The sequence below is a fragment of the Cryptotermes secundus genome, unplaced genomic scaffold, assembly GCF_002891405.2.
Source record: "Cryptotermes secundus unplaced genomic scaffold, Csec_1.0 scaffold162, whole genome shotgun sequence".
Classification (NCBI taxonomy): domain Eukaryota; kingdom Metazoa; phylum Arthropoda; class Insecta; order Blattodea; family Kalotermitidae; genus Cryptotermes; species Cryptotermes secundus.
The window spans coordinates 1,824,528-1,896,616 of record NW_019739943.1 but is presented as its reverse complement, the minus strand read 5'-3'; the positions used below and the strand labels follow the sequence as shown (position 1 = coordinate 1,896,616).

Sequence of the window (72,089 nt, the reverse complement as noted above, 5' to 3'; positions counted from 1 at the left end):
AAAATCTTTTGCCCTTGCCAGGAATCGAACCATTCTAACAATAGCCCATTGCTATACTGACTCCAGACTCGGAAAGCTCTGTAAATAATTGAGGAAGATTGCGAAGAACAACAAGCTTATTATAATTATTGGTAATTAAGAGCAATAGGAGTCCAGTATTCCACCGTGAACCCGATCACAGTGGCTGTGCCGTTTGGAGCATGAACTGTCCTTGTTCCCTCGAACGCTGAAAATGTGGGTTCGAATCCCGCTCAAGGCATGGATATCTGTTTGCCTTTATTACGTGTTTGTGTTGTTCTGTGTGTAGGTAGTGGCCTTGCGACGGGCTGATCCCACGCCCAAGGACTCCTACCGACTGTGTACAGGATTAAGAAACTGAAAAAGTGGCCAAGGTCCAACAAAAAACTGCAGAGTCATGGATGGATGGATGGATGGATAGATAGATTAGATAGACAGATAGATAGATAGGTAGGTAGGTAGGTAGATAGATGGGTGGGTAGGTAGGTAGGTAGGTAGGCAGGCAGATGGATAGATAGACAGGTAGGTAGGTAGATAGATGGATAGATAGACAGGTAGGTAGGTAGATAGATGGATAGGTAGGTAGGTAGGCAGGTAGGTAGATTCATTCATTCATTTATTCATTTTAAAATTCCATGAATCCTCTCTGGTCACAATGTGGCTAGGATGTAGAATATGTCAGATTACTATATGTACTGCAATAATTAATGCAGGTAAATATTTATCAGTTATCATTGTCACAATCATGTTGTGAAAACTAAATCATAATATGTACAATTCGATAGCAGTCTAAAATATACAATTCATAAAAGTGAAGAATTAGTATGTAATAAAAATTCCATAGGTACAAACGTAAAATATTATTATTAATACCTTGTATTTAGTATTAGTTGTTAAAAATAATTCTTATACAGGATGGAAATTAAATTAAACATTTAAATAGCAGATGGACTATACATTCTTGTCTTCAGTATACTGATAATATTCATTCATTGAGTAAAAAGAATGTTGACATAAGAACCTCTTCAGTGTAGATTTAAAACTTTTAACATTATTGGCTAAGGTCTTTATTGACTGAGGGAGGTGATTGTACACTTTGATGCCTGTTATGTATGTTCCATTATTAAATTTTGCTGTTTTCACAGCAGGAACATGTAAGTCATCATGGGTTCAAGTTACATATTCGTGAATCTCATTATTGGAATTGAATATATGTTTGTTATTTATTATGAAGAGAAGTACTGAATATATATATAGTGAATATAATGTCAATATTTCCAATTGTTTAAAGATATTCCTACAAGAATCCCTAGGTTTAGTGTTTGTTATGATTCTAATGATTTTCTTTTGTAAGAGAAACACTTTCTTGGCATGAGAGGAGTTACCCCAGAAAATTATTCCGTAACTCATGATAAAGTGAACATAGGCAAAGTAGATTAGCCTTAGTGTTGGAAAGGTTACTACATATTTAATGTTGCGCAGCGCATAACATGTAGAAGTTAGTCTATTGATCATCAGATTTATATGCTGTTGCCAAGATAAAACATCATCAATAGTTAAACCAAGGAACTTAGTTACTGTTGCACTTGGAATACTTTTCTGTTCATAACTGATGTAGGTCTCTGTATCGTAGCGTTTCGTGGTTCTAAACTCCATATATTGAGTTTTATTGAAATTTAGTTTAAGTAAATTAGCCTTAAACCAGGTGTTTATATCTTTAAAAGTTTGGTTAAGATTTATTTTATAGCTTAATTTATTGGGTTCTGTTATTACGATACTAGTATCATCTGCATATAATACCATGCTATTACCTGTATTTATCGTTTTGGGAAGATCATTTATGTACAGCAAGAAAAGCAGAGGACCAAGAATCGAGCCCTGTGGTACTCCATGTTTTACTTTCTTCCATCTAGATGAATTATCACTATCAGTTGTAAGGCCCAGAGCAACTCTTTGTTGTCTGTCAGTCAAATAAGATTCATTGGTGTTTTAAAAATACCATGTACTCCATAAAATTCAAGTTTATCCAATAGCATCCATGGTTTACACAATCAAAGGCCTTTTGTAGGTCGCAAAAAATGCCTCCCACAATTTGCTTATTATTCATAGCTGTGGAGATACTGTTAATCAATGAAAATGCTGCCTTCTCCATAGATGAATGTGTCCTAAATCCATATTGTTTGAGGGCCAAGGTACTGTTGGCTTCAATATGAGTGATTAGCCTTGAATACATATATGGTCCTTTCTCGTCTGTATCTACTTCTTCTTCCGGTTCAACTTCCAAGGTTTCTGGCCGATTAGGTCGAGCATATAGTTCTGTACTATAATTTTCCCAAATTTTCAGCACTTGCCTCTGATCTACTATTCTATTCCCCTGGTAGTCTTCGATGCCAATATTTTGAATCCCATGATTCTCTTTCCATCCTAGTTCTTTTGTCTTCATGTACATCAAATGATAATGTCCTGTTCTTTGAAATTCTATAATCTCATTACATATCTTCTCAAGATATTCCTTTTTGGCCCTGTCCGTGGCTCTTTTCAATTCATTCCTGTCTCCTGTATTTCCTCCTGTCTTCTTCATTGTTGACATTCTTCTATTTCCTTCACCCCTCCATTTTACTCATAATCTCCTGTGTAACCCATGGTTTTCTTGCTATCTTCTCAACTTTACCAACCAAATCACTGATAGTATCTAACATGCATTCTTTTGTATTGTTCCACTGCGCTTCAGCATTTCTGCTTTCACCTTCAGTTGCACTGAGTTTCTCTTCTAGGGTCTCCTGCACACTTTGTCTTTGAGCATATAACTTCTCCAAATCCCATCTGGGTCTGCGCTTTTGAAATCTTATAATTTTCTTCAACCTGTTCATAACTTGGCAACCAGTAAGTTGTGGTCAGAGTCAATATCTGCCCCAGGCAGCGTCTTCACATCCTTCACACTGTTTCTGAATCGAAGTTTCACAATGATGTAGTCCAGCTGATGCCTTTTCCAGTCCCCAGGTGCCTTCCATGTGTAAATTCTTCTCTTTGGCTTCTTGAACCAAGTGTTGGTGACATTCGGTCCATTTCGTTCACAAAAATCAATAAGCATTTGACCCCTGTGATTCCGTCTTCCTAGTCCATGTGATCCAACAACATTCTGATATGGTTCATCTCCAACAATGCTGTTCCAGTCTCCCAATATGATGCTGTTTGTGTCACCTCTTCCATCTTGAAGAATTTCTTCAATTGTGTCATACACTTTTTCCACTTCATCATCTTCATACTCTGATGTTGGCATGTACACTTGCATAAGCAGTATATCTCCCGGTTCTGCCTTTAACTTCAGAGCAATAATTCTGTCATTACAAGCAATCTTCTTAACAACACTCCTCACTACACTTTTATGCACCACTATTGCCACACCTCTTTCAGCCTGTTCACCTTTCAAATAATACACTGTATAATCAACACTTCTTACTTCACCTTGTCCTTTCCACCGCACTTCGCTGACGCCTAGAACAGACACCTCATTCTTCTGCATTTCCGTTTTCAAATTCTCCAACTTGCCTGCTTGATTCAAGGTCCTTACATTCCATGTTCCAAGCTTGTAGCTATGATGTTCCTTCTGATCTTCACACTTTTTCTTGTTGTAACACCTGCATGACATTTCCTCTAGAAACGCCCTCCCGGAGATCCGATTGGGGGTGTAGTTTACCTCCAGATTGTTTTGTCTCCAGAGGAAACATCTCGCATACATGGTATCTCTGTTTTTGGAAAGAGACTATCCAGGAAAAGTGATAATGTGGTAGTTTTTCCATTTGCTTTCCACATCGCAGTACAGCAGCCGTTCAAACCACTATGGTCACGCCTGTTGCTATACGAACTTGAACCATCTTGAGCATCATTTGCTCTGTGCTTCAAGACGCTGCTGATGACGCTGCTTCCAGCATCAGTTTTTGTTGTCTCTCTTCCTCTGATGCCTACCCTTTGACCTGTCCAGCAAGGGAGGCCCTGTCAGTAGCTATGCTACCGCTGATATAGCTCTCAGGGTCCTTGGCATACTCACTGGTTAGTATATTACAGTATTGTTTAAAATAAATTTTGAGATTAATATCATTACTGTCTCAATAAGAAAAGTTCTCTCTTTCTCTTATATGATTTTCTTATACCCGTAGTGATCCATTTATTATGGTTAATATTGTGTCTAGTTCGTATTTTTGAGAAGCAAGCATGGAAACATCTTAGATAGGTATTGTGAAAATTATGAAACATGATGTTAACATCATTATTACTAAAAATATTTTCCCAAGATTCGAGACTTAGTAAATATTGAAAATCCATTATAGTGATGTTATTAATGTTTCTAGTATAGTTAATCTTAGGAGTCTTATTAGATACCGAGATGTTATTAAGTATGATGAGTTGGGCATCACGATCTGATAGTCCATTTATGCATGGTTTTATATCGTAACTCCTATTGTCAATGAAAATGTTGTCAATCAAGGTAGCTGAGTTATTAGTGATTCTTGTAGGAAAATTTACTGTATCCCTGAGATTATAAGCATTTAACATGTCCTCTAATTGGGTTCATTGATTTCTAGTTTTCATGTAGTTTTTGTTTATATCACCACATATTATGAATTCTAGATTATGACTGAAAAAAGAGTTCAATATAGAATCAAGTTTATTAAGAAATATATCAAAATTACCAGATGGGGCTCTATAAATACTACAGATCATTATCTTATGTTTGTTTATTCTTGTTTGAATGGATGCAATTTCCAAATCTCATTCCTTACAATATTTTTGTAAATTTATATTCACAAATTTTAGATCTTGTTGGATATATATACATACATACACCGCCATTTTTTTTTTTTTTCTACAAAATTTAGCACCTAGTTTGTACATTGGAATATGCACAGCATCAATTTCATGGTCAGTCATATGATGCTCAGATAAACAGATTACATTTGGTAGTTGATTATGTAAGGAAATCATAAGTTCTTCAGTTTTACCTTTTAGACCCCTAGTATTTTGGTGAAAAATCATAAATAAGTCCTTAATGTCTTCATTCTTTTTACTGTTACATTTATTATTTGTAGAGTATAATTTATTTGTATACTGAACTTCTCTTAGACTAGCGTTAGTATTATTTAACAGCTTAGTAGTGTTATTATTACCATCATTATTAATTAAGTTTAGGTGTAGGTCTCTCATAAAAAACCACCCCTCTCTGATGTATGCAGCTTTCTAGATCTAGTAGGGTATCTTCGTGTTAGTGTAACCTTATGCTCATTATATGTTTCAGTACTACTAGTAGGATGATTTTGCTGTTCTTTGATATTGTCATAACCTGTGTATGAAGTATTTATTGTTGCTAAGTTCACCCTTGTCTCTTAGTTTCCATTTCAGGCTAATTACATTGATAGTTTTTCCTCTGTTAATCAGTAGATTTCCCTTGCTCTTTGTTTGGCTATTAAATACTTTCCTGACCTATTTAGATGTAGCCCATGTTGTGTGAACATTTCTCTGCTTAATCTAGGCTCTGATATTGTTACATGTTTAAGTTGCTTGGTAACCTTCCTCAGTTTTCGATTAAAGACCTGAATTCCCTTGTTCACAGTGGAATTCTTTACTAGGTCATATCTGGATGGAATGTCTGTCACTATTATGTTAGTATTATTTAAATTCTTACAGAACTTCATGATCTGCATTAATGCAGCCTCTGCATTATTACTATATATATCATTTGATCCACCCTGTATCACAATTACGTCCTTTTTTGTTAGGTTCTTATACTTTCTACTAGATTGGGTTATTATGTCAGCTATACCTGCACCTGGCTTCACTATACCATGAACCTGAAATTTATTTCCTAGGTAATCATCAATCTTAGTTGCAATTCCCTTTGAGTGACTATCACCTAGTATTATAATATTATGATTATTATTTTCTTTCCCTTCATTCTTCAATTCCTTATAATTGGTGTTATTTATTTTGTTTAAGCTATTATGAAGGAAACTTGGAACTGGTATTAAATTGTCATATTTGTTAGTTTCTATTTCACCATTTACTATTACAGGTATTTGTTTCCCTTTTGTATTGTTACCAGAAATTAGGATTGGTTCTTTATCACACGTAACAAGATTTGTTACTTCCAACTTTGGTTCAGAGTAGGTTTCCTTGAGGCTGGATGAGGCATCTTCTTCGCTTGTTGTATGGTCTATCAAATTTGATAGAATATCCTATTTGTTATTTGTAGCGAGAGGAAGGTATGCTGTATCTGATCCTTTTAGTTCACTGTTCCTTCTAGTATTCTGTATGTTTTAAATTCAATATGACTCCAATCATTTTGTGATTTGTCTGATTTCTCATTCAGCGTTTTACCAGTCATAACCTCAAATTTAGTGGAAATCTCTTCTAACTCCTTAAACAAGAGTTTATTTACTAATTGCAATGATTTTAACTCAGAGAGCGTATGTTGTAATTTGTTTCCAAGTTCCAGGCACTTAGAACAGTTATGTATAACCTGACCAAACTCTTCCCGTATATCTTCAGTAACTTTTGCCTTATTAAACTGTTGAATTGCTCTTAGTTCGATACGTGTCTTTTCTAACTCCAAATCCAGTTCTGCACATGAAAAACACAATATGTCGATGGATGGATGGACGGATGGACGGACGGACGGACGGACAGACGGACAGACGGAAAATGAGACTTTTTGTGTGGAGATCCGTTGCGAGGAGACGACAAGGGCAAGACAGATAATCCTAGTGCGTGTGCAACGGTGAAGTTGAATGTGTGTAAATCAGTGAGAGCGCTGTATTTAAAAGTAATTAAGAGATAGTGTGCAACCAAATTGTTAACAGATCCAAACATCCAAACTAGAACCCGTCATTTCGTCACGCGTACCACCCTACACGTGACATATTTGGTGTCGGAAGTGAGATGGTACTTATGCCATCACATTTGATTTATTTAATTATATTTATGAACTTTCATTTTACCACGATTGTAGACTTTTTGGACACTATCCATCACAGTGTTTCTTATTTAAGACAACTTTTCGGAGAATGGCATCTGCCACCGTGCTCAGGCAAGAAGCCTACATAGATTGGCCAAATAGACAGTCCTAAATTTAGTCCATATTTCTGGCTACCAGAACAAACACAAGGCGTGGAATATAAACCAAATTAAATCTGCGGGAGGAGGGCGGAGGAAGAGTCCAGTCTCCTTAACCCCGCTTTAAATAAAAAAAAAAACAATTATCTCAGGATGTAGGCAGAGTCGAGTCTCCTATTCGTTGCTGTAAATTCATCGTCGAATGGATAATGTCAGAAAGGTTAATAATTATGTTATTGTACCAGAGAGGCCGCGCCAGAGCTCAAGCAGTTAGTGGCTGCCTTTCCACCGCGGAGGCCTGGGTTCGATCCCGGGTCTGGTCAAGAGGGATTTGTGGTGAACAAAGTGGCACCGTGGTGGGTTTTCTCCCAGTACTTCTGTTTCCCCTGCCAATATTCATTTCACCAAATTCTCCATTATAATAATCACCTGGGGCAGGCTACAATAGGCCAATCAGTGGCCGCCGTGCCGAGTGGACCCAGTTGAACACCACCCTCCACTAAGCGAATTTAAAAAAATGTATTTTTAATAATGTACCAAAGTCACGAAATTTCTAATTTGAATTTTTGTTCCCTGAATAGCGATATTTTATTACTAATTCACAATTTCTTATCCTACATATTTATTTGTTTTTTTAGGTGGAACCTGGAAATAGGAGTATGGACACACCCAGGAAAGGTTATGGCCGTCACAAGAACTACTTCTGGAAGCCAGGAGAAAGTGTGAACCAACATTTTGATCTCCGACATCGGGTACCGGTAACATACCATAAGAAAATTCCATGTCGTTGGGAGAACCGGCCTCGTGGCGGTGACAAACAAGGATGCTTCTCTCATCTCAAAAACCCCTGTGTGCCGCCCAGAATATCTGACATGGGAAAAGCACAGCGACACAGAAAATGGGAAACTACATCAACCTACTCTAAGAAGAACAAAAACCAGCAGGACTTGCGTTTTAAAATCTTGTCTCATCTCAAAAACCCCTGTGTACCGCCCAAAATATCTGACATGGGAAAAGCACAGCTACACAGAAAATGGGCGACTACATCAACCCGCGCTATGAAGAACAAAAACCAGCAGGACTTGCGTTTTAAAATCTTGGAGATTCGCACGCAGAAGTGTTCTCAGCCCGATGAAGCAGCTGCGTATGTCCAAAAGAGTAAACCTTGGAAACCAGAGCATAAGGCTGCTGCTTCCGGTTGGGCCAGAGGCGCAGTCACTAGTCTTCGAGCTCTGATCCTATCCAAGACAGCCCACCCTAACTCCAAAGCTCATGTTGCTGTAAGCGCAAAGAATTTTAACAATGACTGTGATGCGGAACATAAGAGCAACACTTCAGAAGCTATGTTTCAGAGAAGGAAGAGACGTTTTAAATCAGATTATAGTTTTAAAGAAAACAGAATTGTTTCTGGTGATGCGGAACATAAGAGCAACACTTCAGAAGCTATGTTTCAGAGAAGGAAGAGACGTTTTAAATCAGATTATAGTTTTAAAGAAAACAGAATTGTTTCTGGTGATTCGGTTACACTGGTACTTAGTGGAAAATGTGATTCAAATAATGATGACACTTTAACGGGAGCAGTACAAGATGGACATACAGACACCATTTTGTTCAATGTAAAATGTGATTCAAATAATGATGACACTTTAACGGGAGCAGTACAAGATGGACATACAGACACCATTTTGTTCAATGTAAAATGTGATTCAAATAATGATGACACTTTAACGGGAGCAGTACAAGATGGACATACAGACACCATTTTGTTCAATGTAAAATGTGATTCAAATAATGATGACACTTTAACGGGAGCAGTACAAGATGGACATACAGACACCATTTTGTTCAATGTAAAATGTGATTCAAATAATGATGACACTTTAACGGGAGCAGTACAAGATGGACATACAGACACCATTTTGTTCGACGTAAATCATGTAATAAATCTGTTTAATTCAATAAATATCTAGCTGTCATGTAAACAGAACACCAAAGTCTATTATTATTTTCAACACTGAAATGTGTCAGATGTAGTTGCAAGTTAAATGGTTCTTCCTCTGCTTCATTAGTTAAGCATTATGCCATAAAGACATTTGAGGGATTGGAGGTATAGTTCCACCATTCTTGACCTCAGCAGTAGATGGAGGTGAGTGGTCAGTTTCACAGTGCTCTAGGCTTTACCCCAGGAGATAATACCCCCAATATAGATTGGATAGGAGTCTTTGGTGGACCCCATATACAAGAAATGTGAGATGGGGGCTTATCAGAATGTGAATTGTTTCAAATAAAGAGCCATTGGACAGCGTGGCAACAATGCTAACTGCAATTTTTAAAACCACTGTCCATTCTTCTACTTCGGTGATTAAATAATTATTTGAAATGCCTTCATATTGCAAAATATTGGTATAATGTTCACATGTGTGACTCCTATGTGGCTCAGTAGCTAGGAAAACTCCTTTATCAAGAAGACCTGTGTTCGTTTTTCACACAAAACTTCTTTATTTTACTTTGATTAAAACTGAGCAAGAAAAAAATACGAATGTATTAATCTGATTTGTCTTCTTTGGTAAAGGTAAATTTGTCCCTGTGCTTAATCTGTTAAGCACCACGCCATGAAGACGAATGTGAGGATGGAGGTATAGCTCCACCATTCTTGACCTCAGCAATAGATGCAGGTGAGTTGTCAGCTTCACGCCCCGGTCGTTTTACCTCCAGGTAAAGAACTCCGGTGCCCACTGTACAGGAGGGTGGATGAGCCTGACAGCCGGTCTAGATGCTGTGTAGAAGAGCAACATTTCACGCCCCTGTTGGGAACTGACTGAGCTATCCCGACTCCTTTGATATCTTTTGTTATGAAATTAAAATGACCTCAAGCACAACCTTCACGGCGACTATTTTAAATCATATTTTATGGATGTGGCATCATCTGGAAAACAGATGAAAGTAAAAAATTCATTATAAAAGGTTATTAACTCTGTCCATTGTGACTGATAATTTTGTTTTTAATCTTTCATTCTTGTCATGTTTCCGTCTGAGAGACCATCTTCAAAAGGAAATATCAATACAGGCGGAAAAACTATTATTACAATATAATTGGTCAATATCAATACATATATACAATATCATCACAATGTCATGAATACATAATGTGATCCTTTAAAAACTACAGTGATTTGCATGAATATTGTGACATCTCTAACCGTTCCTGGGCAACGGGAGGTGGAACGAGTTACCACGAATACCCCCACCGTGACCCTGCGAGTCGTAGGAGGCGACGAAAAGGGAAGTCTCAAATCTGAGACAGTAAAATATGGTCGCAAGTCCCAAGGGACTTCGACCCAAGAAAGGCTGCACTGACAAAGGCTAGCAGCATAGAATAGAATAGAAGCAGGAAAAGTACGTGTAACTGTGATACTGCCGATGGCAGTAGTTGTGAGATTGTAAATTGTGTAAATGTAAGAGAGAATGTGCAATAAGTTCGCTAGATCCAGAACGGCGTGTAGTTATTTGCCGCGTCACCTACCCAACACGCGACAATATATTAATATATTTGTAGATTATTATAATTAGTTTGTTTACAAGTGTGGTTTAAAATGATTTTGTTAAAATTTAGAACCAATTCATCAGTCACACTGAATGGAGTTGATAACCTTTTATAATATTGCTAGAGTGATGGATCAGGATGAACCAAATCAAATTTAAACAATTCAATTGTGATAACTTGATATGCAATCTGTTTATCTTAATTCAGATCAAGTAGGAAAACTTAGAGAATTCGTTCATTGTATAAGAGTTTAATCGTTCACTAGAGAACATCCCGCCTTCTTTGTCTGGAATGTAATAACTCTCTTTGTCTTGTTGCAATATATTATATTAGCTGGAATTTTAAATAAATATTATTCAACCTACGAAATTAAAATATACTCATGTAATCAGAAGAAATGTATTGAGTGAGTATTTGAAATGCATCTGGAAACTCTACTCTGATACTTGCACTTTACTTTAATGTTCATGTCTACAGCACTTACTGAAAAGAGTACTTATACATGGAGCTGAGCCCTTCTTGAGCCATCAATTCTGAAGCTACAAGATGTTCCCAGCATTTTAAAAAACCCGAAGGCTCATTACCGTGTTCATAAGAGCCCTCAACTGGTCCCTATCCGAGTCAGATCAATCCAATCTACACCATCTCATCCTCTCTCTCTAAGAACCATTTTATTATTATCCACCCATCTACAGGGAGTAAATCTCATAATATTATTGGAAAACTGAATAATTATACATATGAACCATACCTAGCATCTTATTCAAATGAATATTAGTCAATTACATGATATGACACAATATACAAAGTTGTGTAGACACAGGATAGGGCCTGTAATTTAACTCTTTCACATCGAGTTATTTTTCAAAGGCTGATATAGCCTTCAGGAATGTTTTAACAATTATACTTTAGTCACATGGGGCACGCGGTGGCGCAGTTGGTTGAGGAACTCTGCTACAAGCTGGAAGGTCGTGGGTTCGAGTAACGAAGTGGAATTTTTTTCAGTTTACCTAATCCTTACAACCATACTATGGCCCTGGGGTCGACTTAGCCTCTAAGAGAAATGAGTACCAAGAATCTTCCTGGGAATCTCGACATCTCACAACCCTATGGGCCTTCACGGCCTGTTACAGGGATAGCTTTACATTTTCTTTTTACTTAGTCAATTTACAACCCCTGCAATTTTTATACAAAACAAGGCTACAAAGATATCCCGTGCAAGTAAATCAGTACAGGTTTACTTCATGATGCAGTTCACGAATACAAGAAAGATGAGATGTTTCACACATGTATTGCACATGGGGAGAATGTGATATGCATATGAAGCTTGGTCAGAAAACCTTGCAGGAAATGATTACTTGAGAGAATTATGCATGCATTATTAAACTGGTTCTTCAAAGAGGTTGGGTGTGAGGGTATGGCCTGCCTTCTAGTAGCATCCAGTAGTATGTTGTGAAAAATGATGTGTCAAAAAGACCACTTCAGAAAGGTAAGCATAATTAATATTAAAGTGGGGCTTGAAAGATATTGGGCATGAGTTTTTTTTTATGAAGAGTACCATATCTTCAAGTTTCATAAAAATTCAGGAAATTACATGACCAATTGAATAATAATCATCTTTTTAACAGTAGCTTTGACAGAGGAGTCTGATACTACTATTGCTAACATCAATATTGAATGACAATTTTATATTAACAGCCGAATTATTCAAGCTACATGTAGGACGATGAAGTGGGGAATTTAGTTGATCCATTAGTCACTACATCAGTCTTCACCTAGGCAGCATGTTTCCTTATTTAATAATGGTAATTGAAATATGATTATGTTATATGAAGCTTCCATATCAGTTCTTGTGTTTCTAGATGTGCAACATGCATACATGCATGCATACACCCTCAACCAGGAAGTTGTTGGAATTTAACCCATACACTTGGGTGCAGAGGAGCTGGGATAGTGCAGGGCTATGGACAGGACGACTTAGGGGTCAGAGTTCGAGTCCTAGTGGGGGCAAGAATTTTCTCTTCTCCAAATCGTCCAGACTGGCTCTGGGGTCTATCAAACCTCCTTTCAAATGGGTACCAGGGGCTCTTTCCACAGGGGTAAAATGACAGGGGCGTGAAGTTGACCACTCCCCCATATGCCTTCATGGCATAGTGCTTAATTAGTTAAGCACAAGACTTTTAACTTACTTGGATGCAGTGTCAGAACAAATATTGCAGCCAACAATCAACACAGTTCACTTCGGTTTCATGACCTTCATAATGGGTTCTGCTTGTATGCTCTAAGGTACCCTTTACAGATTTATATGCAAACATGTCCTGCCTATAGGAAGAGAGTGGTAATTACCCCAGCCACACTCTCATAATACGCTGACAAGTCACAGCTACAATATTTTGGAGCCCAAAATGTCATGTTTTTCTCTACATCTCATGAAAAATTTTGGAGAATAGCATTGTATGATGTACTCTTTAAATACCATCATCACTGACATAAGACTATTGCCAAACAGTAACCTGTGATCATCCCATACAAGGTCATTCATTCTATACAGATGGTATCATTTTTCAAGGCTGTTTATAGAAAACAGTTATCAATGTTTATCCTGATAGGCTACACAGCATTACTACATTTGGAACTGTGACATGGATTACTGGCCCTATTCATTTAAGCAATGATGCGCATGGTGGCATAGTCGGTTGTGGCACTATGCTACAAGCTGGGAGGTCACAGGATCGAATACCGATGAGGTGGATTTTTTTCAATTTACCTAATCCTTCCAGTTGCACTATGGCCCTGGGGTTGACTCAGCCTCTAAGAGAAATGAGTACCAGAAATATTCCTGGGGCTAAAGGATGGCCAGTGCGTAAGGCTGACCTCACCGCCATCTGCGAGCCGATTTTCAAGAAACTGTGGGAGCCTCAACATGTCACAACCCTATGGGTTTCCACAGCCTGTTAAAGGGATACCTTTATTTTTATTTTTACTTTAATGATGAAACTCAGACTCATTTTCTTTTTGGAGTCGAAGCAGCTGTCAATATAGTGATGGACCAAGGGCAGGACAGACACGGTACGAATTCTGGCAGGGGCAAGATTTTTCTTTAATTCACAACATCCATACTGCCTCTGGGGCCCACTCGACTTCCTATCTAATGGGTACCACGAGAGATTTCCCTGGCCGAGGTGTGAAGCTGACTGCTCACCTCTATTTACTGCTGAAGTGGAGAATGGTGGAGCTATACCTCCACTACCTCTCAAGTCTTCATGACAAGGTGCTTCATCAATTAAGCACAGTGACAAAGTTACCCCTTTTTCTTCTTAACAAGCACTGTACAGACCATAGAAACATCTCCCAAAACCCACTCCCAACAGCAGACCTCTGCCAATTATACACTGATGTTCCACTGAGCTGACAGTGAAATGAGAATGTTTATTAAAAATACACAGAAGGATAAGCAGGGTTTGTAGGAAAAAAATACGCCATATACCGCCTTTAAGTTTGCATTTATTTTCGTTTTCTTACATAGGGAAAACCATTTTACTTCCTTTTTCGTAATCTCTTCAGAGAAATATTAATGGGGCAAATTGAAAACATGTAGTTTACAGGAAGGAGAGCGCATTTCATTTTCGTAAATCTCATATGGACCTTATCTTCAACACTTCAGAGTTTTTAAATTCCACTTAACATATTCAGTTATTCACATGTGTAACATAACAGGGCAGCCATGATTTAAAAAGAAATGTTATTTGCGCCACATAAGGAAAAAAAAAATCACAAAGTTCACTACACAGTTTTCCACAGGTCATTTCAAATAATGTAATATAATTTACATCTTGACAACTTGCAAAATAAGGATAACAAAAATATTTCACTTTTAAGCTTAATTAATGTAAAAACCAGCACCATTCAGTAAACAGAACTGCATATTAGATGACAGGAATAAAACACTGAAGGAAGTATTTTTAACAAATCAACCAATGATTTTTTAATGTCTACTAAATAAGTCTGGTTATAGTGAACTCCACCATAGTGTGAGCAGCTAAACTACTGTTAGTTCCTCGGAACTCTAGCCATGGTAGAGGGGTCATACCATCTCTCGCGGGGCTGTGGGAGCAGTCTTATCAGCTTATGTCAGAGTGATTACTGTCAGTTTGGAATGTAGCATCTTGGAGTGTGGTCAGGTGTATAGTACGTTGCGTATCTACTCCTGGTCTCCGTAGGCAATGTTTTCTGCTCGGGGAGTAGCTCTGAACATCACCACAGCAAGCGTACAGCTTCGCATGCTCCACAACAGCGTTTACCTTTCCGTGTGGCTAAAGTTACGAGGCACTAACTATAGTCCCACACCCTTCTCCTGTTCAAATGACATGAGACATTTAGTTTTAGAGGTGAGTTGCTGTCTTTCCTGACCTCCCTTTCTCTGTCCACTATCATCCCTCTTCCTAAGCTATGGTATGAGCTCATGTGTCATCACATTTCCTCTCAAATATTTTTGAACAAGAACTGGATTAACTGCTCCAACTACAGATAAAAAACTGCAGAACTGATTTTCTCTCTCCTCAAGTATTCTCCTTAATCTGTCATACTTTATATACCTAATAAAGCTTTATACCAGAAAAGAACACCAGTTCATTGATTGCATTTTCACTGTATCCTGTATTTAGTTCTCTTTTAATATCCAAACCACTCAAAATTCTAATACAATTCTGATAATTAAACTGAGCATTTCCCAAAAAGCCATGCCACAGACACATATGGCAAACAAGTTAAACTGTAGGCTTTACTGGACTAATACCCCCATGCATAATCTGTCACATGACAAAACAAGCAAAAATAACTTACATGATATTAATATTTGTAGATTCATCTCTTCTGTTTCACATTCGCTGTCTCTTTGATATTTCTGTTACTACAGACAAAATTTTATATTCACTGAACCACAATTACAAAATCAGCTGGTTCCATGAAAAGTACAGATCTTTTTTAAATATTTTATAACTTATGTATATGTATGTGTATGTACATACATATATTACTATTGGTCAATTTAATCTCTCTAACCTCAAAGTTCACTGTCTCCTTATTTTCCTGTTACTTTATCCCGGCAAATCTCAAGTTCATTGAACCACAATCATAAATTAACTGATTCTGCAAAAGAATAGTTGTAGTTTTAATCAATATATCTTTTGAAAACATACTGCAAACTCAATCAATTTACTAGCTCAGTCTCTTCTTCCTTATTTTCCTTCTGCTTAAAAATATTAAGAAATATAAACTGATATTTGATACATCAAATATATTAACAGTACTCTGGCTGCTGTTATTTCTTTCTGGAAATGAAATTATTGGTAAACTATTTTTCTTTTGTAATTTTCATACCACTTCCAAATATTACCCTTAGGAGGAGCTGGCAATCAGATTTACTTCCATGGGAGCCAGGTTATACATCTGGAGAGAACAAAAAACATCCATTAGAATAGAACCACTTAAGTTCAGTATATTACAAGTGACAAATTACAGTACATTTAAGAAACAATTCTGGAATTTTATAGATTAATATTTAGAGAGACACAACACAGTATATTTTGGTACTGAGAATGGAACTGCAAAAGAACTAACTCCCTTTACATCAACCCATTGCCTCAAACTAGGGTTTCCATTTACAAGTCTGCGAACAGAAATTTTCAGCTTTCATGGAAGTTCAATGCTAATGCCATATTTATTCAGTATCTCTGAACTCCAGGTCAGTATTTTTGGTACCACTTGCATTTCCCACTGTGACTCTGTTGCAAAACCATGCAGACTTGTACACAGAAAGTCTTGGAACATTTTCATATCAGGGTAGTTTGGTGCGCCTCTACCTACACCACCTGGTGACTTTGAGGCAATTCACTCTGCGATGCGTATTCTCTAAACCACCATAACATACAATCAAAAGTTTTCCAGCACGTCTAGCACAGGCTGAGTGAGTAATACCTTATGAAATGTCATTCTGTATAAAAGATTTTATATGACTTTATATATTCTAACCTCCATAACATTCAGAAAGACACAACTGTGGTCTGTTTTGTCAACATGCCTGAAATGTCAGTTTTGAAAAGTGCCCTTAGCCAGTGACATTGTATGAAATAAATTAACTAGAAGCTTTAAAATCTGTTACAGTATAAAAAGGAGTTTCCTGGAATTCTGCTGGCTAGTGCAGAACCCACAGTAATCCTGCACTGCTCTCCAGCCATAATTATGCCAACTTACAATATTATATTTGAGCATCCTGTTACACTCGCACAATATATGTAAGATAAATACCGTCTTAAGTGTAACAATTTAATTCAGTTCTTTCTTCTTTCCCCTCACTCCACACTACATGTTTCGGCCCTAAATGGCCATCATCAGGTGTGTCTTCTTACGTAGCTGCTACACTGATGCAGCACTTAGACACAGGGCATGTACCCTGAGGAAAACTTTAATCTTAAAATTTCAAAAAGGAAAAGAACAGAAATTTTATAGAAATTTTAAAGATATTTTAACTTGAATTAAAGTTTTAAAAAAAGTGCTAATTAGAAATCAAAATTAACGTGTGTAGGTTAACAAACAATTTATACAATTACAAAGACTGGTGATTTTAAATTTTAACAACCAGTGTAACAGCTACGTGNTAAATGGCCATCATCAGGTGTGTCTTCTTACGTAGCTGCTACACTGATGCAGCACTTAGACACAGGGCATGTACCCTGAGGAAAACTTTAATCTTAAAATTTCAAAAAGGAAAAGAACAGAAATTTTATAGAAATTTTAAAGATATTTTAACTTGAATTAAAGTTTTAAAAAAAGTGCTAATTAGAAATCAAAATTAACGTGTGTAGGTTAACAAACAATTTATACAATTACAAAGACTGGTGATTTTAAATTTTAACAACCAGTGTAACAGCTACGTGAGAAGACACACCTGATGATGGCCATTTAGGGCCGAAACATGTAGTGTGGAGTGAGGGGAAAGAAGAAAGAACTAAATTAAATTGTTACACTTAAGACGGTATTTATCTTACGTATATTATGCCAACTTAACTTGAACAGGAAAATCAATAAATGCAGAAAGACTTCTCCGTGTGTTAATGTTATATGTACCAACATGAGAAAAACTCAATGTATGAAACTGCTCATGGACTACTTGCAAACAACAAAAATGCAGACATACATCTAAACCCCAAGTGGGATCAGAACCCATCATCCTAGAGTTCAAGCAGCAGAAGTAAGTACATTCCTTAGGTTACTGTGAGCATCACTATAAATTCCTTGGCTGCAGAAAGCATTTTATAGCAACACCAGGATGCCTCATGTTTCCTTCACATATGCTTTTTGAATCATTATTATCGGTCAATATATCAATCAAGGATTAAGTCATCTGGATTGTTCTGGCCTTAAAATGGTCTGTCCCTCATATTCAAAGCGTCTGTGCAGATACATTTTTCAAATTTTGACATCTGGAAATTGGAATTCTTAAAATGATCAGCCTAGTACTGATGGTATTCCTGCACTCATTCATTTAATGCTTTCCTGCATAACACGGCAATGTTTCTGCATACATTTTCAAGCGAACAAAAAGCCACATTACACCTTCATTAGCTGAATCCATTTATCCTCTTAGAGGCAAAACCAAACACAATTGCCTTTCTCTGATATTTACTCAAATTGTCAATACTGTAACGTTCCTTGTTTTGGAGCAGTATTTCAGTTTGTTGTATTGATGTCAGTTTGTTTTTGTTCACTATACATCACTGAACACGACATGCACTGTCTTCCTGCAACCGTCTTCCATGTAGTATATTCCCAAATTTCACTGAGGATTTCGGCTAACCTCAGTTTCAGCCTCCACAACGATATAGAAGGACGGAAACCAAGGTGTTGATCAAAAGAGCTGCCTGTGCAATGCTTTTACCTCCCCTTACTCACGTGACAATAACACTGATAGGAAGCAGGTTAGAGTCCAATGTTGTTAGCACATTTTCTCTGTGTTGTCATTTCTGTTCTATAAAATAACTAGTTCTGTCTGTAGCCTTATTAATTTATGAACATCCCTCATGTATAATTTCTGAATAATCACACTTTCGAGAAAATGGCACTGAAAGTCTAAACTGGAGTGATAAATGATCCTAAGAGCGACAGTAAGACAAAAGGTATATAATTTCTGTTGTAGAGTAGATATGTTCCTCCCACTAAAGGGGACAGAAATAAGTGTGAACCAAAGTTACATTTGATTTGTTTCATTCTGGTCCGTCACAAGTTCGGCCCCATCAAGAAAAACAAAGGACAAGGGACACAAACCAATTTGGTTAAAGAATTTTAACTTAAATAACAAAAAGTTAAAAAAAAAAAAACTTTAATGCATCAAAGACAATTGCTGTAGCTGTAAGAAATTTGGATTTTGTATCAAGTGTATATTACAAATATTGTATATTTACGTATTTTAAAAATCAAAACACCCAATGTAATAGTAGTTTCTAAAAGTATTGATGTTCCCTCTGATGATGGTCTGTTGGGACTGAAACATGTCAGGGTGCTAAAAAGTGAAGTAGTAAAAGCTTCAACAGTCACACTGGACTGAATTGTTTTATCATTTGTAATAAAGTTACATTCAGTATTTGTTAAAATTACAAGAATATGTGAGCTTTGAGACAATGATGACTTAGTTGTGGTCTTCTGGTTCGATCCCATGTAGCCCAAACTGTGATTTAAATAAAGAAAATATGGGTATTTATGTAGTCCTAATTTAAATTTAAAGAAGTAACAGGACAAGTTTAAATTCATTTGCAAAGTAAAGAAAAGAGCCAAATTTATGTCCCATGCAAGCAAAAAAGGTACCTGAAGGACTTCCTGAAACATATTTTCAAGCACACCAATAATTCGTCCATTACTCTCAATACAATGAAGTTTTATTAAAATGAACATATAACCAAATATCTGACACACAGAAATTAAGATCAAAATTTTATCAGAGATAAAAAATCCTGAAGTTTCCAATGAAGGGGGAACTTGCACTACTCCTACGACATGGATATCTGAGACAATGCATGAAATGTAAATCCATTTCTGACCTTTGTGAACTATGATCCAAACCAAAAACATGCAACATTACAATAATTATTGTGATTACTTCAGATGGTTCTGATAGGAATGTAAGCATATCAACTAACTCTTAATAACCACACAATTATTTTTGAGAGAATATGGAAAGGCAAACTTCATGGCATATTTATTAGTAATTTTATTTTCAGAATTCATAAAAAAGGGAGAAAAGAGGTGTTTTTCAAACATAAGAAATGAGGCACCCTCAACTATCATCTGGGGCTGGTACAATAGGCCAGACGTGGACGCAGTACAAGGGACTTAGTCCCACCCCACTAGCAAAAAAAAACTAATTTAAATGGCTCTTGCAAGTTGCTTCATATTTATGATAACCAATCTCTGAGCAGCCAGCTGAATACCTGCCTTAAAATTTATTGCTTTTCTCTACTAGTTGCATTCCCAGCTCCAGCAGAGTTCACACTTCAGTATGATTTTTAATTCTTACTGCTACACGCACAAGTTACACGGACCACAAAGTAATAATCCAAAAGTTGCATATGAGGAGTTAAAAATGTAAGAATTCAAATTTTAGTAGTTATATTTAAATTTCTGGTTTCAATGAAATGGTCACAAATGCATATCCAGGAAACTGTACCATATGTACCTTTAACTGAAATTTGTGTGTGTGCATGAAAGTGCAGAGTGAGATTACAAACAATAAAGATGAAATTATTATGGAGTACTGAGACAGGAATGAGAGATAAAATAAGAAATTGAATATTAAGAAATGAGTATGAAGGGACAACATCTGAAACCAATAAAATAGACAACACCTGAATGTATCGATGATACAGCTTGCCAGTGTGTGTGGAATGGGAAGGTGTGAATTTAACAGTGGTTTTTCCATGGCCTGTGGGTGTTGTCTTGACAACTTGTGCTGTCTGCGTGAGGCCTGATTTTATATATTTTATTGGACCAAGGATGTATGATGTGTAGTCATGATGAATCTGTAATGTGTGACATGTTTTATATCCGGCCCTATGGGGAGATGTTTGGATCTATGAAGTGAAAATAAATGTAAATCTAAATGTTGAATGACTACAAGGAAATTTGGTCAAATTAAGGATACAGTGATATGGACATATATCGGTAACATCAGAGTTCCTCTGAAAGTATAAAAACCAAAGATACTGGACTATTACTATCGGAAAACGTCAACAACAAAGACGGAGATACCATGGGTGATGTACGGAATGGAGTCTGGAAAATGTGGAAAGAAATAGAGCAGAAGTTTATGGGAGATTAGAGAACAGTTATGACACAGGATGACCCAGCGTCTTGGAAATGTCGTTGGATGATGATGATGATGATGACGATGTCAACAGCAACAACAATTATATAGGGAGCTAACTGGAGAATGAAAATATTGTGGGATTCAAACCTCTGTCAATATTGTATTTGTAATTTCACTGTAAATGGTATTTCAGGGCATTACAAAGTTAAAAAGAGTATCAAAATACAGAGAAATATAACAAAATTAACTCACTTTCAATTTTCCCCATTTCTGTGCTCAACACAGGGCTTTGCTTCTTCTGAACAGAGTTGGCACTGGCTGTTCCCTGCTGCATGGCTGCAAGTCTCATAGAAGAGAAACCAGGTGGCGGTGGTGCTGCTGTCATCATTACTGAACCTGAGTTTGGTGACCCAACAACACGATTCTGTTGCTGCTGTCCATTCGCATTGCCCAAATTATTACTGTTGGTAGCCCAATCCGCTGTGCTACCACCAAGAACGTTTGAGCTGTAGAAAACACGATTTTGTTGCTGTCCATTTACATTGGTCAAATGATTGCTGTTGGCAGCCCAATCCGCCGAGCTGCCACCCAGAACATTTGAGCTGTAGAAAACACAACCTCCCTCTTCAGATGGCAATGACCTCAACCAGTGGCTTACGTTATTCTGCTGCAACTGATGGAGGTGTGGCATGGCTACAGGTGTCGAGGGTGGGTTTGCACTTGACATGGCTGTGTTCTGCTGCTCCACTGGTGGTTTGTTCTGCTGAAGGACCGAACTTGTATTATGCAGAAGATGAAGACCAGGATTTGTTGATGGATTCATAGGTGGATGGTGATTTGCTGAAGATGCTGCTGCAAGGAAGTTATGCGGGCGAGAACTGGACACAATTGCGGGATCCAGCGTCGTCCAATCTGTACAAGGTCCAACACCATTAAAACCTGCATTAATGAAATAGATCATTAATCTATATACAGGAGTGAATATCTAAATTAAGACTGAATCTAAGATGGATGAAAAAAAGTGCAACAAGTAAAGATCCACCATTTAATGGGTGATGGTAAAATAAATGGTACTGACTTCATAGATGATTCTTTTAATACTGTGAAATTAAGTGTGACATAAGTCTAAGGTGGACAGTATCGCACAGTGAAAAAATAGCTGTTATTTTGTATGTCAGTGGCAATGATGTGGCCCAGTGACGGAAAAAAAATTACCTATTTATTCAAGCTATTATCCTACTTAAATGTAACTGCTGTTGGTCACAATTTTTGCTTCTCTATCTTCTCAGGCAGGTCATGTAAAATGTTGTGCTTTAGTGTATTTCAGAATTCTCTCCAGTTTTTTAAACCATCTATTGGGAAATGGTAATTTTGAAGCATACAGCATAGCTCTCGATCCAGGTCTTATATCTATTTCAAATTATTGGTTTTCGGGTTAAGGCAATTAAACTTCAGACTGTACAGCTGGGACAAAATGAAAAGATTCCATATCAGGGCACAACGAAACTGTATACATGAAGTAAGAGTGAGAATTAAGACAGCGTTATACCATATTTAGTTATCTGGAAATCTCTACTGTCATAACCATCATCTCCAAAACAATAAGAAGAAAAGGACATGACATAAACTTGATGCACAAATTGGATATAAATCTTAGAAAAGTCAGCATACAGCATCAAATGAACCAACACATAACAGCAACATTAACCAATCAGTGAACACATGAAGAGAGAACCAAGCTGAAAACCTTTGGAACTGCTAACTGACATTAATATTTAATAATGAAATGAAGATCAGTGCAGTGTACAATAATTTTAATTGTATAATAACCTACGTAACAATTTTATTACAGTAATTTTAACTTTGTATATATTTGCGTTTCAAAATCAAACTAACATAGATACTGGCCAATATCAAACATAGTAACAGCTATTTCACTAAAGAAATGTAATGTTATGTGCAAGTGACCAGAGTAGTTGAAATATGTTGCCAAAATACTGCATATGTTCAAGTGTAACTGTGTACAAAGATGCAAAAAGTATACATATACACACCTTTCTAATGCAATACCTATTTTTAAAATCACCAAAACAGTTAAGGTTGATGAAATGGTATGGTTCTGGACTTATATTTGGGAGGTGCTCAGCTCAAATCTTGGCTGGAATACTGGCTATCCTAACAAAAGCTTCTTGTTACTTTCTTTGGTCTCTCAAGCTAAATCTTGGATCATACCAATGATTTGGTCATAGCTGGCTCCTTCTACATTCTTTCCAATCCTACTATTTGACAACATGCAGCCTACACACTAATAGAACAATTAGAAAGGTAACCAACCACAATAAGCGGCCTCCGTAGTCTAGGGGTAACGTTCCCACCTCAAGACTCAAGGTACGTGGGTTCAAACCCAGCGGAGGTCGTGGAATTTTTAAGGGTGGAAAAATTCAGGGGACAAGTCCTCCGGGAGGGACTTTAAGCTGTGGGTCCCATGTCGTAGATTTACGGCATGTAAAAGATCCTCATGTCTCTAGACCTCTGAGCAAAATAGGTAAAAAGTTTCCTGCCCAAGTAGTTTCCAATGCCTCCGGTTGATGGGGAAGTATCAGGTACCACTGCCAGTAGAGGGGGCCGAACTCGCTGGCTGAACGGGGTTGATAGCGAGCACCAGTACTGGAAGGGTACGGTGACTGGTAGAATATCAAAGGGGGACGTACGATAGATCAACAACTGGTCGCGGTGCATGGGGAAACCCACCCCCTCCAATAATGAATGAATGAACCACAATAACTTAACTTCAAGAAACAAAAATGTCATCTAATCTATACTTCTGCATGAAGTGGATGCAGCACCCTTTGGAATGCAAAGAAACAAAGTATAGGAACATCTGGATATCAAACTCACATTCAGTGTCTAACTTCTATGATGAAATCTAATTAATTCTGTATCAAGTTTCTTTTCATTTTATGCTTTAAAACTGTTGTTGTCAGGAGAGAATATTCACAATATAGCTTTCCTTACATTTGCTTACCCTTTTGTGCGTTTCCTTGCATAGGCGTATGGCGGGCACCAAAAACAGGAGGGGGTGGAGGAGTGCTAGTGGCTGCAAACTGCACACCCTGATTGTGTGAAACATCATTCAAATTTGGCAGCAATGATCTCAGGTTTTCTGGCCACTCCTTAACAGTGAAAGAGTCACTTGATGTCTTAGGAACACCAGTATTGATGATACCACCATTTTGTAGTCCAAAAGTGTGATTATTTGCAGCACTGTGACTACCATTTGAAGAAAATACGATTGAGTGTTGGTCGGTTCCCTGCTGAGGATTTAATGAAGAGGTATGTGCAATATTATTGGGATGACTGGACATGGTTTGAGGAACTGGAGATGAGGAACCATTATTTGATGAACTGTTTCCAAGACTCATGAAAGGGAGAATTTTGCTACCTGGAAAAAAATAAAGAAAAAGTATATGTGTGTGTGTGTGTGTATACATATATATTACCATATACATTATACATATATTCCAGGTGCATAAGCTCACTGTCTGAATTAAGTGGTGCTGGCCTGCTGAAAAGTGTAATACTTCTGAAAACAGGCTATGTTTATCACATTTTTAAAGTTGTAAAAACTAAATTAAATCTACTTATTAAGAGCAACCAAATGTGCTCATGTATGAGGACAGGAGGTCTAAGAAAACTGCATGAGGAGCTTCATAACTTGTACTCTTCTCCAAGTATAATTATAATGATCAAGTCAAGGAGGATGAGGTGGGCAGGTCATGTAGCACAAATGAGGGAATGCATATAGGCTATTGGTGGGAAAGCCAGATGGAAAGAGACCACTAGGAAGCCCAAGGAGTAGGTGGGTGCGCAATATTAAAATGGATCTTCGAGAGATAAGATGGGATGGTATGGATTGGACTGATCTGGCTTAGAATAGGAACCAGTCGAGGGCTCTTGAGAACACGGTAACGAACGTTTGGGTTCCATGAAATGCTAGGAAATTCTTGAGTAGCTGCACAATTGGCAGCTTCTCAAGAAGGGCTCAGCTCCATGAGCGTGTGAGTAAGTGATTCTTTACATATGTAACTTAGGTCATACCACTTATTTTCATTAGTTTTATATATTTCTAGTTCTTATTTAGAACATGAGGAAAGTGTATTCTGTTGAGAGTAGAAAGAGATTTGTGCCAAAGCCAGGTGAAAGTTCATAGGCATAATAAGAAATGGCACCTTCGTTTTTCATGTTTTCAACTGATACCTGCAATAAGTGCATTCAAACAGCCAAGAAATCAGATACAAAAATCATTGACACTGTGATGTAGCACAATGGAAGGAGCAGCTTCATTCTCCTTCTCTAATCTAATCTAACTGCTTCTGAGCAAAAAACACTTACTTAACTTAAGAAAACGTCAATATTGGTTCCTATCACAGAATATGTACTATGGCACACAGCAGCATACTTCTCAAAATTTTCCAAAGAGTGAGCTTTCATACTTTTTCCATTGTCTGGTATTCTATGCAACACAATGTTTTGAGAAACTGGATCTCTTTCCACCCTCATGTGAAAGGGTGGGAGGCACCTACTCTGTTAGGTTCATCAGAATGACCTAACCTCAATCATTATTCAGAGGTTTAGAATACTGGATGATGGACAATGTCCAAAAGCTGAGTAATTCTGGATGTTTATACACAACATCTGAACCCTTCAGAAGTGACTTTCAAAATTACTGTACAGTACAACACAATCAAGTAGCATGTTTGCAAGCAAGCAGATGAACTGCTGAAGTGTCAATGAGTATTTCAACTACAATCATAATTATATTTTATTAAGTCTAAATGTACCAATTCAGAATAGATGAAGTATATATATAGGAACAATCCTTACTGTTATTTGAAGGTGCTCTTGGAATACCGAGGCCAAAAGCATTCATGTGATTTGGTGCAGTTGTGAAACCTGGTGGTGGCAATCTGGTTCTTGTATGTGCAGAAGAAACCATTGGTGTTACATTTGAAGGCCCAAGTACCAAACCGTCCAACAATTTTGTACATCCAGACACATTTGGTGGTAACCTGAAAAAAAATAAAAATAGGAGCTCTCAGCATGTGAGACATGCAAAGTAAGTGACAAGTCATATTTTATACACCTTATGAGATTATGTATAATTCTATAAGTAATCTGGGTACTGAACTAGGTCTGTGGTTGATGGCACTAGGTAACATCATACCACTAGTGAGAAGCAGCTTCAGTTTAAGTGACGAGAGGTAGCAACATGAGCACCAATGCAGTAAAACAGATATGCAAACCTCTGACATACTGACAGAGAAAAACTTATTTAAAAGATTTTCAACTGCAGAGAGAAGCAGGACTACATTACAAATTAATAATTATAAAACTCAGTAACCTATTTTTGTGCAAAATTTGAAACAGTAGAGAACTGTACCATCAAAGAGTTGACATCAATGTGCNTTCTTCTACCCTGAAGATGGAGGTGATACGTTCCCCCGAAACGTCGGTTAACACCACATATACACGGTGCCAAATCCCAGAAGACTGCTTTCTTCATAGTCACCGCCGTGAAAGCCTGAAATCTTACATGCTTACAATTTGTAATACACACACATGCTAAAAAAAATATGTAAGTACATCTATGCCCAATATCCCTATGGTGTCATCTGCCTAGGTGCAATGATTCATTAGTCACTGCTATCATGAAGGTAAATGCACATTTTGTACAGGCACACGGTTTTGTATTCTCCGAAAGTTTAATTTAATTTTTGACGTGGACTTGTATGCACCCTGCAATTCAAGGGGCCAAACAATTTAACAAGTTTACAAAAGATGTTTGTTATTCTATAAGAGCACAATAAGAATAAATTTTCTTTATTTCTAACCTTACTCATAGACTCTATCTCATGTAAGCCATGGTTTATCACTTTTGTAGTTCACCATATGTAGTAAATTCAAAGCAAATACAAGGATGTATGCCTGGATTTCTGGAACATGCCTAACAGTAATACAATTCCACAATGTGCACTCTTAATTTTTCTATTGAAATACTCTGCACAGTCTTCTGAATTATTGCTCATAGTTGCATAAATATATGTAGTTTGCAATTAAATCTTTTGGCTGAAAATCCCAGTCCTTGGACCTTGTACTGTATTGCTCTATAGACAGCTCCTGAACCTACTTTCTTCTGAAATGAAAATGTGGTATTCATCTTTTGCTAGTTTATTTTGTTTGAAGCCTGTACAGATGATAGGTCTTTAGTATACTATGAGAACAAAAACTAGCTCCCCAAAAAAACGGTTTTAGCCACCTACTGATATTTATGTAAAGAAAACAATGAACTGCTGTGTCCATTCTCCCGTCATTCTTTAAGTAGTTGGTAATGACCAGGGCCCGGATTTTGATGACATGTCATCTTTTTTCCCTTGTATCCTATGCGATGCTCTTAAATGTATAAATCTCGGATATGAGCTGCTGGTTACAGAAATGTAAAGTTTATAGGTAATTTTTTTTACTTTAATGGGTATTTCTTGTCGTTTTTGGCGATTTTAGGGAATTTTCCTTCATGTTTTCTGAAATGTGAATAACATGGAAGCGAAGTGTTCTTCCTCTTCTCCTTTAGGTTATTTTTCTGGATTTTTTCGGTAATTCTTTGAATATTTTCAGGTCATCAAAATCCGGGCCCTGCATATTACATCCTTGGGTCATATTTTATGTAATTTTTTCTGGATTTTTAAAATATTTTCAGGTCATCAAAATCCGGGCCCTGCATATTACATCCTTGGGTCATATTTTATGTAATTTTTTCTGGATTTTTAAAATATTTTCAGGTCATCAAAATCCGGGCCCTGGTAATGACACTTGGATTTCAGAAATTTCTTCTTTTGCATTCTTGTTCTCCTTGGTGAGAAAACTCAGTAGTGTACCAAGCAGAACATGCAAGGACCATCCTCTTGTCTTTCCAAGCATGAATGACCACATCTCCACACATCCAGGCCCTACTTTCATACAGCGATATTTTCATTTTTATACCAGCTGGACTATTTTTATTGTTGGGCATTACTGTTAACAGTTATTATGGCACTTCGTTCACTGCAAACATTATTCAGATTCCCTCCTGTATAAAAACCTGTTCACATTAATGTGAAATTCCAAAACATTCTGTATAGACTGCAAACTCTGAGTAAAAATGCAAACAATCCTTTCCACAAACTGAAAATCTGGTATTTGTTGTGCACTGGAGCTTATCACAATGGAGAAGAAATCTGTACAAAAACTTTAACAGCAGAATCAGCAAGTACACGAAATGGTGACATATATATTTGATGTTTAAATATAATTTTATTAAATCTGATTAGGCTACATTATTCTCCTACATACAGTCTCTCAGGAAATATTTATTCATTAAAGACGTATTAATTATTTCATCACTGAATTCCTTCACCGCTTGGAAATGATGCACCAAATTAATAACTCTGTAACATAGATCTCCATTAATGGACTTGCACACTTCCACAATTTTTTTTTTTCCTGAGAGCTGTAACAAGCTTAAATGGCCAATGTAAGATTTCCTTTTTCAGGTTGCCCACAGAAAATAATCACATGAGTTTAAATTAGGACTGCAGGACGGCCACAAATGCCTACAAGTATGCATTTCAGGAAATTTGTGTGAAATTACAGTCTTGAAATTTATTGCGAAGAAAGTTCAACATAGTCTTGACACTATGGGGTGTAATTTCATCTTGCATGAAGCACCGTGCTCATGTTCAAATCCTCTGTCCACAACCAAAGCCAAGCCACTTCTCAGCATGTTGAGATATCACTCTGAATTCCTGATTTCTTAAAAGAATATATGTGGCCAGCCATGGCTTGGAAGAGCACACCACATCATTACCCTTTTACCACAAAGCAGTAAGTTACCTGCAGTTGGTGAGGATTTTCCAGAGACCAAAATTTTCCAATTTTCTTTACTCATGACACACCTCACATAAACATGCCCTTCATCTGTGAACCATGTCACATAATGCTTCTGGATTCTGTCATTACTCTAGCTTGTGTATATTAAAGAAACAGTGTTTACTTCTGTCTGATAAATTCTGAAATGTAATATATGCAGATTCATATTTCGCATTCATCAGAGTGATAACCTTGAAATTCTGAATGGCTGACTTGCTTTCCATGTTGATTTCCTAGTGCTCCTTGTCACTGCAACATGTAATGTTTCAATATTCTCAAGAGGTGTACTGAGTTTCCTCGGTTGGTTTGGTTTGAGCACAATTCCATCCTCTAAAAATCACCCGTTTAACTTCTGAACAGTGTTCCTGCCTAGTCCCCAGTTTCTGTAATGAGCTCTAAATGTCTCTACAGACAATTCTCCATTCTGTACAAAGCAAACAGGACAGAAGTGATGTCTCCACTTTATGTGTATGCAAAATCTACAAGGACATGTTGCATGCAAATGTTTAGAAGCGAGAATGCAGTCTTTAAGACTGAATACATATTTCTATAAAAAAAATACTGTTTAAGTCTCATGAAGTTTTCTGCAATTGCATTTTGTTGTATAGTGGAATGGAACTGCCAAAGACAACTTCTTCATACATCAGTAGATATTCACTATATTTCAATGTATAGTGAAGCCCACCCTGGTTGTGAACATTCAGGTGATGAAATTTTCCTCAAATAGACATTGTAAAATGTGACCCTAATATTCATGATAAAAAAAGTAAAAGGTGTCCCTGTAACAGGCTGTGGAGGCCCACAGGGTTGTGCCATGTTGAGGTTCCCACATTTTCTAGACACTCAGCTCACAGATGGCGGTAAGCTTGTCAGTCTTACACACTAGCCGCCCTTTACACCCAAGAATATTCCTGGTACTCATTTCTGTTAGAGGCTGAGTTGACCCCAGGGCCATGGTGCAGCTGAGAGGATTAGGCAAATTGAAAAAATCCACCACATTGGGATTCAATCCCATGACCTTCCAGCTTGTAGCATAGTGCCTCAACTAACTACGCTACCGCTTGACCCCGATAATGATGAATAATTTGTCTATAGAGAAATTCAAGGTACATACAAATGTGTGAATGCATTGATGATGTAGGTAGCCAGTGGCTAGCCTATGTGCATGTGTCACTGAGGTCTGATAAGGAAGTGGATATTACGATCCTATTTTAGATTGTGCTGCATGTTACCCTCATTTAACATGCCTGGAAAGACCATGAAGTGCAAGTAGTACGCTGAAAAGAGCGTGGACAAGAAATGCATTTGATATAAAACTTGAACCATGTTTTTTTTTAAAACTGCAAACCAAAAAATTTCCACAAATTAACACATATGAATCAATGCACATATCAAGTCTTTGTTATAGATTTTCACAATTCAGATAACATTTCAACAGCAAATCCTTTCTGCAATGTGGTGTCACATGCAAGAGTATATTCTGGTATGGGCTCCTTTAATGGATATTGTATGTCTTTAAAATGAAACATTTACAATTTCTTATTGTGTTTCCAATGCACCCCACCAATCATGCAAACTGTTTCCACTTCTGTACTACAAGGATCTAATATACACACTCTTACGCATAATTTTTAAGGAACATATCTATTTAAATTGGAATCATAGTGTAATGTGGATGGCGCAATAGAAAGTAGGGGTCACGTGAACTCTGCGGTTCCACGAGTGATGTCACGTACCCCCACTCCTCCCATCATTACGCAACACTCAGTAAACGCCCCTCCCCACGAGGCTGTGACATCACGCAACAGGCGAGTCTGTGCAGCGACTATTGCTAGCCAATGCGCAGGTAGAAACACCTGACAACAATACCTGATATCTGTTGCCGAGCAGCAATGTGTTCTCTATGTTGTCCGTGCCGAGCCTAAGCAAGGAGCAGCGACACTATTCAGGAGGACTGAGTAGTGAGTATTGATCCAGTTACTAGTATTCAGTATGAGTTGAAGTCCAGCAGCTACGAGTTGAGTTGTATCGAGTGAATGGCAGTGACTCCAGCAGGAGAAGTAATTGTGATACTGCGGATTGCAGTAATTGGGAAATTCTGAATTGTATAAGTGTAAGAGCGAATGTGCAATAAATTTGCTAAGATCCAATATGGTGTGAAGTTATTTGTTGCGTTACGTACCCAACATGTGACAATATGTATTCTTCCTACTCAGTTCTTAACTATGTACACTATATTCATTCAATAAAGACAAGTATATTTCATTTCTATAGTCTGGCAATATAACGACATGTATTAACAATATCTAATCACTGATTTAATCTAATAAAAAAGTAACAGTATCAATGTGTCATTAAGGTTAGAAATAATCTGAAAAAAATTAGAACATTTTCATTTTTCAATCACAGCTAAAAGAAAATATTTTTGGGTTATGAATGAGCAAGCACAACTACATCAAATATCTTTTGTTATTTTTAAATGCACAGGGCTCCTTTTATTTGTCACAAAATTAAGCTTTTTATATTTATGTATTATTTTATAAGGCAGTTTAAAGTGAACACTACCCCTAACACAGTACTGTATTTACTTCTGTAAGAAGGTTGAGAATATTAAGACTACACAAAGAAATACATACCTGTGAAGACTGTATCAAGCACTACACCAACTGGTATTGTATTCCTGACTGACCACATTTAAGAGTCGGGCATAGTGTTATATCAAAACAAACCTGTGATTCTGCTGTTGTAATATCTGCTGCTGGCTGCGACTGGCGAATGAGCCTAGAACTTTGCTGCCATCAAAAACAGATGTATGTGGAACTTGATGGCTGAAGTGGTTCATCTGATTTAGCTGGTACTGTTGGTAAACATGATGTGACAGATGGCTCATGTTACTGTGCTGGTTATGTAGATGTGTCTGGCTTAAGAAATCATGTGAAGGCTGCTGCTTGTTGTGCTGGTCCTGTACCATCACCACCATGTTCTCCTTTTCCATCATCTCTGCCAAGGCTTTTTGAGTTTCATGGAAAGGATCAAAGCCCAGTTCATCATCTGTTAAACGACCACTATCTTTTATCGATATTTCTTTGCCGTTTTCCACTGAGGTATTAATACAATTCATAGAATTTCCGTCCCTGTTTTCATACTCCAGTTCCGTACTTGGTTCCAAACTTTTTGGCTGATGGTTGAGAAAACTTGGAAGATACGTTTCTTCATCCGAAATGCCCAAATCACCATCCATAATGTCCACACCATTCTGAAGATTATTTTCACTACTTGCTTTACACTCACTCCCAGATTCGGAACCACCCAATACGCTGAACTTGCCCCCAACAGAAGTTACGTTTGTCAGGTTACTCTTATTTCTGTCAACAAAATTGCCATCAAGAACCGAAGAATGATTTTGGAAGTGAAAATTTGATTGAGATTGTGAGTTTAATTGTTTCATTATGTTCTGATTTTGCTGCTGTCTCAAATGAAAGTCTGCAAGAAATTTACTTGTTGACTGTGAAGGTGGCAGGCCATTTGCAATCATATGTTGTGAGCCTACAATTTGGTTCATGAGATTACTGACAGGCGGAATCTGATGGCGATGCATCATTAATATTGCTGCATCTTGGTGAACAAATGATGGCGAATGTGGAAACATCTGTTGAGATCCACCTACAGAATTTGAAGTCAAGATAGGATTCACTGAATTCTGAACTGCCAGAAGAGAGTTACTTTCAGGATTTCCTTCTTCAGGTCCAAAACCACTATCTGTATCAATATTTTGTGACAAATGCCCACTGTTATTTGTATTAACTCTGAAGTTTTCACTGATGTTTGCTGCAGGAGGTGGAAACTGAGTAACCACACTTTCCACCAAAGATGATTTATTTTCGAGATTTTTTTTGAAATTCTGAGACTGCTGCTGGTCATTTGAATCAAAACCATGATCAACATCACTGCTGTCTACCTTGGAGCTTAGCCTAGAACCATCTGACTGAATTTGCTGACTGCTAGATGTTAAGACAATACAATCATTTTCTTGGTGTTGTGAGTTTGATGGATTTCTTGAGTTTGAGAAACCGAACGCTGCTTGCCAGTCTTCTGATGAGTGAACAGGCGGCAGAACATCTGGCATGTGCGTTAGAGTAAGGCCATTGATTGGCCAGTCTGTTGCAGCTAAAAGTAAAAACAATAACATGTACTGTTCATTCATAACATTTGCTATTTACACAAATATATATTAAGTCCAGCTTAAGAAACTGAAACTATAAAGTGACAGAGAATGAAAGTCATGCAATAACAACAAAACAGCAGCCAAGGAGTAAAGGTAAATTTTAAAGCTGTCCCTGTGCTTAACTAATCAAGCACTATGCCATGAAGACATATGGGGGATTGGATGTATAAATCCCTGAGTGGTAAGCTCCACACCCCAGCCACTTAACCTCCAAGGGAAAGAGCCTCCAGTAACCATTGGATAGGAGGCTCAGTGAACCCCAGAACTGGCCTGGATGGTGTGGAGAGGAAAAAAAATCTTGTCTCTACTGGGACTCAAACTCCAGATCCTCAGTGGTCCAGCTGTAGCCAGTCGCTATTCTGACTGTACTACAAAAATATGTAACAACAGATTTAAGAGAATTTTTTGTCTCTCACACATACATGAACGCGCCCCCCCCTACACATGCACACACACACACACACACATTGTTTATTTAACAAAATAAATGTAATCAGTAGCAGAAATATGCTACTACAAATACAACTGTAATATACTACATGAGTTCACTTTTAACAACATTATTCTCACAAACTAAAACTTCAAACTAGGACTGAACATGTATGCAAGTACCAAAGAATTCAAAATCTGAAGTGTTCGGATATTTTTAGTTGAAATAATATAAAACTCCTCTCAGTGTTAAACATCTATGAAGGCTCTCCTTCTGGTAGTACTTTCTACGTGAATTATCCAACTTGTACTGAGATGTCCTCACCTGATCCGGTTGATGATGCAGCCACTTTTGTGAAATTATTAGTAGAGAAAAATGAATTGTTGTCGGGTTCAAACAATGTGGTCCTGTGATTAGCTGGCAGGATCCGACTGCCCAACTGTTGTCTTCCATTTGTGCCTAACACAGTACAAGAGTTTCCTATATTCACTAAACTGTCATCACTTTCTTGAATATCTGAGTCTGCTTCTACAGCAGGTCCATTTGCCACATCGCTTGATGAGGAAGAACTGGAATTATTGGATGACCTAGCAGAATACTGCAAATTCTGATGCATATCATGTGATAATAAAGATCTTGAATTTGAATGCTGTGATTTACTATGGACTAACTTATTCCCAGCTTCATCCTGTAGGCTGCTCTGCAATTTCTCTTTTGCTTTCCTGCAGACAAAAGTGAAGTGTTAAAAAGATTATTCAAACTGTTCAATCAGCTTTACAAACACAATTATATAATCACACACAAGTGAACGCCTATTTTTACTTCAATTTCAGCTTATATTCGATTTGAAATGCCCATTTATTTATATATTTGAATGGAAAAGTCCATCAGTGTGTAACACATTTTGAGTGTGTTTCATTGTACTGACACTATAGAATATTTTATATTTTAGAACTAGAAAGCCATTTTCTGACAAATGACTCTGCATCAAAGAAAAGACAAAGATATTTTACAGAGCTTCATCTTCAAGTGAGATCATCAACATGACATTATTGTCCTTGGATCTTATTACAAAGTACAAACCAATTTTATTAAATCTAAACATATTAATATACTTTGTCATCCAAATTTTGGGTCTCATATCAAATTGTAGTTCAAATTATGAAACAAAATTTAACTTTGTTACAATATACAGTCTGTGTTCCTCCTTTGATGTCAGAGACCAAGTTTCACACCCATACAGAACCACAGGCAAACTTATAGTTTTGTATACTCTTAATTTTTATGTTTTTGGACAGCAGACGAGAAGACAAACAGTTCTGGACTGAATGGTAGCAAAGCATTCCCCAAGTTCAATCTCCTCTTAATAACTCCATAACCTGTACTCTTCTCCTAGTACAATTAGAATGATCAAGTCAAGAAGGATGGGGTGGGCAGGGCATGTAGCATGATTGGGGGAGACGAGGAATGCATATAGGATATTAGTAGGAAAGCCAGAAGGAAAGACACCACTGGAAAGACCAACGCGTAGTTGAGTGGACAATATTAGAATGGATCTTGGAGAGAAAGGTTGGGATGGTATGGATTGGACTGAACTGGCTCAGGATAGGGATCACTGGAGGGCTCTCGTGAACATAGCAATGAACCTTCAGGTTCCATAAATTGCTGGGAAATTCTTCAGTAGCTGCAGAATTGGAGGCTCCTCAAGAAGGGCTCAGCTCCATGAGTAAGTACAATACAGGAACTGTTACAAACGTGCTGTGTGGAACAGTTTTTACATACATCAAAACACAATTTTTCAAACATTAAGAAAGTTCAACTTTCATTAAGCTTGTTTCAGGAAAAGTAGAATATGTTCTTTTACACAGAATAGTAACATGACATTTTTGTTTAAAACTTAAACTGACATGAACACAAATTCTACAAATGGTACAAAACTCAGACCACTCACACAACCTTACCAAAAAGACTTTTCTGTTTCATTTTAGTATGTGTTTCAAATTTTTTAAATTAAACCAAGAAATGGAAAGAAAAGTAGTAGTAGTAGTAGTAGTAGTAGTAGTAGTAGTAGTGGTAGTAGTAGTGGTAGTAGTAGTAGTGGTAGTGGTAGTAGTGGTAGTGGCGGTGGCGGTGGCGGTGGCGGTAGCGGTAGCAGTAGTAGTAGTAGTAGTAGTAGTAGTAGGTCTTGATTCAAACTTTAATTTTTCATTCTTGAACTCGAGTTTTCTGAAGTACTTTCAATTTGCATGTCAGTGTCATGTTGAAAGGGGTCAGTAACCTCATTGTCTGAATGGAAGACAAGTTCTTTTTCCCCTTTTAAGTGTTAAAGAACCACGGGTCATGGTCATAAATTTGAATTTTGTTTGTGTTAGATGATTTTAAACTGTTTTCAGCTTTTAGCATGTTCATGGCATAGTCCACACTACTGTGCTTTATAAGTAGTAGTGGAAGAAAGTGACATAAATGTGTTTCAAGGTCTTATGTCATGAGGTTGCCTGAAGTACCACCAAAATTATGAAACAAAGCAATTCACCAACACACACTACATGTCTCCATGCCAATGCAACTTGAAAAGGCACATAATAATGTTAAGGAAACAAGTAATAGCATGATAGGGAACACTGTGGGTGATTAAATATGCAGAACAAACAACCGTGAAGCTGCAAGAAAACACGATGTGTCTTAAGTCAGAAACAACAAAAACTGTAACTTTTCCTATACACATTGAAAGTAATGCTAGTTTCTAGTGTGGAACTGTCTTACATTCAGAATCATCTTCCATTACCATAAACATCGCAGTATGCTGGAAAAGTGAATTGTGTCATAAACTATTATAGCAAAAAAATTGGATTACCAGAGAAAATTTTCTTCATTCTTGAAATTTTCCACAACTGTCATTCCAGTCTTTGTTTCAAACTGAGTTTCATTTATAAGAACCAGTTTCTTAGATTATACAAACAGTATCTCTCGTGTGGCTTCAGCTTTCAGGACTACGCTGTGCCAATATGTGAAGACTTTTCAAACATTTTGGTAATCCATACAGTTGCTACATTTACAGTTAATGACTTTTGCCAGGGGGGATTAGCTCTTTTAGCTCTCGCAGAATGATCAGAGGAGTGGGATGCTAACCAATATGGAGTGAAGAGTGTGGTTAGTGAAAAGAAGGGATGAAAACTGTGCAGCATAGGTGAACTTGAAAAGAGGTAATCAAAATGTTCTGGTAACCAGGTGGTGCTGAGAAGAAGGGGAGAAATGATGATGGTGGTTGGTTGAGGCACTATGCTAAAAGCTGGAAGGTTGTGGGTTCAAGTCCCAATGAGGTCATTGGATTTTTTCAATCGACCAAATCCTTCCGGCCGCATTATGGCCCTGGGGTCACCTCAGCCTCTAACAGAGATGAGTACCAGGAATATTCATGGGGGTAAAGGGCGGCCAGCGCGTAGGGCTAACAACCTTGTCGCCATCTATGAGCTGATGGTCTAGAAAATGTGGGAACCTCAACATCTCACAGCCTGTTACGGTGATAACTTTACTTTTTTAATTGGTGGTGGGTCTGGAGGTGAAACCAGGCTCTACTTAGTCTACATCCATCTTCATAGTCAATGTTAAATGGATGTTTTGTTTTTCTGAAGGCTTCCCTGATAATGTAGGAATGAATGACTGGTTACTAGCTGTGACCTCTGTTCTGTTGAAGCTGGTGCCATTTACTGTCGCTGAGAAGTGTTTGGCTATCAATGATCACTAGTTCTCCAGTATAGCATCTCTGAAGTGTATTACAATATCCAGGTGGACATGCGGTGACCTGTTTGGCTGAGGTACATCTTGCTGCATCTTGTAAACTGCAGATTTTTGAGCCAGGAGTTGTTTGTCCTTGGAAGACAGGAAGCAGGATGGTTTTTGGACTGTGTGAATGCTTTTTCTTCTGCAGCCTGCATATACAATCAGTGGTGCCCATGAACGCATGGTGTACATGCTATATATATGAGGTGGTATCGGAAAGTTCAGGGACTGTTATTGCTGCAACTGCCTCGGTGAAAGAAGATGAGATGGGAGGCCAATACTTCTGCAAGCCTCTTGCATCAGCCTGCCAGGTGACCCCGTGCTGTGAACATGCACTGTTTTAACATGAGTGCATTTTCAACTTTGTGTTTTGTTTTGTCTGTGATGGATGGCAAAATCAAGCAATGTGTCTGCATTAAAGTGCATGAAGCTTGGTAAATCCACTACCAAAACCACTGAAATGCTTTGTGAGTTTTCTGAAGAACATTCTTTAAGCTGTACAGCGTTTATTTAATGGCATTCAAGTTCCAAGGTTGGTCGAGTGTCAGTTGAAGATGAACGTTCAGGGTGAACAAGAACCAGCAAAACAACAGAAAATGTTGAAAAAATTTGAGAATTCATCCATGAAGACCGTCACCGAACAATCCATGAGCTCACTGACACCGTTAGGATCAGTTATGGAGTTTGCCAGGAGATCTTAATGGAAAATTTAAATATGCACCACACTGCTTTTTCATCATGACATGCCAGCCACGTCCCTGAAAACTACAGAGTTCATGACTAACAATACCATCCTCCCTACTCACCTGACTTAGCCCCTTGTGATTTCGCTTTGTTTCCCAAACTGAAAAGGAAACTGAATGGATGACATTTTGAAACAGTGTCCAACATCCAAAGGGAATCACAAGCGGCACTCAACAGCATTAAGAAAAATGACTTCCATGGTGCTTCTGAAGCATGGAAAAAACAATGGGGTCACAGCAAACATTCCCAAGGAGATGGCACTGATAATTGAGCAAGTTAAGTCAGCATTTCTTTTTTGACCTAGTCCACGAACTTTCCGATAGAACCTTGTAGTCTCTCTTGACATCTGTATTGATGTATCTGGCCCTGGTCGTTCTGCTGATGTCCTCAAAGAAGTAGCCACTGGCTTGGAGAATGCATTTAACACGGTGTAGTTTGGCGACCCAGTCGGACTCATCACAGATTGATTCCGTTTATTACAGTGACAATGACAAATATTTCATGAGGCAGTGCATGGTGTAAAACTGCCTGCAGGTAAACACAGCAACAACTTTGACAGAACAGCTGTCATAGACAACATCAGGGAAGCCACTGTAATAGCGTTAACACCCCAATAACTTTAACTGTGAAGCTGGATACAGACTGAATAAAACCTGGCTTCACCTCTTCCCTCAAACCCAACAATCACTGAACTCCCTTTCATATCAATATGGCTGGGAGGAGAAGGGAAATATATAAAAATTCTTCCATCACCTGTTGTCCTACACATCAGGTCATTAAAAAAATACTGTTTTTCTTCATCTCTTCACAGGACCATCTGGTTCCCAGAACACTCTTCTCCATTAACCTCATGGTCACTGAAACATTTTTCACTTTTTTCAACTTCACCTGAACTCCATAACATTGTTTATTACTTATTTTCATTAACCACATAACTCTATATTTGTGAGCATCCTGTTCCTCTGTTCAGCCAATCATGGCTTCCTCTCTGACAAACTGCCAAAGGCAAGCGCTGCAAAACCCCCCCCCCCCTTCCTCAAGGTATTAACCCTGATGATGGCTTCCACAACGTTTCTTGACTTATTCAACAACCTTCAACATTCTACACAGCCTAATCTTGAAAGCTGAAGTCAACATTAAGCTCCAGCCATGAAAACTCAGGGACTAATATTTATTGTGTTGGAGCTGCATTCTGAATTGTTGTAGTAAAATGTTTACCAGTTCTCTTTTTATTGTATTGGGTAGAATAGCGTTTTAATCCAAGAAAGAAAAGACCATTATGGCAAGAATAAGGCTGTAATGCAGTGAAGCTGAGGTTAACTCTTTCTAAGAAACACAACTGAGTAGGTGTCTTCCCCCCCCCCACCCCATACTCACTTGAGGACAGAAACAGATGTACTTTCCGAAACATTGTTTTCTATTTTCTAGAATACTGGACAATGAACAATGTCCAAATACCCAGTAATTCTTAAATAATCTTCCAGATTTAACAGTATTCTAGCTTTCCTCTGTCCCTAACTAAAACAAGAATACCGACAATAACCATGATGCAGACAAACTGCAGACTTTAGAAAGCCTTACTTATCAATCATGGCTTCATGTAATGATTTATGTTTCAGTAATACATATATATTACTGATGCTTCATGATGATTTGCAGTACGTCACCTAACCCTGTTGCCTTCTGGACTGGTCTAGTATAGTGAGGCACACAAAATGATCTCAAAATTCTTTTCACTGGAAATGGCAAAGTATGTTACAGGGGAAGTTTGAATTGTGAGGATGAATGGTCTATTTCCCAGAGATTCCACTAGTGAACAAGAGATTACCTTTTTCTACGAAGAGAGTATATAGCACCAGATATGAGAATGCAGACAAAATGAGACGGACTTTCATGCAGAGAGCGAAAACAAAGAGTCTTGTGCAGCTTAGAGCTCAAGTATCATCAAACTGCTTGTAAACAGCTAACATTTATTACATACTAATTACTCTGTGGACTGAAAATAAAGATGATCTGCATAAGAATGAGAAAAAAAGAAGCCTTGTATGCATCAACAAAGTCCAAAATTCTGAAGACATAAATGCCCATGAAATATGTTTGAGTAAAATTACATTACAGATATCCCTGTAGCAATACTCCAGGGGGGGGGGCAACTACCAAAATATCATACTGTTTACATATGACAATGGCCTCTTCAAGATTACATAACTGAAAATCAGCATGACTATTAATCTCTTTCAGTCTGGAGGAAATAGAGAATAAAATGTCAGTACAGCAAACAAAGAGCATGTTGTCATGTGTATGAGTGTGACTACAGACAGGGTGTAGATTGGCAACTGGATTTATTGAACTATTACAGAACACAGCTACAAGTAACTATAGCACTATCACTAATTTGTACACTCTGCAAATCACTAAAGCACGCACTAAGTCTTTTAAGTCTGCTGTATCTTCACCAGTTGTCACGTGGTAATGGTTTTTAACACCAAAGATCTCTCAACTTCCATGCTTGTACCTTACTCGCTGGCAAATGTCTCATAACTAACTAAACTCTAGATATGTCCTGCTTATAACACCTTGGCATGGACCACATATGAAACGATGCTTCCAACTGTTCTACTGTTGCATCACACAGTTGTCGCATGGACCGGATAGAGAACAACATTTCTCAGTCCACTGGTGTTAAGAATCTGTTGTCTAGCAACAGGAGCTGTTTACAGTCATTACTTAGCAACAGGTCTACATGTTACAATACAGTTCTTAAAATTAAAATCACTTACCCTCTATTCTCTTCCCCTGATGTATGTCTTTTCTTGTGATTATTATTAGTGACTTTTGCTGACTGCTGATCAAACCTTTGCCTTCTTTGGCTGCTTTCAACTTTTGAACTGTTATTGTTATTACTGTTATTGGTATTTCCACTTCCACCAGACAACAATCCAAAATTATTACCTATAAACAAAAATTACAAATTCAAAAAACAGATTCCTAAGATATTACATGAGTGGAAACACTTAGCAAGTTAAGAGAATTGGAGGGGGGAGAGTGTGTGCAAGTGCATATCCACATAAAATCAGGTGTGTGTGTGTGGGTGTGAGGGGTGCAGTAAATGTTAAATTAAGACAGTTACAATGTATATATTTGTAATAGTAATATACAATTAAGTGACCACCTCTCTGGTCCAGTGGTCAGAGTTCCTGGTTACAGACCCTGAGGTCTGGGTTCGATTACCGGAGCTACCAGATTTTCTGAGAAGTAGTGGGCCTGGAACGGGGCCCACTCAACATCGTGAAGATAACTGAGGAGCTATTTCAAGGAAATGGTGGCTCCAGGTCTAGAAATCCGAAATTAATAGCTGTGGGGATTCATTGCACTGACCACGCGACACCCACTATCCAGTGAAGTTGGCACTAACTTCGCCGACAAGTGGCGGTCGCTTGGTCAGTATAGATGTTGATTTCATGGCTCATTCTACGTGATATAAGTCCTTCTTTGCTTCTTTTAGGTTACTGACAGTTGGCAGCATGTAACTCACTATCATTCATCAATGGGGATAGCAAAGGTTTCACTGCTGGTCCCAGCTGGGCCTGCAACAGAGCTCCAGTCATGGTACCTGTTCCTTTGAGAACATTTCTCCACTTACACCACTCCTTTGCTAACCTTCTTCTTTGTAGTCAGGCTGTCCACATGTGTTGAGACCTCTTCCAGTATCCTCCTCAGAGGACCCTTGTCATGAGTTGCTGTGAGTCTGACAGACATTTCATGACTGCAAAACAGTAACAGTAGAAGACCCAGTTTCTGAGCCCCTTCAAAACAGGGAAAGCCCCTTGGAGCACTGACAACTATGGCAGTTCAGTCACCGTTTTACATATATATATATATATATATATATATAACAGGGACAGGATGGTCCCCACGTGGTCCCAGCTAGACCCATACTCTAATTTTTCAGTTTTTAGACAGCAGACAGAAAGACAAGAGGTTCTGGACTGAACAGTAGCAAGCATTACCCAAATCTAATGTCCTCAATTTCCTCTTGAATCAAATTTTGATTTGTTACTGTCATTCCCAAATATTTGAACTATGCCACATTTTCAAAGAATCTGCAAGCTATCTTTACGTCCAAATTTTGCCCTGAATTCTGGTAAAGAGACAGCAATATATACTTAAAGTTTTCTCTGGATTTACTTCAAGACCAACCTCCTTATGGGCTCTGAATGAAGTTTCTATGTTTTTCTTTATGGTATCTATGTTATTTTCCAGTAGATTCATATCATCAATATAAACCAGCAGCTGATGTGTCCCATTTAATTTTAGTCCCACCTGGTTTTACTGGACATTCCTAATGGCATATTCTAAAGCAAAGTTGAAAAGCAGTGGTAATAAAGTGGTAGACCATTTCAGATAGTAAAATTAACAGACAAATCACAAAGTTAACGGAAAGTCCATCGAGTGTAACAATTTGTAGGTCACTTTTTATTATTATTTCTGCCTTACATGTTTTGGTTTGACACAACCATCATCAGAGGCACTTGCTACAATTATGGAAACACTGTCACTGTTTTTGATGTTCACAATTATGTTTGTCGTGTGGACGCTGCTATGATATGTTGATGTGTAAAAGCACAAAACATGCTAAGATAGTTGAGTATACTCTCAAGTTCTCACTTTTCATCCGAACTTATTTTTTAAGTTAAAACGCTAAAATGTTAAAATATTTGCTATAAATGCTGAACTCCTCCTTGTTAATTCATCCCGAAGATGGGAGACATCAGCTTGAGGTTGTATGGCTTATGGTTTGATGTGTTCCTGTGTGCTGTGTGAGGCAGAAATAATAATAAAAAGTGACCTACAAATTGTTACACTCGACGGACTTTCTATTAACTTTGTGATTGATAGTGTAACGGACCAAAATGAAACAATTTAAAATTAACAGACAAATGTTTACCTATACAGGCTACACATTTCATTTAAACACATTTTTATTTGCCTAACCAGTTTCATGGGTAACCCGAACTTAATAAGAATACTGTGCAATACTTCTCTCCTTACTCACTCATAGGCTTTCTTGAAGTCTATGAATAGCCAATGTACTGTCTCATTGTATTCCCATTTTTCCTCAATTATCTGATTAATGAAAAAAATTTGATCAATGTTATGTTGAAACACGCATTGACGAACCCTAATAATTTTGTGTGTGTATAGACTTAACCTCGAGAGAAGGGTTACACTTATTAAATCAATTTAATTCTACCTGATCTCAATTATTTAATTTCATCCATCAGACACATTCAAGATAAATTTTTGATGGCTCCTGATCTTGATACATGCCTTTCTCATACAGCTTTCAGTGGTACTTCATGAAAACTCTTAGCAAATCCTGACTTTGAAACAAATTTTTGTCTCTAACTTGCAAAGCTGTGGGCACAGTACAGTACTGAAATTCGTAGGGAAAAGACTTGTCTTCCATTTAGGTAAATACAGCAACGATTAGTTTTCTTTTAATAACAGAACTTCAGTTACGTTGTACAAACCATTATTGTTACTATTAGTTGTCAGGCCTGGTTGCAGTGAAGGCCATGCTTCTTTGTTACAAGATTGACTGCCCTGAATACAAGTTGTGGAACTTGAGTTTGAATTTGTACTGCTACAACCTGTACTACTGCTACCACTCTGATACACATTTTGACAACTGGAAATGCTGGAAGCAACAGCTGGAGGTGATGGTGTCGGTTTCCTGAAATACAAAACAATTACTGTATTTCTAGAATTCATTCCTCAGTCCTGTCTCATTATACAGATTATGCACATGTCTTAAAATTCATAGGGTTCATTAATTTCAATGAAGGTACAGCTAACAACTTTTGAAATTCACATTTATATATCTATGACTTCAAATTCATTTTCTTGGGGGTCAAAGTCTGTAGAATCTGTCACTCTATTTGAAAGTGAAATATTCTGCAATATAAACCTTTCAGTTGCATGATATACTTAAGAAAAATCAAGTCTTTAAGTTCAAAGACACATCCATGGAAATGTGAGTTTTAAAACTGTTACTACTGTCCTCTTGTCCATGAACACCCTGTCTTCTTCAGGCAGTAAACATTCTGCAGAAAAAAAGTAGTACATACCTAACTTGGTAGAGCAAAACCATTGCAGTGTTTCTTTACTTCTTCTGATAAACGTAATGACAAATGAACACCTCGGTTACCATTTTTAAAGATAATAAAAATTATAAAAAAATTCTGCTCCATCCAAAATGACATAACTGATACATATAAGAAGTTTCATTTATGAGACAATTTATTATGCAATTATGATATATATATACACACCAGCATGCATAAATCTACAAACACATACAAAGGTTCCTTCCTTCATTCATGGCATTAATTAAAGTTCGGTTTCTGTTATTTCTATAATAACATTCTGGATTTAATTTACAAGCCGTCTGATGTGATTGGATCATTTTTTTAAACTTTCTCTTAAAAAAATCATGCAAGATGGGCATCAAATATAAAATATTGGATATGAGATCCAATATTAATATCCTGTCAGATGTAAAAGTAGTATTTGTGTAGCTTGAAGAAGGGGTGCTTTAGAAATACAAGTTCTTTGGGCCAATGAATGCAGTAACTATTTTGGACTCAAATCCAAGCCTTGTCTGGATGCCAGTATATGTTCTGCTAGACATTCCTTTGTCCTGGCAACTGACACGGCTTCATACCACATCAGATTTTCAATATGGAAGATGGCTACTGATTAAGCCATCTGGAAGATCAACATCCATATGCTTAAGTAGAAGAGAGGACACTACTGTAACCGACCCACTGCTACGCAACTTATTTGAATGTAATTAACTTTATTAATTTGGAACTTAATTGTTCAAAATGAAATGCAACGAACAAGTGTAGTGAGACATAGGTCCATTCTTGTATGTAAGAGTTAGCGTCTTCCCACGCTTACAGCAGAAACAGGAGGACGCCCGTTGAGGATTTATTAGAGGAAAGTTACGTGAAAAAACAGCTAAAGAATTCTTCATGAATTCAATACTTGGCAGTTTGTGCATGCTGTAACTTAAAAAGAGTGAAGTTTGTATGATCCCACGCCATGCTTCACATTTGTCAAAATTCTGACAGAAATATGTTGGAGTCAGAAATCCTTAAACCCTTGTAAGCTTTAAATGGAGTGGAGGAATATCTAATTAAGATACTCCTATTTTTCAAATATAACCAATTACTAAAATTTAAGGGTGTGACAGAGCAGAGATGCTGAGGAAACAAGGACTTGAAGGTCCGAGTAGAAATCAGTTGTCGAAGTCAGTCACACACCGGCCCTTGAAGAAATCAGACGTCAAGGTTACACACAGGATCTCGCAGAAACAAGACATAAAAGTTACTGATTTGAAGTTGTATTAAGAAGTGGCTCAACAAGTGTTCAATAATATAATTCGTCTAAACTTGATATGTGCTTTTGTAGTTTGTGTTCATTTCTTGCTCCTCAGAGTTGTGGCCTGTTCAAGGCTCTGAGATAAAGAGACCCTCAGCTCTACCGAATCAACAACCTCACCTCCTTATAAATTAAATAACCCTGAGATAAAATTTAGTACAAGAAAGAAGTACCTACAAGTGCGACCAACGTGTGTGGGAGAGAGAAGATAATAATTGAGTTTAACAAATGGTAAGGCGAGAGGACTGTTAAAAAGGTGACTTCAAGAAGAGAAGAAGATAAGAGGACAGTAATACTACAACTAGAATCATCCTAAAAATTCCCACAACAGACTGAACAATGGCTACAACTGCCATACAAGGAAACTGGCCTTACCCTCAACCAATGGGCAACCCTCCTCCTACCATAAAACCATTCCCAACTTTCTTTCCATCACACTCCCACAAAAACAACCCTCAACAAGCAATTGTGTCTCCACCAATTTCCATGCTGCTCAACCCACAGTAAAGGAAGTTAACCTATACAGTGTGGTTGCATTTAACATGAATCTGAAATAGTGTGATATAAAAAAAATAATAAAGCCTCACTTTATGCATGAAGTTTGAAATAATGGGAATCCCAAAAAAATCAGCAAAAATCATGTGTGTTTCAAAATTTGTCTCGAATTATGCAGGGTCTTTAGAAATGTGTCCTTCCACAAAATGCAACTGTTGTGTGAGCAGTTGGGAATACTAAGTGATAATAGCCTTTTAGTGTCCTCTGTGTCATGAAAAGGGCTGTCTGACAAAAATTCTCCCTCCCACATTGTCAAAACAGACAATTCTCCTCCACATTCTATCTCTCCTTATGATACACAATTCATTTTCCTTCATTCCCACTCTTCAGTAACAGCAATTCCCCTCCTCTGTCAATGTTGCCTGACACACAGCAGAGAAGGTTAAGCAACATTATGTCTGGTAAGCACTTTGAACAGTGACCACTTGGGAACACCAGTGACTGACAGCTGCTTCATGAATTCTGTGGCCCTTGTACGACCCGTTTCACAACCACCTTTCCCTGTCCAATGTCCCCATTTGGCTGGATGAGGAACATATCCCCCACATTCACCCCTATGGTTATATTGGAACAAGAACCAATATATTCACCAGTACTTATATATCCTACTCATTTCAATCCGGAAAATGGGGGCAGTACATACTATGAAACATTAGCAACACTCAGACCCACATGATGCAAAAACGCAACTGAAGTCTAAAACCAAAAGTACCTGCAAATTAAAGAACAAAGTATTTGGGAAGAACTCGTATGAACTTCACCTTGCCACTTACCCTCCTATCCCAGAAATTCTACAGTTCATCTCCTAAGGCTTGGCTTACCTATCTCTGCTGGCAGAACTGTGGTTATATGTATTGAGCAGCTGTTCATGCAGTTTCTTCTCATACTCTTGGTGTTTACCTTGCTGCATCTCTTCCTTTGTGAAACTTGCCTCTGCGTCTCCTACAATACAGCACCAATTTCTATTAAAGTATGAAAGACTGATCTGCATACTGGCCAAACACCTTTTCCTGAGTAAAATTTTGAAAAATTAAGTGCAGCCTATAGGTGCATAAATAAAGTACTTTGCACTGCCAACGTTTTTTCTTGATACGAAGTCTAATACTACATAAGGCTAACGTTGAAAGTGCACTACTGGTATACAGGATAAAATGGAACTTGTGCACAAGCTCTCCATAGAGGGAGTCTTTGTTAAAAATGCAATTTGAAGAAACTGCATAGCATATGCCCTGCAACATTTCGTTCTGCAGAATTGCACCACCATTAAATGGCACAAGCTATCAAATGGTCAAACCATGAGCACGTAGTAGTTACAATAGCCATTGAAAAGTGTCCATTCATTTCAAGGTAGACAGCAGTGTGTCACATGGCATTCTCTCAAACATGCCTTATAATTTTGCCATTTACCACTGCCACAGCTGCTTGGAATCCTACCACAAGATATTCAATAGTCCTGGGAGGGACCACATGTTCCTTCCGATGTCTCCATAGGGAAAGAATCCATCATGTCAGATCCAGGGACCACTGAGGCCCATGCAAATTACCCTTCATGTCCCATCAACTTTCCTCAATAAGTTGCATTCAACCACTGCCAGACATATCCCTCACAGTGGGTAGGAGCTCCATCATAGTGAAACCACAAACTTTGCCTCACATGTAGAAGCATATCTCCATGCAGCCCCAGTAGTAGTTTCCAGAAACCCACAATATTGCTCAGCAGTCAACCTGACAAGTAGCAGAAGAGGGCCCATGACAATGTTCCTGACAATTCCAACTCAAACACTGATACTGAAGTGGAATTCATACCCACATTCATGCATGAGGATTGTCTTGTGCCCAGAGGTGACTGCTGTCAACACACAGGTAAAATGTACTTTCTCTGTCTACAGAATGTTATGTAAAAAGAGCTCATCCACAGTGTGGTGTTGTAACCATTTGTAAAACTGCATCTATAGGGGACAATTATCCAGGAACTGGTGTGCTCTCCACGAGTAGTGGTATGGATGCAACTGATAACCATGAAGTATTTCGAGGACCTTTGGTTTGGATGGCCACAATTCTTGTGTGACATCATGTGAGCTTCTCTGTGACAATTACGGCATCTTCAATAACTGGTGTCCACAGAGCCCGAGGGCAACCTGCCTTCATATCATGCCGAGGGAATTACAATTCCTGTCACACGGAGATGCAGCTCCAAGTCTGGATGACACTGACCAGGATAACTGGCCCATATTCTTGTACGGCAGTACCAACTCGACTATTACAGGTTCCGACAGTTAACAGCATGTCACTGTATTCTTCATCACGTGGGTATTGTGACAAATACCATGATAGAGAAGTATGTTACACCGTTTGATGGTGACATATCTTGGAAACTAAGCTCTCAGGACCTATGCTGTACATTTTTAAATTGTTTTTAACAAAGCATCAAATTATGGAGGGCTTCTACATTAATTTAATATCACTTTGTACATTAATGAAATGTGGTACATTTAGCAATACACTACAGCAAATCATCTGTGTATATTTCGGATACATATACATCTCATATCTTACACCACAGCATGTTTTCTGTTTTTCTGCTCCCAAAATGGAGATGCATGTGGTATATAAATACAGTACTGAACAACACAGCAATAATTGACAAACTGAATATACTGTTGTGCGTTTCCTAGGCAACGCAACAAGAAATTGTGTGGGTTTTAGATATGAACGAATATCTTATTGGACAATCACTCTTTACACTCATAAATACAATTACAGTAGAACTTGGTTATAACGTCATCAAAGGGACCTAAAAATAGTGTCGTTATAAACGAATGTCGTTGTAACTGAAATGGGCACTTCCACAGTAGCCTTATGTTAGTCACGTAAAAATCTACCAAAAACCGAGTTAAAATGTTGCATTTTTTAGTGAATACATAGTTAAGTACAGACTAACGTAACATTAACGTGGAATTGCCCAAATGTGTAATATCAAAGACATATTACAGCGCTTTTCACTGACAATACACACCGCACTAATACTGTATATTAAAGGTAGGCCTACTCACCAAATTACAGTAGATTACATCAATTGTTGTGCCTTACTGTACCTAGATACGAGTACAGTAATCAGTTATCTTCATCTGTTTCCTGTTACTTGCCCAATACACACTTTCTAAATTACGTTCAATGTCCATATCAGAGAAATTCAGGAATGAAAATGACGTTACATACGAGGTTGATGCATTTGTGCATGTCGTACTAAGCAAGGTATAAAAACAGTTGCTTTATGACGAATTAGTTCGTACCATTGAATATTTGACACAATAGACAAGGTGTCGCAGAAACTGATGTTGCTATAACCAAGTTTTACTGTATTTGCACTTATAACATCTTCAGACATTTCCTTTTCAATATTATACACTCTCACACTGCTAATCTCAGTGAAGTGTCTTCTGCTCTGCTTGGAGCTCAACTGTCCTTAGCTCTCGTTGGCTAAAACTCTACTGGTCTCGTCGGATACGAACTTGCTTCTGCTCTAGTCGGATACAAACTCTACTGGTCCCTTGTTGGATAAGAACTGGTCTCTTGCTGAAGTTGGACTGTTATAACCTGAATAGCGAACACCTTGTCGAAGGGTTCGGTTTCTCCCCCTGCTATGCAATGAATCTCTTGTTGCCATAAGAATACATTATTCACACTGCTATGCAAACGATTTTCTTGTTCCCACGGGAAGACATGTTTACTGTCTCAAAACAATTCACTGTTTATCTAATGCTAGCGCAGTGTTAGGTTCTCTTCTTCTTCAAGTGGTTTCCTAGGTAGCATGCTTTCTCGCTGCCTGCTGCATAACGATGGATGTCTTCTAGTCCAGCTTAAAGGCAGCAGGTCACAATATACACAGAAAGTTTATAAGTTTTTGCAGCAGAATAGTTACCATTTTAACTTAACACATAAGCATGCTTCATACAGATTGAAATGACTCACCCAAGTCATGCAAGTACATGCAGTCTGGCTTGGGACATGGTTGGTTCTTCATGAAATGAGAGCAGTATTTTGTTGTTCCCAATGAGGTTTTGATAGTCCGTCCATCAACCGAGATGTTATTCACTGCCTGTATTGCCCGCAAAGCATCATCAGCCTTGTGATATGTTACATAGGCACTTGCACTGGGACCCTGCAACATGAATACAATTAGTACCATATAAAGACCTATGTTCACAGCATCCTCAAGTCTCTTACTAGTCACATTATGAATTTTTATGAACAAGTCAGCAGATCTATAAACTGGTGCTTCAGAAAGAAACCTGTTCTATTATCCCACCTGTAGGGGGGGGGGGTTTAAATCCCAGCCCCTAACCCAGTGTGGAAGGAGTTTCCACTGGGGATTTAAATTCAGACTTGTCAAATAATGCTGACTCCAAAACTAACAACAATTCTGTCATTTCCTAGTCATCAGAATCAAAATTACTACCTTATAACTTTGCAGACCGGTGGCATATATTTATGCCCAGCGTTTTTAAATGTGGCAGACCAGTGGCATATTATTATGATTTTAGGACACGTTATGTTGAAACACACTATACCTTGCACTGGTGCCAGGCAGACGCATGACTGGTGCATGACAGACCTCTTGAATGTTTGCTTCGTAGTCAGTAACATGACCCCACTGTTTTCCTTTCCCACTCCAAAAGAAAATGCCTTTGTTCATCTTCCAGCTGTGTGCACCAGGCACGAAGTGACTAGTGCAAAATGGATCAAGGTCGCAAGAGGTTGAGATCTAAGCGTTTTCTTGGAGAACAAGAAATATCTGACTTGTTCTCCGATGAGCTATCTGACGCCCCTTGTGAGTCTGCTAGTGATAGCGACTCACAACCTGATAGTGAGTGTGGCAGGGATGAACAAAAAATTGTGGCCACAAACAGTGAAAGTGACAGTAGCTCCGACGAAAGTGCGGGTAGCAACACTGCGGAGACAGCCACGTGGGGAAAAGTAGACAAAACACCTGCTTTGGGACAGTTTACTGGAAATCCAGGGGTGAAACAAATTCCATTGGACCCAAATCCACAATTCACAATTCGACCATGGTTGATGTTCAAAGGAGACATGGACAGGTAGAGAAACCTGTTTGTATTTCCAAGTATATTATGTTTATGAAGAGAGCTGATAGAGCTGATCAGTACCTGGCCTATTATTCTCTTCCTTGGAAAACAGTAAAGTGGACAAAGAAAGTTGCCTTGTGGCCTATAAATTATGCCATTTTCAATTCATTTTTGGTTTTCAAAAATCTAAACCATCATTCAAAATTGAAATACAAGGCATTTCTGCTGAATGTAGCAGCAACAAAGCCACTACATCTCTGTTTGCTATTAAAACACTCAACTGAGGTTAATTTTCTCATTTGACCAGCAGAAGTCTGTATGAGTTACCTTAAAACTTTGTCAATCAAATAACTATTTTCTGTAATGTCATTAGAAGAGTGACAGTGAATCTAGCTATATGTGTCTTCATGCAGTGAATGTGAGACCAAGCGTTGAAAATATTTTACTACCAGTAGCTCACTGAAACACTTACTGGTACAGCGCTGTAGCTACAGCAGTACTGACATCTTTACCAGATTATGCTAACATATGCAGATTAATGGACTGCCTCTGTGGTCTAGTGATCAGTGTTCCTGGCTACAGATCCAGAGGTCCAGGTTCGATTCCCGGAGATACCAGATTTTTTCAGAGAAGTAGTGGATCTGGAATGGGGTGCACTCAACCTTGTGATGACAATTGAGGAGCTATTTCAAGGAAATGGTGGTTCCGGTCTAGAAAACCAAAATCAATGGCAGTGGGGATTCGTTGCACTGACCACACAACACACTCTATCCTCAAAAGTTGGCACTAAACTTTGTCGACAAGCGGTAGTCACTCGGTCGGTATAATTCGCTTGCGGACTAAAATCACGGAGTTTTTTATGCAGATTAATGTCATTATTTGAGTTCTGTTCTGTATTGCAAACTGGAATAATGTAAAACACAGGTGTACACATACCTGAGAACCAGCATACGATGTGCTCTGATTGATGACAACTTTGTGAATCTTACCAAACTTGCCAAAGTACTCATGTTTCTTCAGAACCTAACAAAGAATATTAATATTTTTAAATTAATTCTAATTATACTGATATTCTCAGAACCTAAGACACTAGTACTGGAGTAACATACAAATTGCAAAATATAGCTTCTGATTCTGTAACAATTTTAACATATATATGTTTGGCTGTGCCATAGCTCAAGCGGTTAGTCGCTAGCTTCCCACAACGGCAGCCCAGGTTCGATCCCGGGTCTGGTTAAGTGGGATTTGTGGTGGACAAAGTGGTACTGGGGTGGGGTTTCTCCGAGTACTTCGGTTTCCCCTGCCAATCTTCATCCCACCAAATTGTCCATCATCATAATCACTCGGGACAGGCTACAATACGCCAATCAGTGGCCGCCGTGCTGAGTGGGCCCAGATGGACTCCACCCCCCACTAAGTGAATTTAATTAATTTTAACATACATAAGTTCACATATACGTGGACACAAACATAAAAAGAGAATCCATTCACATTTCTTAAACAGACAAATTATTTATAGAATTTATAGAAAACATCAAGTATTTCAATGTGTTAACTTTATTTTTTAAGACATACAAGGAGCACACTCCTTCTTCAGAAGCCAACAGCTATTCAAGAATTTCCAAAAATTGTACAGGGCCCAAAGGTTCATTACCATGTTCATAAGAGCCCTCCCGTCGTCCCTATCCTGAGCCAGATCAAACCAGTCCATACCACCCCATCCTATACCTGTAAGATCCATTTCAATATTATCCAACCAATGATGTCTTAGTCTTTCTAGTTGTCACTTTCCTTCTGGCTTTCCCACCAATATCTTATATGCATTCCTTTTCTCTCACTTTCATGCTATATGCCCTGCCCATCTCTTCCTCCTTGATGTGGTCATTCTAATTATACTTGGAGAAGAGTACAAGTTATGAAGCTCCTCATTATGTAATTTTCTCCAGCTTTCTGTCACTTCATCTCTCTTTAGTCTAAATATTCTCAACACCCTCCATCTATATTCACCCCATCAATGTTAAGACCAAGTTCAACACCCATACAGAACCACAGGTAAAATTACAGTTCAGTATATTCTATTTTTTACATTTTTAGACAGCAGATAAGACAAGAGGTTGTGGACTGAACAGTAGCAAGCATTATCTGAATCCAACTTTCTCTTAATTTCCTCTTGAATCATATTTTGATTTGATACTGCCATTCCCAAATACTTGATCTCGGCCACATTTTTTTAAGGATCTGTTGGCAATCTTTACGTCATGATTTTGCCCTGGATTCTGGTGACGAGACAGTGACATATATTTAGTGTCCTCATACCAGGTTTCTAAATAGGAACCACATGCTGCAAATTTTTAATTGAAGTGGCTTCAAAACTGTCAATATTAAAAGCAATTCTGCCAAGTCACTGTATAACTAATTCCCAAGTGGATACAAATGAGGACTATGAAATGCAGTGCTCCACCTTTAAACAACACTTATGAATTCAAGACCACATTTACAAAAATCACAATATTGATGTTCTTATGCTATTGGGTCAAAATCCTACAAACCTCAGCATCTGCCAACCTCATCGGAAGCCCAACAACAAAAACAAGATTTCGTTGTACAACCCGAACATTGGCAAGATGTTTCCGATTCTCTGTAATTTTTTGCTTTCTTTGCTGATCTTTGTGCCTCTTTTCAGCCTTCAGACGAGCCACTTCCTCCTGAGACAGTGGTTTGAAATCTGCTGGGTTCTCTGGATATGCCTTACGACAAGCTGGGCACAGGCCATTTTCATCTGTCCGGATTCGGTGCCAGCAAAAACGACATATCTGACAATAAAAAAAGCAAAAAGATATTGCTGCAGTTTTAATAAATCACATTTCCCTCTCAGTAACTTGACTTGCATTTCATTACAGAAGATGAACTGCATAACATAATGAACTCACCTAGGACCCCAATACATTATAAGACTGATTCTGAATTATACATTGTCCACAGAATTTATGCAACAAAAAGCACTGCCAATACTGCACTTTTAATGCATCTAGACTCAGCCTTATGAACCTTGCTCAATCCCTGTATCCTGGTTTGAGGGGGGGATGGATTAGGAGCATCTCCAAGCTGTCTCCAGGGAAAGTTCCTGCTGGATTTCCGAAGTTCATGGAGACAGGGGTTAGTGATGGATAAATATCGAACCTTTATAATATGTTTCTGTGTTTCTCATGATATGACAATGATGGCAAATACTTTGAAGGTTTACATTCAGTTTAAAGGAATGACTATGCCACATAGCTGTGGAAAATGGGTACCGAAATCCAGATTTCACCACACCTTGAAGACAAATCAGTGGCATCCTTACAAATGAATGTTAGGCACTGAATGATGGGGATCCTCATATTCAAATGGAGTTATGTGAAAGGGTACTGGCTAACAGATTACTGGACAGTAACCCTACTTGGTTTTGACCATGGAAGGAGAATACTGGTGGTCATGTAATGGTAAGGTGCGGTCTCTGGAAACACTGAATAACTGGCTTATTAATCTTCCACAACATAGTGAGAGAAAGGAGTTACAATATGCTTATGAGCAACACTTTTATAAGCATTCTCAATGAGGAGGGTGGAACACCCAAAATTGTTTCAGCAATGTGGCACACCTCTTTACACTGTGCAGCGTGAGACTGGGCGGATGAACAGTTTCCTAAGCAATGGACTGAAAGGCAGTGGACTCGTGGAAAGGCCACCATGAACCCCTGACATTACACCTCTTAACTTTTATCTGTGGGGAAATCTGAAAGTCTAGCAATGTGAATGATGAAAAAGTATGCAATACTGGGCCTCTTGAAGAGTGAACTGTCACTGTACGCAGTGAGAACACACCACAAATAATCCATACCATTCACTTGGCCTGGCATAAAGATAACATTTTTGTGTGTTCGTTGTGTGAATGACAGATATACTGAGCAAATATTCACGTGCGTGTGTTAAACTCCAGTGCTACCTATGGCTCCTGACCTTCTTTGGACACCCTGTAAATTATACCCTGGTAAACATCTGTGCCCTTCATTCCCTATTATGAAAGGTCCATGAGTGTAATGTTCAATGACACATTGACTTCAACTTCAACTATTTTCGTCCATAACTGAAGTGAACACAATTGGATATGTCAAAATATAACAGTGAATACATCACATGTCAAAGTCACATTAAAATTACACAATGATCTATGATGATAATATAACAACAGTTATAAGGTACATAACAATAAAAGATGCATAAGAACAAAAGAATCATCATCACTGGCACGACAGCCCTTTGTGAGCCCTGGCCTTCCTCAGGATTGCTCACCATTCTTCTCCATTTGATATTACATTCCTTCCAGTTCTTTACACCCAAAATTCTTATGTCCTGCCACACACACATTCTTCCCATCTCAATCTTGGTCTTCCCACTTTCCTATTTCCTTCTGGTTTAGTATTAAGTATTTTCTTAATCGTTCTATTCTCGCTGGCACGTATTGTGTGTCCAGCCCATTCAAGCCTTTTCACCTTTATAAATCCAATAATGTCTGGTTCATTAAATAGTTTGTGTAGCTCATGGTTATACGTCTTCCTCCATATTCCATTGTCTTCCACTGGTCCAAAGATATATCTCAGGATCCTTCTTTCAAATATACTTAACAGTCTTTCATCCAATTTTGACAGTGGCCAGGTCTCAGAGGCATAAGATAGCACTGATCTTATAAGTACTTTATACATCATACTTTTGGTTTTCCTCGGTATTAATTGGGATTTCAGGTGTTTCCTAAGGCCATGGAGACATTTATTTGCTGCAAGTACATGCTTTTTTATTTCATCACTGATGTCATTTTTACAGTTAACTTCTGATCCAAGGTAAGTGAAACTACACACAGCCTCAAATTTATATGAGTCAATTTCAATATATGCAGGTCCATTAGCACAGTCTTTCTTGGTTACCGGCATGTATTTTGTTTCATTTTGGTTAATTTGTAGATTCATCTTTTTTGTTGCTCTTTCCATACTAAGAAAAGCTTCTTTCATAGATTTTTGGGAACAAAAGAATAATATCAATAATATAAAACATGTAAACACAATATTAAAAATTGCAAACCAAAAGATGATCAACAAACTAGTCATCAATCTAACACTAGTTGAAAAACTCTTTGAAGAGAACAGGTGCTGCACAGCAAATAATTTTTTAGTATCCTCTCAAAAACATTAAAATTACTAACACTTTTCAATTCAAGGGGAAGGCCATTAAATATTTTACTTCCCATATTGATTACACTCTTTCTGCAATGATCGGTATTACAAAATTGGACATACAAATTATGTTTACATATGGTATTGTAGCTGTGAAAGTCAGAATACTAAGACCATCAGTTGCAGCAGTAAGAACAAGCACTGTCCAAAATAGAAAACATTCAACAGTAGCTTCAAGAAGACAGTACGATCCACAAAATTAGGAAGTATACTACCAGAAACTGATGAAACACGTGTAACGGACACCACCATATGATCTACAAAGAGCAGCAATGCAATGAAGATTCCTGATAACAAAGAGACTCAAGAAGGCAGGATGAGGAGGAAGGATCAACAGCACGTTTAGAAGTGGGGAATAAAGCATCAAAGCTTTTGGAAGTATATTTAAATAATCAGGTTCCTACACAGCAGACAGGAAGACAGATGGTACCAAACAAACTGATAGGAAGCATTCCTCAACATTTAATCTACTCTTACTTCATCAATTTCTTCCTTCTATCTGAAGAAACAAATATAAAGCTTAATTGCACTGCCATACATGTTCACTGATTTTGTCAAGTGTATGTCCAGCAATTCATGTTGGAAAATGAAAGTATGAGACCCATAATGCAATGAGCACAGAGAACTGAAATCAATGCTGCAAGAGGGTATACTCACCTGGTAGCCACATGTGCAGGGGAAAAAATTGAGGTCATCAACCTCAAGTGGTTCCATGCATAGTGGACATTCGACCTGCTCCTCACCGCTCTGATTCAGTACTGACATGATGACCACAGCTGTACACTGCTAATTGGCTCACCTCTTGTACACACCTGTTTGTCAACAACGTACGTATATTAAAACATACTGAAAGAACAATTATGACAATTCTGGTTCTTATACGAAGAAATATTGTCACAAAAGTTCATAACGTATACAAAAAAAACTCCGTGGCTTGAGTCCGCAAGCAAACTATACCAACAGAGCGCCCGCTGCTTGTCAACAAAGTCTGTGACAATTTTAGGGGATAGAGGGTGTTGCATGGTGAGCACAACAAATCCCCATGGCCATTAATCTCAGTTTTCTAGACCAGAGGCGCTATTTTCTTGAAATAGCTCCTCAATTATCCTCATGAGGCTGAGTGGACCCTGTTCCAGACCCACTGCTTCTCAGTAAATCTGGTAGCGCCGGGAATCGAAATCTGTTGCCAGGAACTCTTACAACTAAACCACGTTCCAAATTTCTAACTGATGGGAGACAGATATTACTGTGCTGTAAAAAACCCACAAAAAATGGACAGTATTACACAAAAATCCCCCCCCGGTCTACATCTTTGCTTTTATACATTTTTTAATGTCGTGAATCTGTAATGGGATACACATATATGTTCAATCTGGTACCAACATAAATTAATAATGAATTGGCCTGCATGAACATAAATATTGTCTACTGTGAAGAACAATGAAACTTGGATGCAGATGGGCTAATAAGATGCATCCAGAATTTTTTGTCGGCCAGTGTAGTAGCATAAAGTCAAACATTAAAAAACATATGTATTTGTTGGAATTTCTCAGACTTAATATCCACCTCAGTTACTGATAAAAAAAAGAGCCTTTTTATTGTCTGCTTTTTCTAGGGTGTTATGCGCAATCTACAGGTCTGTAGGTCCACAAATTTCCCACCCTTGTATCAAGTTCCAATCACAGTCTCTCATAAAGGTAAAGCTATCCTTGTAACAGACCACTGAGACCCCAACATTTTCTAGACAATTGGCTAACAGAAGGTGGTGAGGCTGTCAGCCTTATGTATTTGCTACACTTTACCCCCCAGGAAGATGCCTGGTACTCATTTTTCATTAGAGGCTGAGTAGGCCCCAGAGCCATAGTGCAGCTGGAAGGATTAGATCAACTGAAAAATCTGATGACCTCAGAAATCGAACCTGAGACCTTCCAGCTTGCAGCATTGTGACTCAACCAACTATGCTACCCTACTCGCCACACTCTATTGTTGTTCAAAATGCCAATTACGTTTCTGTAACATAATTAACCCTACTAACAGTGGTTTGTAGGTGAAAAGGGTTAAATGACCAAGTTCAGTACCTTGTCCATGAGTGTTTGTGGCATGTCTTAACAAACCATTGTATGACTCCATTTAAATCAATGAATCACTATGACATGCCAAAAGAAAAGTGGTAAGTGCTTTAAGAATTATTATTAGCCTCATTACAAATTATATCAGTTACTATGTAAGCAATGTGTGGTACTCATAAGATTAATAACATTCCATGTTGTAGCAGTCACCTGTGATCCATTCAAGACTTCACTGTACCTAACAGTTCACAGACATTTTGTCAACGTTTAGTCAACGGAGTGTAAATAAAATGAGAGTAACATAAAGACAATGTGTATCATAAACACTAACTGCTTTGCAGATCAAATTCTGCTGCTCTATCCTGACAGCAATGTTCGCCGCCATCACTGGTCTGGTGTGTCTCCAGCATGTTCTGGTACTACAGATGCTGCTGTGTAGGCCTATACTATCTTATAAATGACCTGCCCATAGAAATGGTCTATACTGCCCTCTACAATGATCATACAACAGCTTCAATTATAAGGACACTCCAATATATGTCCTTGAGTATGGACTGAACACTTACTGGGAAAACTAAGTTTCTTTTGCAATACAAATTTGAAAGCAATATGATCTTTCTGTTTTGACACTTGGGGACTTTATTCCATCAGAATGGAAATGAAATTTTTTAGATTCAAGCAGAAACAGTACCTTACAGTTCATCACCAGAAAACCTTCTTCTGTACGAAGGGTTCATTAGTTCACGGTTATTCAAAGTCAGAAGGCACAGGGAAAAACCGGTTTCATTCTACTCCTGTGTTAGCAGTCATGAAACAAACTTTGGCAAGACATGCTCCAGTCCAAAATCTATGGTCAAAATAACCTCAAGAAAAACATAAAAAATTCCTACTCCTTCAGCCATTTTAGAGTCAGTCTTTCTTCACTGCAAACTAAATCATGCACTTGAAACTACTGATACATCTTTCCTACTTGATGGAGCATGTCTAGGATGTCTGTAACTTATAATGACTATTTGCTCCTATTCAGAATGATGGGCTTTTGGCTTCTTGTTGCACCTCCAAATGCTACTTGCGCCAACCGCCAAATTTCTGTGTCCATTTCTTGTAACTCTTTACAGAACGTAATACATATGCATTGTTCTGTGTTCTTGAATATTGCGAAAGGACAAATGAATGCCAGAACAGTGGAATGAATGGATGGAGCCATTGCTAGGCAATGGCATGTAAACACATTTCCACAGCAATTAATCAACATTCAAGAATAGAGAAACTGTTGGAAATGATGTTTTCTATGCTGTCTGTGCTGTGGTTATATAACAAGGCCACCAGCTGAGTCAGAATCAGGGGCATAATCTGCTGTACAATGCCTGGATTGACAGAGGCCTTGTATATATTGTACAGAAAAATAATAATTTGGACTAGAATTAAGTTGTAAATATATGTCAATACTGACATGGACTGACTAAGACTGACAAATGACAGACCCGACCTCTCATCAGAGAGGGCATCCCAAATGGACAGGACAGCAACTTTCATAAAGAAGAAAACACCTGGTCATGAGCCCCAGAGACCGACTGACTGACCGTCAGTTGCAACATGACTTGGACTTTGACTTGGGTCAGAATCAGTCGTTGCCAATGAGTAGTCAGTCGACTAGTTGCGAGATGGCAGCCAGCCAGCAAATATGTAAGCATGAAGCAGAGGACACTATTGGGATCTGTTGGCAGGCAACACCTAGTAATGACAATTGTTAACTGCAAAACATGTAAATTAGCAAAAGCATTATAAATAGGTGTGGTTATGATTTATTACAATGACAATGTGGCAATTGCCCACATTCAAGCAAATGTGACAACGCAAGTATCATTGCTTAGCAACGGCAATTAAACAGCTGTGCTTCAGGGTTATGGGCAGACTGTGTAAATTTACATTTTCTACATTCAGCAAACAACTGTTCCCGTTAGTTTTTGCATGTATAAGCAAATCCATGTTGGACAAGGGTTTACTGCATATCCTGATTTCTCCGCACATATTTCAATTTTCCCATCATCATTAATCCCATGCACAGTTAATACCTGTCTGTAGTAATATTCTGTTTTAATCGCTCGGTGTATATCCTTTGATGTACAGAGAATGGATACGGAGCGTATCCCAAAGAAAATATTATATAGTACAATAGGTGGTAGGAGACGTGCTGGGAAACCAAGAACTAGATGGATTGATGCGGTGGAAGAAGATGCAAAGAACTTAATGGGCATAAGGAACTGGAAGAGAGCAGCGCAGGATAGAGAGGAATGGAGGGGCTTGAAAAGGGAGGCCAAGGCCCGACATTGGGCTGTTGCGCCGAAGAAGAAGAAGAAGAAGAAGAAGAAGTAATATTTTACCCATCCAAATACTACGAGAATATGCGGGTGGATTAAAATTCTCATGTGGTCAAATTGGTCCTATGGAAGATTTTGAACAGTTCTGTTAACTCTTTTGTTTCAAAGTCACTGACCTTCTCTTCCAGATGTTCTCTTAGGTTTCCTGGGAAAATTCTGCACCTGTGTTAACCAGACAAACTACCTTGACAGCAATAACAAACTCATCTACAGGATGTAGTATGATTACTAAAATGTTAAAACTGTCTGAAAACTTACTAATTCTCTAATAGAGTTTGTTCAGATTGAAGTACCATTAATATCACAATAAACGTTGTATGGAAGCAACAACTCACAACCATAACTCCTGGTATTTAACCCCTCAAGCAGGTAACCTTAGTGCATAATCACCAGCCTTTACAACACACTATTAGCAGCAGTCTGAATATGTCCTCACTGACTGCAAGCTCTCAGAAGCACTGTCACTGCTCTGGTACCTCTATGATGAAGGCCAAGCTACCTGTGGCATTATATACCTCCAAGAATTGTAATTTTCACTATACTAGTTGGTTCCTTCATCTGGATGATTTCACAGGACCTATACATAGTTTTGCAACCTTGCAACAAGCTGCTTAGTGGTTTCAAAATGGCACTGTCTAGTACAACACTCGCACCCAAAAAGGAAACAACACATCACAAGACACGGTTTACGCAGAATATAAGAAAAACAACCCCCATAGTGGAAGAACCACAGGCAAGTTTTAATTAAGACACATAAGATGAATAATCTTAACAAGTTTTAGTGTGTGTAAATTTATTATAGTTGACAAATACGCACTTTTTAAATAATTTTATAAAGACATATAATGGTAAGCAATGCAATAGATTAGCGTAATTAGGGCACCTGATGATGGCACTATGTTGCCGAAACATGTCATGAAGTAACAGGTGAAACTGAGTGCACTACAAGATGGCCACTGTATATAATATCATGACTTGTCTAGTACATTGTGTGGTTTGGAAACTTGGGACATATTGTGAGTTTTGAAACAGGCTAGTGATGAGCGCAATTATGACAGTGAAAGTGACACAGATACTCCTGAATCTGAAGACAGCGCTTCTTCAGTGATAAACTAAAAAAATGAAGAAATTTAAAAAAAAATAGTGCATGATGAAAGAGCTACGAGGACTAGATTGAAAGATCAGGGTCACCGGCAATGCAAAAAAGCTGACAGTTCTTACCATCCTAGCAATATTCAGCTTTATGAAATCAGTGACCCCACAGTCTTTCTTAAGTTTACTGGGGCCTTTCAAGTTACATTCTGATGTTTCCATAATGGACAATATACACGTAGTTACAGAAACGAACTGGTATGCTGCAAAACTGATACACATAAGGATAAACTAAAACCAAGAACCAAGGTTCTGAACTGGAAAGATGCTGACAGTGATGAACTTCACGTGTTACTATACAAATGCTTATGAGAATACACAGGATACTCAGAATAAGGTCCTATTTTAGTACATATTTTCTTTTTGACATGCTAGCGTTTTGTAAGTATATATTACAAGGCAGTTTACAAATGCTTTCATGACTTTAATATAATGATGAAACTGAAACTTGAATGAAGAAGTAATTATTCAAACTAATACAATTCTGAAATACAACATAAAATTTAACAGCCTCTACAGACTCAAGGAAAATATATCCTTGATGCATCCCTGACTCTCTGGAGGGGTAGAATGGGATTCATTCCCTTGAAGGCTGCTACGTCCAGAACAATAACCTTCAAAATCTGTTTCATCTACTGATTATCTGTAGAAATATAAACATACAATGGCATTACAACTGATGCAGTGTGGTCCCAACTGAATAGTTCAAAGATAAGTGAGACAGTTATAAAACTGGTAGAATTATCCTTTGGAAAAAAACCACATTATGCATGAATAATTTTTACACTTCTTCAGATCTCAATTTCCTTAAGAACAAGAAGTTATGGGAAGCGCTAACTGCTTACTTTCCTTTCACTACATACTGAACATGGACTGGCTACAAAACACCACATCCAATTGTTCCTCTACTGTTGCCTCTGTATATGCTGCCATGGGAATGCGTTTACTGAGCCACTGCCTAGAAAACAGGCATCTCTACTGGCTCCACTATTCCACCTTTCAGGTGTCATATCACACTGTTCCCTCCTTAAGAATGTTCAGCAATTTGAGAGGCTGGTATTATTGATGGTAGGGATTTATGGAGACTGCCACTGAGATGGGCTCAGATGCCACAGATACAGAAACACAGACTGCAAGGTGATCTCACACACCTACTTTCATTTTCTTCAAAATAAGGAAAGTAGGCTAAAATTACTAGATCCAGATTAGGCACTCATGGCATTTTATACCTTCAAAATCCCATTACTGACAAAGTAAATGTTAAGCTATAGGGATAACAGGAAAAGAACAATAAATACAAAATTGATGTGGGAAACTACTGCAAGCAGTCATTGTACCAACTGGCTATGGGCTGGATGATCAAGGAGTCAGAGTTCAAGTCCTGGTAGGGTCAAGAATTTTCCTCCTATCCAATGGGTACTGGGGGCTCTTTCCCCAGGTGTAAAGTGGTCAGGGCATAGAGTGCACCGTTCACCTCCAGCTAGTGCTGAGGTCAAGAAAATATGTAACTATACATCACAAAATAAGCAACTATACAACAGTTGCTGCTAGGTAATGACTCTGCAAACAGTGAATGTTACTAGATAACTGCCAGTAAACAGCAACAGAGGAAGGTGTTTTCCGTGTAGTCCGTGCCAAAATGCTGTTAAGCATGACAAGTTATGAGTAGTTAGTGAGGAGTTAATGAGTTAGAGACCTGTTGGGGTTCAGCTGTTGCAAAATGCTGCTAACTGAGGCTGGGGACAGTTTGGGAACCCACAAGAAGCGAGCATCCACAGTTTTAAGTCACAACCAAGCAAGGGCTAATGAAGACCGCAACAGACTGAGAAGACCTAGAATGTCCTGTAGTGGTTTACTGAAGTGTGTAGAACAGTGACATCATAATCCTTACTCGTAGTTACAAGTGGTAAGAGTTCAATGAATCCGATCGTCAATCCAAAACCCGTTTCTAGTCACACTCCATACAGTTGACAATATCTTGAGTATGTCAATACAGAACTATCTGCTGTACGTACAGTTCAATAGTTTTACAATTAACATTTTATGGACAAGCATGATAAATTAGGTAAACAGAACAAAGTAGGTGTCAGAACCCATTTCAAACTCAGTAAGCTTAAATTCATGAAACTAAAGTCTATTTTATCGAAAAGCTGGTTGCAATTCAAGCAATTTCACAAGGACCTCTACATATGGAGATTTCAAGAAATGGATCCCAAATGCTGGGCTTTATATCAGGGACTGAATGTGTGTTTTACTATTAATATTTAAGAGGGAAAAACATTAAAGCTTTGTCAGAAATGTACTTTTATTTGTGACACACTGGGTTCATCTTGGGTAATAATATGCACCACAAATATATTTTCTGTGTTTACAATATTATATTTAAGCATCCTGTTGCACTCTATACGATAAATGATATAATGATACAAATTCCGTCCCAAGTGCAAACAATATATTATGTGTCCTTGATCTTGTTCACCCACACTACATGTTTCGGCCACAGACGGCCATCATCAGGTGTGTAACACTCACGTCGCTGTCACACTGCACTCAGCCCAAAATTTAACATTTAAAACACTTTCCTTGTTATTATCAACATCTACTTCGTTGATATCTGTCTGGATGTAGATCACATTACACACGTTAATTCTGACGTACCTGTAGTAGCACTATAAAATCTTTACTACACATGTAGTAAAGAATAACAGCAGCACGCACACAGGAAGACTACACAGGATAACACCTATACAGTGTGGAAACAAGAACTAGCCGCTACAGCACTTTAGACATAGGGCGAGTAACCCTAACAATTTTAAATTTGGAATTTGGGGAAAAATTTTAAAGGATATTAAAATTAGAACTAAAGATTTTATAGTGCTACTACAGGTACATCAGAATTAACATGTGTAAAGTGATCTACATCCAGACAGATATCAACGAAGCAGATGTTGATAATAACAAGGAAAGTGTTTTAAATGTTAAATTTTGGGCTGAGTGCAGTGTGACAGCGACGTGAGTGTTACACACCTGATGATGGCCGTCTGTGGCCGAAACATGTAGTGTGGGTGAACAAGATCAAGGACACATAATATATTGTTTGCACTTGGGACGGAATTTGTATCATTATATCATTTTCTGTGTACCTGACTTCACATATGCCAGGAACTATGGAATACATCCATATCTAAATATTTATCAATCCATGATGATAGGGGTGACAGAATATCACAGTTCATGAGACAGCAGCATCTTTAAGAGGAAATGATTAAAAAATGGTAAGACATTAGAGAAAATTACAAAAGAGAGTACTAACTCCCTCCTGCATCACCCTGCTAGCATTATACTTAGTACTTATCTAGGGCCGTGCCACAGCTCAAGCGGTAAGTCACTGGCTTCCCACCATGGCGACCCGGGTTCGATCCTGGGTCTGGTCAAGTGGGATTTGTGGTGGACAGTGGCGCTAGAGCAGGTTTTCTCCAAGTACTTCAGTTTCCCCTGCCAATCTTCATTCCACCAATTGCTCCACAATCACCCTCATCTATCAACTGGGGCTGGTATAGTAGGCCAGAAGTGACTGCAGTAAAAGGGACTTAGTCCCACCCCACTAGCAATAAAAAAATAGTAATTATCTAAGCTAAACTCCACTACCTTCACCTTTGTTCAAACCACTCAAAACACTTGTAGGAACTGCCCACATTCAAGCAAGTGTGACAACGCGAGCTTCATTGCTTAGCAACGAGTAAACAGCGGTTGCTAGGCAAAGCCTACAACAATACGGACAGTGATGTGTTTTCTGTATGTCCGACTCTAGGTTACATAGGAAGATACATTACTGTCCGTATTGTTGTAGGCTTTGCCTAGCAACCGCTGTTTACTCGTCGTTGCTAAGCAATGAAGCTCGCGTTGTCACACTTGCTTGAATGTGGGCAGTTCCCACACACTACTGTGAGATGCAATTAACCATTCTTTTCTGGGAATGTAAATTCTATAGAAAATTATATTATGGCTGAAGGAAGAGCTCTTTTTAATTTTCCATGTTCCATTATTTCATGAGGAGAAAGATGTTGAACTGTATGTTCACAAACAGAAGTGCACCTAAATCATAACGCGTTAAAGTCTGTGTCAATGAAATATGTTTTTGATAAATAATTACCAAACTGCACTGAAAAAAAAAGTATACGTAAATGATATCATAATCTTGTACATCACCTTGCAGATGAACAATTTGGAAATTGGAAGATCTCTCAACAGACAAAACTTCCTTCGACTTCACATACAAAATCTTACATGCTCTTAATAATAAAATGCATCCTGGCACAATACTTGTGATCTTGCTAAAAAGCATCTAACCATGAAATATAACTACCAAAACTAAGTTTCTTACTGACTTTGAGGTACAGCCAAACAGTGGTTTAAACCATAATATCTCCATAACAGAAAGCAACAAACATAATTAAAATCATCTATATTAAATTATGAAACCTATTCACATCAAGGCATTGAAAAACATGGTGTTCTTCAAGGACAAGTACCTGGTCCTCTCCTTTTTCTCACATATATCAACAATGTGTCCCCAGGCAATATAAATGAATTATTATTTCTCCTCCAGAAACTAACTACTTTAAAAGCTGCATGAATAATGCCTTTGCTAGCTTGGAAAAAATGGTTGAAAGCCAATAAACTTGCACAAAACGTCTGACAAAAGAAATGTCATGAACTTCTGTACTAACAGCAAAATTTGTACTAATTAAAAATATAGGGTATGATGATAAAGTAACTGAAATGGCAGAAGCAAAAATCTTTCTTGTACTTCAAACTGGGAAAAACATAGTGAATACATTATCCTTAAACTAAGTTCATCATGTTTTGCCATCAGAAGAGTCACATCACATATGAAAACAGAAGCTTTAAAATTAGGATACTCTGTTTATTTCAATTCCATCATGTCAAATTGAACAATTTTCTCAGGAAATTTGAAAGTTCTGCATTCAATATAAAAAACAACAGAAGAATGGTGGGCATTCTCTTGATGAACTCATAAGGTTGGCTTGCATTTTGATATACATATTGTACCTAACTTGATATATTTATCTGGTCTGTCAGTGTTATATTTTAATTATAGGTTAACCATGTCAAGTATGATTATATATTGCTGACAATTTCTAATCCTTTAGGCAATTGGGCAAAAGGATTTCAAGAATGATGTATTTAATGATGTGACTTGTTCAAGTGTTACTGTTGTAGCAATTATGAATGTCAAATAAAAATGAAATGAAATTAAAACAAGTCTCTTGTAAATTTATTTAAGAAACTTAATACTATTCTGATAGCTAGCAAATTGTTACTATCGTTACTATTTGTTGTGGACAACATGGAAAAGTTTCAAACAAATTCAAATATACACAACTTTAAGTCCAAGATACAAATATAATCTCCATGTGCCAAATATTAATCTCAGTAAATGTCAGCAGTACTCGAATTAAGTTACTCAGTAATCTTCCTCCTACAACCAGATGTTTGAATCATGATATAAAACTGTTCAAGCTGAAGTTATCTCACTCCTCCTCCTCTGTAAAACAATTTACCTTAACCAAAAATTCTCAGTTACAAATAGATGAAATCTGAGATGTCTGTAAATTTGTATACAGCTGTCACAATTTTGTATTTATACTGTGCTGTGGCATGTTCTACATCCTTGGCTTAGACAAAAGGATTTACAGAATGTAAATATATTCTACTATAATACAACTATACAGAAACTGTTTACGTAAGGTGGTGTGAAGTGAAAGGATATACTGTACAATTTAAAAGACATTTTAAAGCAAAACGTTTAAGCAGTTACACCCCCAGGTCACTACCTACAACCATGCCAAATCCTTTAAACCAGCCAACAATGGAGTGCAAATTAAAGAACAACAGATATGGAAAACTGGGAGATTACTCTCCGTAACTGATGTGCTAATGGTACATTATATTCGAGAAGGGGTGATGTGAACATGTCACATCTATCCCCACCAAACTAAGGTATTTCTCATTGCCTGATGGAGCCCATAACAAGACCACCACGCCGCCCCTTTGCCATGTTGCTGCTTGGGGAACTTACTTCCATTCCAGGTGACGAAGACTAAGTCACAATGATACAAGAAAAATTAAACAGTGTTCACTTCAGCTTGGAAATCACAACAGATCTACTTCCACAAAAAATGAGGGGATCATTACCACATAATAACCAGACACAATAATGTGTCATAATCAAAATATTCTAACATTTCATGTCACACACGCATTCCTGACTGAAAGAAAAACTCTTTTATCGAAAGTTCTTTGCATATAAACGTTTTTTTCTGTTCATCATTATCATGGCAACAAACAACTAGTTGACATACGTTTATTTTCATGAATGCTGGATGGTAGCTGCATATTAGTAAATTCTTCCTGTGAATTTACTGACCAGAGTTGCTTCTAAAAACTGACGCAAAACTAAAAACAGTGGCATATTCTATTACTTCAGGGCCTGTCAACTGCCATGTTGGTTATTTCGTACGTTTTGCCATACACTTCCGCTTTGGACCTCCGCCCAGAATTCTTTAAAACTTCTTAATGATTACTAAATTCTTTAAATAAAATGCTACGTAATACAGGTTTTTGTATTCTTATGTTGTTTTCCACAAGCTACACACTTCAATTGGAACTTACTGTCTTAATGATCTGGACGTCTACTTCTCAAAATCTCGTAAACTAACGAATTTTATTACACGCTCAAAAATTCTTCAACAATTTTGGATTCTTATACTTATCAGAGAACACTTACTGTGAACCCTTACAGCGAAGAAGGACCCTCAAATTCAGACAATGTTTACTTACGTTTCACTTTCTAGCAGAATGCCAGAATCCGTACCAGGAAATTTATGGTCGACGAAACGAGTTTTCTGCGCAACTATTGTGCGCACTATGTGCGGAAATGACATCAATAGTGTTATTGAAGACAAAAATAATTATTTATAAATAACTTGGCGTTGTTTAGTTGACAGCTGAATAAATGTCGCTACAATTAATTATTTTATCATTGAACATACATATTAGCGATCTTCTAAGGTATAAAACTGACGAATATATTTAAAATGAAATTACTTTGACTCAACGACAATCTTTGTTACCTTGGTAACCAAACTTAGAGCAGGGATAGATTGGTTGTCTCGAGCGTCTCGAGTGGGAAGTTCGATTGTTTTCGATTTCACAATTGGATACAAATTTTCAGAACTTGAACTTCAATAACTTTCCCTCCAAAATTCTGTAATTATTTCACATGGGCTTAGCGTGAATGAAACGGCGACCTCAATGATGAATAGCAGCTTGTGTTTTGGCACAAGTATATCATGATAGAGAGATTCACAAAGAAACACATAACTCCTATAATGTAAGATTTGAGGCTTTCACGGCGGTGACTATGAAGAAAGCAGTCTTCTGGGATTTTGCACCGTGTATATGTGGTGTTAACCGACGTTTCGGAGGAACGTATCGCCTCCATTTTCAGGGTAGAAGAAAAAATATATGAAATCTGCAAGCGAAGAGACCGTGAGAACCGGTAAAAGCAGACTGTGTTGGAAATATACACAGCTATGTGAGAGCAGAGAAGGAAAGGGGGAAGGGCAAGTATACAAGTGAAAACAGTAGTGTGGGAGGGGGGGAAAGGAGCTGGGACAAACATGGTTTTTATGTAGGGGAGAGAAAGGCAAGGTTAAAGGCTGGGCACTAACCCGTAAGCNGGAGTTGCTGCTCCTGAAGGATGTATTCAAGAAGAACGGATACAACAACCGGCAGATCTACAGAGTTCTCAACCGTCGGCCCAACATCAGCCAGCCTGAAGACAAACCGGGCTCAGTCGCCTTCCTTCCCTATGTCGGGACCATATTCAACCGTATCAGCAGAGTGCTGTTCCGGCACAACATCAAAACAGTGGGTCTGCCTCCAAACAAATTATCCAATTTCCTCCGGCCGGTTAAAGACAGCCTGGGCCTAAGGACACCGGGTGTATACAGTATCCCAAGCGAGTGCGGGAAGGTCTATATTGGGCAGACAGACCGCTCCGTGGACATGAGGTTGAAGGAGCATCAGCGGCACATCCGTCTCGAACAACCGGACAAGTCAGCCGTAGCTGAACACAGCATCGATCTGGGACACCGCATTCAGCTTCAGAATACCTCCATCCTCGCCACCAAGACCCGCTATATGGATCGCATCATTAGGGAGGCAATTGAGATTGAACTGCATCCAGAAAATATGAACAGAGAGGGGGGGTTTTGTCTCAGAAAGTCTTGGAAACCTCTCATCTGTTCTCTTAAAAACCCCCACCGGGATATGACGCCAGATCCAGAAGGCCACACAGGCCATGGCCAACCAACATAACAACCCCCCCCTCAGCTTACGGGTTAGTGCCCAGCCTTTAACCTTGCCTTTCTCCCCCCTACATAAAAACCATGTTTGTCCCAGCTCCTTTCCCCCCCTCCCACACTACTGTTTTCACTTGTATACTTGCCCTTCCCCCTTCCTTCTCTGCTCTCACATAGCTGTGTATATTTCCAACACAGTCTGCTTTTACCGGTTCTCACGGTCTCTTCGCTTGCAGATTGCTTATATTTTTTCTTCTACCCTGAAGATGGCAGCGATATGTTCCTCCAAAACGTCGGTTAACACCACATATACACAGTGCCAAATCCCAGAAGACTGCTTTCTTCAACTTCTATAATGTTCACGGGGAATGAACCTCTGAACCACACCGATATTTTTGTTTTTTACTATATGCATTGCCGAACTTTCTTGCACAAGTTGTCTTGACAAGAGTTAAATATTCTTCAATGTCTCAGCCCATTCCAGCACTTCTAGTCAGAAAGAAATTCACAGATATATTAATAGGTGGCCTAGTATTACTTGGGCTAATCTCATATATAGTTCATAGCTTACACTCTGTGTGCAATTACACCATACCACGTTCAAAGCGGGTGCACAACCAAGAAAGAGTTACAATATGCATAACAGTAACAGTCCATAACAAAAAACTTGATTCCACCATGTGATGCCTCAGTGTATGAGTAATAGTTTTAATGGACTTCTAATTTGCTTCCATTTAGTATGGCAAGTTATTTGACAGATTTCTAACTTATTTTTCATGATGTAAGGTCTTTCAGGATCTCAGAAACTGCTTAGGTTGCAAGGAATTCATGGAGGCCCTTTCTGCATGGGCTGTAGTGTTCAGTTACTTTACCATGGAAATTCCTTCCATTATTTTATTATAGTAATGTCATGCCTTCCACTTGCAAGACTGTTCCATTCATTCAAGTTGTCAGATAATGGCCCCATATTATGTCTTTATAAAATTTTTGTGCATTTGTGTCTTCCTCCCCACTTGTCTCAACATCCATTACTCACCCTTCCACTACAGGTACACTGGGAGAGAAGCACATGTCAACATTTTAGGTTTCTTGAGTGAGATTAAATATGACTACAAGACGCATTTTCACTTGTACAAACATACATTTATTTTGAGTGACAAGCCTCTAATATGAATACAGCTGTAAGTTTAACAAGAAGCCATATAAATGCTGGGCTACATATAATTATTAATTTAAGGGCAATCTCAGAGAGGTCTGAGGTCACATTAATCTTTGTTGCCATAATTATCAAAGAGCCTGAAACAAAGATGTGAGGAACACAGTCCAGGAATATAAAGAGTGCACTTTTAGGCTCATACAAATCCCAGTATAGAAGTAGTTGTCAGTATGATCGATACATGGTGTTAGAAGCCACAGATGAGCCTAGCAGGATCAAAATCGCTCCATAACCTAAAAGGGGTGTTGTACTTCTATCAATAGAAGCAAATTGTTCAGCTGCAAGTCACAGGAAACTAAAGTCTCTGTTTAAAATGTTTCCAACACAATAAGATCCTACAGTTGCTAAGGGTGTGAA

General features: G+C 38.1%; 2 protein-coding genes across 8 annotated transcripts in view; one reads left to right on the top strand and one right to left on the bottom strand.

Annotated features, from left to right (window-relative positions):
* The window catches only part of LOC111872077, a 10,037-nt gene extending 459 nt beyond the window's left edge, over positions 1–9,578 (top strand). The window contains exons 2-3 of one of the 4 annotated variants that reach the window (XM_023865618.2): positions 7,764–8,445; positions 8,548–9,578. In XM_023865618.2, coding sequence (XP_023721386.1) covers positions 7,764–8,445; positions 8,548–9,095 — 1,230 coding nt within the window. In that variant the 3' untranslated portion in view covers positions 9,096–9,578. Of the gene's footprint in view, positions 1–3,884; positions 4,069–7,763 lie in introns of those variants that run through there. The other 3 variants (XM_023865617.2, XM_033754497.1, XM_023865616.2) reach the window with 3 other exon arrangements.
* A 5,677-nt stretch (positions 9,579–15,255) lies between these two features.
* LOC111872058 (GATA zinc finger domain-containing protein 14) lies at positions 15,256–69,065 on the bottom strand. 4 transcript variants are annotated; one of them, XM_023865563.2, is made up of 14 exons: positions 68,991–69,065; positions 57,182–57,336; positions 53,808–54,071; positions 52,195–52,281; positions 50,144–50,333; positions 46,993–47,113; positions 43,702–43,904; positions 40,948–41,119; positions 33,968–34,365; positions 31,718–33,155; positions 25,911–26,095; positions 24,052–24,468; positions 21,279–21,965; positions 15,256–16,117 (listed from the first exon to the last, which is right to left on the bottom strand). In XM_023865563.2, exons 2-14 carry the CDS (start codon positions 57,287–57,289, stop codon positions 16,110–16,112), a joined length of 4,278 nt encoding a protein of 1,425 aa, XP_023721331.1. In that variant the 5' UTR covers positions 57,290–57,336; positions 68,991–69,065; the 3' UTR covers positions 15,256–16,109. The 4 variants fall into 4 exon arrangements, with proteins under 4 accessions (XP_023721331.1, XP_023721334.1, XP_023721332.1 ...); XM_023865566.2 differs by having other exon boundaries at positions 21,279–21,938; XM_023865564.2 differs by lacking the exon at positions 68,991–69,065 and adding an exon at positions 68,938–68,969.
* Positions 69,066–72,089: the final 3,024 nt, after the last annotated feature.

Coding starts and splice junctions, on each gene's coding strand:
- LOC111872058 (XM_023865563.2), bottom strand. CDS start 57,289: ATGTCAGTACTGAATCAGAGCGGTGAGGAGCAGGTCGAATGTCCACTA. Junction 47,114..50,143: donor CATGTACTTGCATGACTTGG/GTGAGTCATTTC, acceptor GCTGTATTGTAG/GAGACGCAGAGGCAAGTTTC. Junction 24,469..25,910: donor AAGAGCACCTTCAAATAACA/GTAAGGATTGTT, acceptor ATTTTTTTCCAG/GTAGCAAAATTCTCCCTTTC.